The sequence below is a fragment of the Oryzias latipes genome, chromosome 22 (genome assembly GCF_002234675.1).
Source record: "Oryzias latipes chromosome 22, ASM223467v1".
In the NCBI taxonomy this organism is placed as follows: Eukaryota; Metazoa; Chordata; class Actinopteri; order Beloniformes; family Adrianichthyidae; genus Oryzias; species Oryzias latipes.
The window spans coordinates 8,781,057-8,853,145 of NC_019880.2; the positions used below are offsets into that span (position 1 = coordinate 8,781,057).

The 72,089-nt window shown below is 40.5% G+C and overlaps 2 protein-coding genes across 3 annotated transcripts; one reads left to right on the forward strand and one right to left on the reverse strand.

Moving 5' to 3' along the window:
* Positions 1-226: 226 nt before the first annotated feature.
* On the reverse strand, positions 227-34,517 carry nrdc (nardilysin convertase). Its single transcript, XM_023951426.1, has 32 exons — positions 34,424-34,517; positions 33,697-34,030; positions 33,071-33,293; positions 31,154-31,235; positions 25,941-26,094; positions 25,437-25,510; positions 25,225-25,320; positions 24,940-25,062; positions 21,511-21,568; positions 19,473-19,546; positions 19,310-19,379; positions 19,143-19,220; positions 16,876-16,996; positions 14,957-15,015; positions 13,119-13,173; positions 12,937-13,041; positions 12,503-12,626; positions 12,155-12,241; positions 9,706-9,825; positions 9,549-9,600; positions 9,139-9,289; positions 8,893-9,020; positions 8,578-8,740; positions 8,349-8,380; positions 8,004-8,142; positions 7,842-7,889; positions 7,678-7,730; positions 5,367-5,450; positions 5,051-5,141; positions 4,777-4,893; positions 935-1,024; positions 227-853 (listed from the first exon to the last, which is right to left on the reverse strand). The coding sequence occupies exons 2-32, from the start codon at positions 33,876-33,878 to the stop codon at positions 632-634; spliced, it is 3,255 nt and encodes a 1,084-aa protein (XP_023807194.1). The 5' UTR covers positions 33,879-34,030; positions 34,424-34,517; the 3' UTR covers positions 227-631.
* A 12,457-nt stretch (positions 34,518-46,974) lies between these two features.
* LOC101167411 (SLIT and NTRK-like protein 3) lies at positions 46,975-65,092 on the forward strand. Of its 2 annotated transcripts, none has more exons than XM_004082496.4 (7): positions 46,975-47,438; positions 50,035-50,315; positions 50,452-50,703; positions 50,961-51,076; positions 51,334-52,254; positions 53,207-53,426; positions 62,520-65,092. In XM_004082496.4, the coding sequence occupies exons 2-7, from the start codon at positions 50,100-50,102 to the stop codon at positions 63,621-63,623; spliced, it is 2,829 nt and encodes a 942-aa protein (XP_004082544.1). In that variant the 5' UTR covers positions 46,975-47,438; positions 50,035-50,099; the 3' UTR covers positions 63,624-65,092. The 2 variants fall into 2 exon arrangements, with proteins under 2 accessions (XP_004082544.1, XP_020569198.1); XM_020713539.2 differs by having other exon boundaries at positions 46,975-47,315.
* Positions 65,093-72,089: the final 6,997 nt, after the last annotated feature.

Consider the following 72,089-nt stretch of genomic DNA (forward strand, 5'->3'; position numbering starts at 1 on the left):
TTTAAAGTGCTTTGGGCCTTAAATGAAAGTAGAAAAGCTCTATATAAGTACACGCCATTTACCTTGTTTTTACAGATATTCTAACACTTTATTTTGTAGTATAAAGCGAGCTTCGTTAATACGTAGAATCTTTATCCTCATCTTCAGTATTTTTTATGATTGAATCACAGATTGTTGAAATGTGCCTGTAAGAGCAGAAAAGCTGTTTTGAAGAACTCACACGGTGTTAAATGTTGCATCACCAACCTTTTCTTTTAATATGATGAATCGTCTTCTGTTTTCTTTCTAAAACTAGATAAAAAATGGCCAATTTTCATTTTACATGTACAGATTTCATCATTTAATCATGTCCACACTCGTGTAATGGGGCTTAGCAAACTTCAGAATGCCAACATGACGTTCAGCTGCTCGTCTGTGATTTCTTTTTCTTTGACCTGAGCAGAACACACCACAGGTCCGGCACGCCGTCACTCATCTATCTGACTTGGATAAATAAAGTCAGCCGCCGAGCAGAAAGGGAATCAGACAGTCAAAATGAAAAATTCCACTCAGACATTTCATTTCAATTTGAGATGCTTTGGACATGAGGCGCAGTAAGAGGTCTGCTTTAGAGCCGAAGGCCTGAGACATACTATTCAAGTATCTTGTGGTACGGGAAGAGGGGCAAGCCTTCAGTGAAACCAGGAATGTCCATTATCGCAGTGGCGTTGGCCATCTTTGGTGAGACAGGGACAAAGTTGAGTTGAGACACCTCGCCGTAAGTCGAGCCGCCTGTACTATCTCCTTTTTCATCTCCTCCATGTGTGTTACCACCACCCTCTTCATCGTTCTCTTCAACACCAAAGCCCACCACCTTCAGGAGACGGAGGAGAAAACACAATCACAGCGACCTTAGAAAAGCCTTTCTCCAAACCATTTGGGACGCGTTGCTTACATGCACGCTCAGTTTGCGGCAGTTTTGTCCTCGATGTTCTTGAAACCAGGAAATGAGTTGAGCTCTGGTCATCAGCTTCAGGGCATCAACCTGAACAGACGCAAAAAACAATGACAATGAGTGGTTCATGCCCCGGGAGAGTCCCAAAACTGTCTTTTTTCAACAGAAAACCCAATAATGTTGTTGATTCCTCACTAACAGTACTGCAAAGAAAAATATGTAAAAATGTAGAAAAAAAAAAAAAAGAACTTTACGTGGTTTTTGCAAACCATCATTTTAAAAAAGTTTTGTAAAAATTCAGAATAAAAATACATTTTAACAAATGTTGGTTTGTTCTTCGGTTTTGCAAAAAGAAATGCAGAAATGAAAATGATTGAAGTTAATGGATCATTGAAAAGCAACCATTCTTAACTTATTATGATGAGTTTTAGGAGTTACACCTGAAAATGTTGCCATGGGAATCAATTCTTTTTTTGAATGAGCACAAACACAGGTACTCCAACATCAAGTTCAGGTCTTTGAACATGCTCTGACAGAAAAAGAAACCAAAGTTTTTCCACATTTTAAAGTAAGAAATGCAGTTAAGTTTAATAGATTATTAACCAAAAACAAAGCGAGCAGGTTACACCTTTTTGTGTTTTATTTTGTCTGTGCTTTAATACTAATATCTGGAAGGCGCCATATAAAAAAATATGATTTATTTTGACTTTGATTTGTTTTCAGATCCCCCTAAATTTGACAGATGTTCCTGTGTGACTGAAAAATTAACTTCTGAAGCTTGAGCTTTTTACAAATTGATGTTCTTTACAATTTTTCAAAGGATTTCTATTTTACTGATTACATTTTGTCCTGAAATTAATGGAATGGTGACCAGATTCACTAGATGGCACCAAAGTTCCAAGGCAGTCCACTGAGCTCCTGATGAGCTTCATGTTTGAATCATGAAGTAAAGCTCACAGCCGTCTGTGAGGCCAGCCAAAAGCTGGAAGGGGAAATGACAATGTATGCTCAAGTACCAAGACAAGCACAAAAAAAAACAATTTAATAATAAAAATTTATTTGTGCACTTTTTCCTTTCACATCTACTCATCTATGCGAGGTTAATATGAAAACGTACACAGACATGTATTTGACTCTTAGAAACTTAAGCAGAAAACTGTGTAACGTTCAAACAAGACTTCGTTACTATGCAGAATATATCAAAATAACTATAGAGACAAATAATGTCAAATTAACAGTGAGCCTACAAAGCGCAATCTATAAGAGTCAAAACCAAATTTCATGTAAACCAACAGAATTAATTAGTATAAGTCCGATTTTTGTGCGACTTGCACACAGGTGTGACTTATATGTGATGTTTTAAAAATAAAAAGGCTCAGGCGTTTGTTATAATCTTGTTAACAACTGCTAGAGGGCACTGTAAGTGTGTGTATCAGTATTTGTTACTGACAGCAACACAAAAGAAGAAGCACCACCACTCAGTCTTACGCCAGGCTTGGTGACGACTTCTGTATGAATTTTTTATTTTGTATTTTTTGGCTGCTGGGACTTATACTTCGGAGAAACTTATATTGCGGAAAATACAGTAATTAGGTACAACAACAAACAAAGAGACTCACCTTAGGGTAATAACTAATGACACGGGGAGTGATTATTGTCCACCTCAGTCTGCATTTTATGTTTAAGCAAAAACAAAAAATGATAATAAAAAAAAAAGTAATGCATCTTCATCTTCATATAGACAAATGCTACGTTCACACTGCAGGGTTTAATGCTCAATTCCGATTTTTTGAAAAAAATAGATTTTTTTGCAAGGCCGTTAACATTTCCAATTAAATGCAAACTTTTGTTATATCCTGTGTGACCATGAAATGACCCAGAAGTGACCCCGCATGCGCAGAAGAGTACTCAACGGGGAACGACGTCACTCGTTGTTGGCGGAAGTAGCTAACGTTAACAATGGATGTCAACAACAGTGTTGTCAACAGCGGAGCTCTTTTTGCATTATTAAATTCATTTATTTTCACAAAGGAGCCAGCAGAATTACAATCTTTTCATTTTAAGAAGGCATTGGAGCCAGGATCGTTTGTACCCACTGTTGTGGAATGGGGATGTGTGTGTCTCGGTGCTGCGCGCGTGAGTGTGTGGGTGTGTGTGTGTGCGTGTGTGTGGGTGTGTGTGTGTGTGTGTGAGAGAGAGGGGAGAGCGCATGCAGCGCAGGAGGGAGTGAGAGGGGTAGCGGGAGTGTGTTGGGTGCGCGCATTCATGTTGTGTGTTCCGGAGTAAGGAGAACGATAATAAAAGAAGGTTTCCCCCAGAATAAATGCTATTGACTCTTTATTAACCCGCTCTGGAGAATCTGAGGGTCCGAACGGGGAAGTGAACCCTGATGGAGGATCTGGAGAAAGTCTCCCCCGCACTTCTGACCACGGTCGTAAAGGAAAAAAAGTCATCGTGGGAAAGGTTCAACACCACGCTCGGCCATTTCGCAGGAAATCTTTTTCAAAAACCGCCCGGTTGCGATAAGAGCCCTCGAGTTTGGCCTGAATAGAGCTGTCACCCCAAATATTAATCAAATCGGTGACCTCGCTTCCCTTCCATTGACTGGTCTCAGCAGCATCGTCCGCCATGGTTGATGTTTATGTTCTCGTTCCCGCCTACTTCAACACAGAATGATGACTTTTGTAGCGCATCAATGACGTAAAGGTCGGAGACATGTGGTCTGGCCGTTCAGACGGATGTCGTATTTCAAAAGACCGGATACGTATCGGATTCAGGGCCACATACCCAAGTTCCTGGGTCACATTTGAAAAGTTTGGATCGGTTTCATTCCGACTGTCATGAAAAGATCAGATACAGATCGCATAGGGGCAAAAAAAATCGGAATTGGGTCGTTTCAGCCTGCAGTGTTAACATGGCCTATATCTTTGTTTTTGCCAAAGCAGCCATCCCCAAGTTAAGAAGACACAACCTTAGTTAAAAAGACACGCCCTGAAATGTGTAAATTTGAGCTGTAGGTGTAGTCAATACAGAATTGATCCCTTTACACCCAACTGCTTTAAAAGACCATGCGGTTTCAAATGTCCTTCACTTGGGGGAAATATTGCATAACCAAGATACGGCAAAGAAAAATGGCTGATCCTCTTCCCGGCACCATGTTTACACTCTGTCGAATAATTTACTGTTTTTTATGGTTGGCACTTCTCCAGTTTCTGGTTGCGGGCACTTTATTTCCCTCCTTGAATTATGTGGTGTGCATAACCCATAGGAGCCCACGGTAACAGCAGTGTAAAAGAAGAACATCAGAAATGTGTTCTGTGGTCCACTTGGCCTTCCTATCACCTTTTCGGTTCATCCTCAAGTGAACTGAAAGTCAACAGAGCCCTCGCTTTTGTGAGGCCCACATATTTGGGGGCAGAACTGGTTCAGGTGACCTTTAAAAACAAAAATCAAATGAAACCTGCTAGTGTTTTTCTACGTGTCTTAAAGCCAGGCATAATAATTAGCAAATTACAGGTTTGTAAACAGAAAAACTGACATGAGTAAATTCTCCTTGATTGTGTTTAGTTCAGAAAGTGTTTTTTTTTTGTTTTTGCTTTTTTAATCTTTTTGACGTTGGCTACACATTCTTGATGGGATCAAAGATCAAACGCTTTTGGATGTGGAAGAATAGAGGATCACACACGGTGTCAAATCCACTTAAACACTATGCTGTTTGTGTGTTTGTTCAAGATGAAACAGGGGAAAAGAGAAAAAACTAACCTAAACTGACCTTAAAAAATCCTGCATTCATGAAAATGGGTTTCAAAGGCTGCTAAAAACACACACGTTATTGTCCTTACCTCTCTGTTGAGTCGGTCAAACACGTACTGTTGTGTCACCACCTCCGACCAGTTCCTGTCCACCTCCTCCCCGAGGTGTGTGTCCTCACACTCCTTCAGCTTAACAAGTGCAGTCACCTGTGATACACACAAAAGAAATGTCAAACACTGAAAACTTGAACATTTAATGTGCTGCAGAGTCCACCATGAAGCTAATTTCTTCCAAGTGTGACTTTTTATCTGTTTTTCTGCAGCAGGAAGCTGTAAAAATACCCATAATACTTTCAAGACAGACCTGAGTCTTAAAGGCATCCTCAGTCAAAGCATTGAGCTTCTCCCCAAATGAAACCAGGAACTCTTCAATCTTTAACTCCACCAACTCTGTGCTGAACGGATGACAGGAAAGAGATATATTAAAGGCCGTGGGTTGAATTTGATTCCTTTAGTCATTTATCTGTTCTACCTACTTTTATTTCCCGAGCCACAAGGATAAATTGTGGCTTGGGAACGAATGAATGGATAAATATAACATAACTCAGTTTTGGGGAAGCGGTTATGATAAATCATATCTCGCTTTAGGCAAATTAAAGGCGGATGTGTTGCAGCCTTACCTGAACTTCGTGGCCTGCGTTTCCACGGTGACCGAGAAACCCAGGACTCCCGAGGTGTTTCTGCAGGTGGGGTACACATGATATCTGCAGGGGTAGAGATGAAAGACCCCGACCAGCATTAGATAAAATGCAGACTAAATGTTGTATTTGCACTTTTGCAAATCCCGCCTGAGAGGAGGAAAAAATGAAACCATAATATGGAAGGAGGTGACACTAAGGCAGGTGTGTGACTGTTTAAACTGCACAAAACTTTAGAATGCAGAGTCTTGGCTCTTGGTTTTCCTTTTTGTTTCAAAAAGGTAAAATGATTATAAAAATAAAGACTAATCTAATCAAATTTATAGTGCATGTTTAAAAAAATATCTCAAAATGCTTTACAGCATAAAATGTTTAAAGTTCAACTCCAATCATCTTTAGAACTATTTTAAAAGTTTATGATTATGCTGTTTTTAGCTATTTTAATCACATAAATTAAAAAATCAATTAAAATATGACATTTCTGCCAAGCAGCACACATTTTTTTCTGGTTTAACGTAATTCCCATTCACTCTAATGTAAAGTAGCAAAGAAAGCACATGAGAAAAAAATGTTTGCATTTTTAAAGGAAAATATTTATGACAACATCCACAATAACGTTATTCCTCAACATATATTTTTTGAGAAATCTATGTTTTTTTCTTCCATCTGCAAACGTAGAGTGCTTTTCTTTCGTCAGAAAAATAAATGTGCTTTAACTTGACATGTTTGGACTGCTGGCCTGCAGTCTTCCTGCGGAGGTTTCGTTCCTATCATGAGGTGTCACTATCAGCTGTGAAATCTTGTGAGGAAAGCTGCAGGCCAGCGGCTGAAACCTGTCAAGTTCAACCACATCCTTATCCTTTCATTTGTCTAACAAAAACGTAGGTACGTCATCATTTGGTTATTCATTTAATTCAGAAATCCTTCATACTGTCTCTGTCAGGTAATTGATTCAGGTGATTAAGGAGGCATCATCTGTGTCTTCTGCAGTTATTACACAGCAATACACCCCCAAACTCCAATCAATTTGTTATGTTATTACACAAGTTTACAAATTTAATTAGAAGTCTGACACAACACAGTTTTAAGACTCTAATTATCTTTAGTTATTTTAAAAGCCACTTTTAGAAAAATAAATCTGTTTTTTTTCTGCTGTATAGTTCACTAGTAATTCACCTCTGAGTTTTGGGGGGGCCAAAAAAAAACAATTTCCATAAAAAAACCACTCTTATTTGGTTATGATAAACAGTTCACATACAATTAATGACTCTTAATAATCGAGTTTTAAATTATTGAACTAAAACTAGCTAAAAATCAGCATTTAACAAAAAAATATGAATTTATTAATAAATGGTTCTAAAGTAAAGACCAATTTCATTTAAATATTCCATATTTCCTACTTAGCTATAATTGTGTGGTATTTTTTGGCAGACAAGAGACAATCAAGTCCTCAGTCCTGGCGGATGCTGCAAATTTTTCGTGTTTCAGAAAGATACGGCCTGAATCAGAACATTTTGTTCCAGCAACATGCAAAGAATTGGGTGACATGTCATTTAAACAAAACAGTTTTCATATAACGATATTTTTATTCCAGTAAAACAAAGTAAATCCAGGATGTTTTTAAAGTAACTTTCCTTTAGTTATCCCTAGACTCACAGTTGAGTCTGACAAAAATCAACCCCCCCATTAGCAGGGTTTTCATTCAAACCTTAACATGAATGTTTCAAAAAGTTATCGATTTTGAAATATTAGGTGTAAAACAAACATCACAAGAGCTTAAGATTCCCATTGGAATTTTGTATATAGTCAAGTGGAGCTCCACCCGAATTTTAAGACATTTTTCACAACGTTTTGACTTTGTCTTTGCTTTACTTGTGGATTTATGCATTTTTATCGTCTCTCTACATGTTTGATCTTTTAATAATTAACATAACACTGTTTGATCTCAAATGTTGAGATTTTTGGAGTAACAAAATACAAAATTTACTGATGGGAATTTGGATTTTTGGACAGTTTTAGGTTCATTATGGAATTATAGTGTAATATAATCAAAAACACACCTGTAAGAAAAGAACCTGGGGTTGTGCTAAAAAGATGGATATCAAACATTACCATAAAGAACTTTTAAAATATAAATTAACTGAGCAAATTGTAAAGTAAAAAGAAAAACCTCAAAAAGTTCCCGGACTACTAAGAGTTACAGAGTTGAACTTTTGCACATCCAAATGGAATAATAACATCTACAAAGAAAAATATATTTGTTTTTCTACTGAATGTAAAATGAAGCACTCACCCCAGAGTCTCTTTAGTCCTGAGGAAATCAAAGCAGGGCTCCTCCATGTGCATCTGGAAAAACCACATGAACTCTTTCAGACATGGAGGAGCAGCCAGGCTGGCTTTCCAGAACAAAAGCCTCATGCATGCAAGACACAAAAACAGATCCCTCTCAACACTCACCACCAGCAGCTCCATCAGTGTGTGCTCTCTTAAAGTTTTAGGCCCCGACTGAATCATGAGAATTGGGCATCAAAGGGAGAAAAAAACAAAAGACAAGAGCAGACGCTGCTTTTAATCTGAAACTGTTGGAAGAGCTGCAGTGGATTTCAGGAGCACGGTTACCTGGTAGTAAACGGTGACTTCAGAGTTGGCGTCTCCTTTATTCAGCGATTTGACCTTACACATGTGGTGCTTTGTGGGGAGCTCCACCACCCTGAACATCACCGGCACTTCTGCTGTCAGCTTGGAGAACTTTAACTTTCTAATGGTGAAGGCACAAAGGGAATGGGGGGGGGGGGGGGGGGGGGGGCATAAAAGGAGTAGGAGTGTTTAAATGGACTTAATGAGAAAGCATAAGGAGCTGAAGCTAATACCCATTATATCGTGTGTGGCTGCAAACAAATCTACTTGACTGCATTGTATTGGTGTTCCCATTAGGAGGTGCGTTCAGAGTAAAAGCTGACTTACTCGGTGACATATTGCAGGAACTGTGCCGATTCCTGTGAAGAAAATACAATCAAGAGCAATGAATCAGCAGCGATAAGACACAGCGAGGGGGGGGGGGGGCAATTGTTGAAATGTAGCGGAATGTCAGATCCCCCCAGCATTCGGCGGGTGAAACTGCGGACGTGAAGTTGAGCAGATTCATTCCATCCAACTGTTATTACTGTCAATCAGGCTTCTGCTCAGCACTCACGGCACTGCTGAAGTTTCCCTGCACCAGCCCCTCTGCAAACAGCTCAGCCCTGAAGCTCCTGCTGAATTCCATCAGCTCCTCCACCTTCAGGCCGGCTGAGAGAGCCTGGTACTTGTCCACCATGGACCAGCGAGAGTGCTCCAGGATCAACAAACGCACGTCCCTGAAAGAAGAGGAGATGGACTGGAGGTTCAGAGTTAAAAGGACAGTAAGCGTAGGAAGTTTTTTTTCTTTTTTCTTTAAGGCTGTCACACATTTCACAGCTGGAAGACATGGGATGACTCACACAGCGAGACGGGAAAGAAAGGGTCGTACTTGCTGAGTTTCTCTGGTTTAATGAGGATGTTGAAGTAGGTTTTCTTGAGCTGTTCCTTGAACATGCTGAAGACGTCGAGGGAGGCAGAGAAATCAGCCAGGTGGTCAATAATCAGGTGGAACAGCAACTGCAGAGGGAAGCGTGGTCAACGAGTGCGACAGAGGATCCCGCATTAATTTGTGCGTCTCTGAGAATGTGCATTTAATGCCTGTGTCTGCACAGCACGGATGAGAGAGTCCACTCACAGGCAGCTTGTGGTTGAATCCCTTCACCTTGATGACCAGGCCGTGCTCGCCGGCCAGCAGCTTATATTCCAGCTGCGCCACTTCAGCCTCGTAGGCCGGCTCAGCCAAGTTGTGGCTCAGGATGTTGACCAGCAGGTCAAACAAGACCACGCTGGGGGCCAAGAGGATTGAGAAAATTGGAAAGTGAAATGAAGCGAAGTAAAAAGAAGGGGGATTTATTGCAGCAGGAAGTTTAGTGAGTAAAAGTTGAAGGAAAAAGATGATTTCAAGTTTAAGAAGAGTAAAAAGAAACCAAGCAGGCAATGAGGAAGAATGTAAATAATTCCAAATGAAGAAGGGAGGGAAGGGAACATCTGACAACTGTTGACAGACTACAACTCTTCTGAGATTACATCTGAGCCTGAACTTACTTCTTTGCAGATTGTTGGATTACAGGAGAGATCAAGTGGAATCTGATGTAGGCTGCAGCAGCAGAGAGGAAACAGGTTTCAACACTTGTCCTGTGATGCTAAATATGTATATAGAGACATTTTACGATGTAAATAAACCAAACAGACACTCACACACCTTTGGGTATTTTAAATTTGTTGTCTTTCTTGTACCAGAGGGAGCCCTGGCTGCTCTCAGCGATCCGGACAGGAAACTCCGTGTCTGGACAGTCGGAAGGCTTTAGGGTGAAGTCGGTGGCTGATAGAAAAATAAATAAATAGAGATTTAGAGATTTTAAGAATTTAGAAAATTTAAGGGTTTGGTTTCAAGAAGAAAACCTAAACTCAATTCAATTTTATTTATATAGCCCAATATTACATTATTAAATCCCTGTCCTTAGACCTTCCTTCTCGGTATGGAAAAACTCCTAGAAAAAAAAAACGGATTCCGGAAAAAAAAAGGTGAAGCCTCAGGGGTCTCCATATGAAGGAGGGATCTTCTCCCAGGACGGACAAGCGATATACCAGAACTCTTCGAAAAGAATTCGCTTACTTAACTCTACAACTACATGTTTAAATAGTCCAGCAGATGGGCTTCATCCGGATGAGTTGGGGGATGGCCGGGGGCGCGAGACGAGTGTCTTTTTACAAACTTTTCCTAACCTGTCTTTACACATAAATGCTATAAACAACAGCTGCTATGTGGAACCCAAACGACAAATCAGAAGAGACCTGAGTGTGCAGGGGGAGGTACTTCTAAAACAGCTGGAAACAAACAGAGAAGCAGGAAAAGCAAGTTGACTGCTTTAAAGAAATACAAAAATGTTAGTATGAAGTATGATATATTCGATTTTTATTCCTAAAACAGCGTCACCAGGACTATGGTTAGGTTGTGGGATCTTTACATTTAGAAACTTCGACTATGAGAATCAGGATCTATGAAAAGTGAAACTTAAGGCAAAACTTTTACAATTTTCTATTTTTTCTCCACAATCCGGCTCAAACCTCGATTTGTTTTGGTTCGATATATGATTTGCAGGGGTGTAACAATTAATTTAGTTAATTTATAGTCTTAAAATCCAACTTGATCTGTTTACTACCAGGTAACCAATTTGCCATTAATTCTTGTTTACTTGTTTGTTTGTTCACATCTCATTTACACTTGATTATCTTGCTAGAAACACAAGGAATGTGGAAAACTTCACCTGCACTGTTCAGTACTCAGGTATTTATGTCTGAGTCAGACTAGTTGAATTTTTTGGCTTAAAGATGTATTGATTTTAGGTCTGTGAATAGGATCGTTCAAAATGAACCAAAATCGACTGAAATATATTGTAAACCACAAATTATGATACAAATCAAATCATTGTTCAAAAGAATCATTACACCCCTGAATACTTGTGTATTACAAAATGAAAAAACATATAGGTCACATTAGATTCATTAAATGTAGTGAATTTTAACCAAAGTCGAGTAGAGTTTGATTGAAACCAAAAATGTAGATAAATCTCTTTTTTTTAATTTGCTAAAGAGGGAGTAGCAATGAAGATTAATCACCATTAATTGTGGAAAAACATGTTAACATACTGCCAGTATGTTTACATGTTTGACACACGTAAACATACTGCCAGTATGTTTACATGTTTTTCCACGATTAATGGTGTACCACTTTGGTTTTAAACAGACAATTGAGGCATCTCTAAAGTGTACACAATGTTTTTAACACATGAACCAAGTTTCTTTCATATTCCTGATTAAAACATAACAAGCAACAAAAAGACCTATGAGTCTGTTTCAAATGCAGTCAACCCCCTTTTATTTAGAGTGTGTTTCTTCATAGACGTCCGATTTGCACTAAATCCTAATGTCATAATAATGCTGTTAAAAAAAAACCTGAACAAAAATGAGAAATAAATCTGTTTGGTCACAGGAAACTGAAAATCTAATGACTAATCAATAAAGTTACGTTACACAAAAGGTGTTGATGGCCAGTTAATGTATCTTTTGAACTGCAGCAACCCAAAAGCCTTTAAAAAAATCCATATATATACACCGGTATATATATATATAAATCCAAAACTAACAAAAGCAAATCAATTTAGATGACTGTATTATTGTTATGAAAAGATCAAAATGAGCTTAGGTTATTGATTATTGCTGCTAACTATGATAGATTAGATAATGCTACGGCTTAAAGTCAGATGAGTTTTCCTCCTGCTTGTGTTTGCTGATCTGAACAGTGGAAAATCAGACAAAGACCTTCACCTACAGCACATCTTTTCTGTTATTCACTGTAATGAAAGGATAACCAGAATATTCCTGGATGTAAACAAAAACATTTGCCTTTTTTTCCCCAGAAGAGTGTGCTGAATAAAACATTATAGGTATTCAGAAAGAGATCTTAACCTTAACAGCTTTGTTAGATGAGTCACTGATAAGCTCTAAGAAGTGAGTTAAAGTGACTAAATGATGTTTTTGCAGGCAAATGAATGGAAAACAAAAACACTGAAGTAAATCTGTTTCACAATTATTGCTTTAGACACATATAAGATGATTGCGAATGATTAAAAAAATGTTTTGTAACTCACCAATAAACTTGTTTTCTGCAGGAAGGTGGAGGTCACTGCTCAGCTCCAAGTCCCCTGTCCACTTCTCCATCCACTCCGCCTTGATGTCTGTCAGCACACAAGAGCCTCTAATCTTTACACTCTGTCTCTACGGCATTTCATTGTGACTTCATAACAAGTGCTCCTTTGTATTTGTACTTATTCAAACTCTGCTGCTGTACTCCATTTTTCTCCATTTAAATGGATAAATGACTCTGCCGCTCCCTTTGCGTTATTTTGGGTTAAACATTTTCACACAAATGGGAAATAAAAGACGACGCTTTCACTGAACATGTGCATGACGGAGGACAAGGACAGCCAGCCACACACCCTCCACGCTGTATTGTGTGCCGAACCACTTCTCCCTGAGCGGACACTGGCCCTCATGTTCTGGAGACAAAAGCATCAGGTTGGCTTTCTCTGGAGTGAGGTGGGAAAGAGCTGCAGTGATCACCTGCACACAAACAGAGAGAGGCAGACACAAAAACATTATTGCTAGAAAAAAAAATACATGCAAAGCCAGAATTAGACTGCAGTCTTTGATGCCACTCACATCCTCAGCAGAAGACAGAGTTAGAAAAGATTCAGGCACAAACTGAGGGTTTGATAATCATTTGCACGTCAGAAAGAAAGAAACAGAGTCAATTATGTTTTTTAATGTCTGAGTGACCCATTTTATTAACACCTTTGCTTAAAAAAGGAAAACAGCCTTTCAGGATGAAACTCGGAAAGTGGTTCACTCCCAGAACGACTGATCTACTTACTTCTGGATTGTACTCAAACATCAGCTGATCTCCAGTCAGAAAGTCCTCCTTGGGGAACAGCTGCATGTTTTCACAAATGTCCTCCACGTACTCAATGGGGTCGATCTGATAAAAGCAAACACACGTTTAGCCCATACAAAGCCGTCAACACAAACTTTGACGGAGGATTCCGGGCTTCTCACCTGCTCTTGATACTGAAACTCGTTCGCTTCAATCCTCTGAATCTCTTCATATATCCTACACAAATCATCAAATTCATGGTCACATGAAGTTAGAGTGAAGTCAGCTCTATTTGCCAATCCAGCTACACAAATGTTCAGTTAGTCTGACATCAATAAACAGATTAACACCTCAAAGCTACTAAGCAATCTTAAAACGGCACTAAAGCAACATTTAAGTCCAGGTAGACGTTTAAATTGACAGTTTGGGGGAAAAAATGAATAGATTGAGAGAAAGTTGAATGAAGAAATAATTTAAAGACCCACTCTGATGAAAATCCCGTTTTTGATGTTTTTAACATGTAGAACTTTTCTCATGATGGACATATATAAAAAGAATTATGCCTAAAATTGCGTTTGAGCATTTCTTTATTCAAATTGGTGTGAGTCAGTTAGAAAAAGCCTATAGCAGTGACGTAGGTGCTGCAGCTCTACTCTGATACATTCGCTTGCAGACAAATAGATCCATGTACTTCTTTGTTTTCCTCATCCAAACTGGAATCTGGCTCAACACTGCACGGCTGCACAAAGGGATGATGGGAATTCAGGGCAGGCTTACTCACATAGCCTGTAGAAACAATGGACGAATCAACGTGTGTACGTCACCCATGGAAATGCCTTACCCCTGGCTCTCGCGAAATCAGGCCAAACCATTGCGCCCTGATACGTGCGCATCCATGTCCAAACCAGTGAGTGAGTTGGTTTGTGTTTATTTGGATAATTACGATTTAATGGAAACAGCAAAATTGTGTTTTTTCGACATTTCTAGAATTTCGATAAGGTTTGGCACATTTGGGAAATGGAAACACAGACTGTATTCAACTTCCTTTTTATACAGTCAATAACACTGGATCCGGAGATTTGTGCAAGCCTTTAAGAAAGAACTATTCAAACAATTGAATCTTTGAACGGTGATTTTGCATTTGTCAACTTTTATTCTTATTTTTATAGTTTTTCCCTCCTGGTTCATCCGCGTTGAGCCAGAGACACGGGAAATCTTAGTTGTCTTATTTTTAATGCTATTACAATAATTGCAAAATGAGAAGGAAAAGTAGGCAGCATGAATGATGTCTGCTGAAATTTGCTACCCAAAACCTGCCAATCAAACATCTCAGACGTTCGCCGTCAGACCCACATGTTTTACTGAGAAATCTGATTGATCAGTTATTAACCTGAATAACTTGGAATAAAAAAAAACTATCTTAAAAAAAAAATTGGATTAGAAAGATGTTGAGTAGAAGGTATCAGAGCAAGAATGGTCATTCTGACAAAACGGGTTTTGGCTTCTTGAACTCAGTGGGCACTTTCTATTTGGGAACACAAGAGGAATGGGTTGACAGTCTATATTTACTCTCTGCCAATAGTCCTCATAGGAACATTTCTATTGAACTACTACTGCTCTGGAGAAACTGTTGGTTTTGGCAAAGAAGGGCATAATTAGAAGACACTGGGAATGCTTTTAGAATAGATCAAAAGATGTTCAGAGTGGGACGGTAAGGACATATTGCTGCAAAAAAAAAATTCAATGATGGTTTTTTAGTGAGTAAAGTTTTCAAATTTGTTTGTTTTCTGTATTTTTCAGTTCAGAAATTCATTAACTGCTAAGAGAGGCACCCATTTGCCTCGGTGTAGATTACATAGCAACTAGCAGCAGCTTCCTAGCAGCAAGATGCGACAGTTTCAAGGTGGCAACACTGGGAAGATTTTCCCGTTACTTGAAAGGAGGAGGGATGGAGGGAAAGGGTGAGAGGCAGACAAACGTAGTGCTGTTTGAGTCTGTGGGAGCTTGTTTGTTACTGTGCCTTTGCTGTGGACCCAGCTTCTGCAGCATCCTCAGATACTGGAACACCAAATGAGTCGCCTGTATATAAAAAAACAACACAAGATCAAAAAATTATACATGAAACCTGAAAAGGACTAAGCTTTAGACAACATGCATCGCCAGTGTTGCAGAATTTATTCCTCCTGTCTTTTCTACAACTCTTGTTTCCTCAAAGCAAAGCAGCTGTTTGTCATTATTTCAACATGCAAAAAACAAAGTATCTGTTTTCAGGTAAGATCAGCTCATCATTTCAGCGCAGAATAAAAAGACAAGCTCCCATTTTCTCACATGTGATTGATACGGTGAGTTCAACAGTATCCATATTTTACATCAGAGCAGCTTAAAAAGAAACATCTTTTCCATTTCTTGAATGCTCAAGCTGCTTGTTTTATTGATTTTTTTCTAGCCGTAAACTTCAGGTATTTCTTTTATGGACACTTTGACATTTCTGGAAGTGCGTTTCCGTCGACTTTCATCAGAGATCGATCCTCGTGTCAACACAACAGATATGAAGCCACAGCTCAAGCAGCTCGAGGACTGGAAACTCTCCAGTCTCACTAATTAACACGTTATATCTTGCTTACAGTGGGGTTATGCACCGGGCTACTTCTTGGACCGGAGCAGTTGCCAGGCAACCGGCAAATAGTATGGCAAGGTCACCGGTCTTGAACTCATTTGCAAAGAATGGGATTTTAAATGACACAACATTAACCTCAGGGAAGCGGTTCTGTGAAAGTTCAAAATGGAAAATCTTAAATTAAGTTTTTTTTTTTTTTTTAAATATCAGCAGAGAGAACTCATACAATGGGATGGCTACAGGAAAGAATTTAAGATGAAACAGGAGTAAATCCAGTTCATCTGGCTGTGCTGCAGTTGCAGCATTATGAGCTTATTTTTCATGGCATTTGCTGCATTTTAATTATGTTTTCCTTAAATGACAGGATGATGCATGCGATGTTGACGTTTCCCTATAAGTTAAGTCCCAAGCTTAATTAGGCCAGTGATCAAATGCAGCCATGAACTGTTTATTTCCAAGCTGTTTGTCATTTTTTAACTCCACTGAATGTATTAGAAGAAAAGAAGAAAAACTTTTATTTTCCTGATCATCTTTTGACATTTTATGAACACAATTTTACAAAATCGTCATAAAGTCTTCAGGCTTGCAAGGCAGTTTTAGTAAACTTTCTCAACACATGACTATTCACAATGAGGCGACTCTGATTCAAACTTGTCAAGGCTTCTTTGTTAAAGGCCCGAATAATGAAGTAGGCTTCTTCAAGTAAACAACATTCTCAAGGGCGCTCTATCATTTTTACTGCAGTTATAAGTTAAGATAAAAAAAAACAGTTCAATTACTAAGACTGAGACCACCCACTATGTCAGGTTAAGTTTTCATAACTACAGACAACACGGATCATTTCCTTGACCTCACATCAAGCAGTGGTCACGCTCACGCTTACTGTCTGATGCAGGTTTTGAATTCTCGTCTCCAAAGCACACAAGAGAGTTTCAATGTCAGGTAGAGATTAGAAAACAAAAGAAGGAGGTCAATCTGGACCTCAAAACAGGCAAAGACTTGAGTTTTTTGCTTTTATTTTTGGTGCACTGCAAAAATTGAATCTCAAGAATAATTGTCTTATTTTCTGTCTTGCAAGAAAATCACAAGTTTTTCATCAGCAAATAGTCTTGGCTGTATAAAACATGTCTTAGCAACTACATTTTTAAAATGAGAATTCTTAGAAAGACCGTGTTTCTAACCCTGTTGGCAGATATTTTTGCTTATTTAAAGAAAATCTGCCAATAGGGTTAACGTTTGTGACTTATTTCTAAAGGGCCTATTTTTGAAGTGTGAAAGAAAAAGGAGGAAGAAAAGAGAAAAACTATTAGAGCTTTCTTTACCTGGTAGAAGTTTTGAAACCCTTCGTTGGTGAGGGTGATGGAGATGGAGAAGATGGAGTAGGTGGTGTTCTGGTCAAAGCCAGTTTCGCTGTTTCCCCCAAACAGAGCCAAAGCCCAACACCTACAGACAGAAATCAATCACTTATCACTGCTACATTTCTGACTTGAATCAATTCAGATTACAAAGACAAAGTTTACTAATCAGCCTGATTGAATCTTAGTTAATTTCCCTTTGGATGAAGAGCCCTTCCAAAGAAAATTGTGATTTTTGGTGTTTTTAGCATAATCTTCTGGCATTTTTCTGATGATGGACGACAAATATTAGGACGATTAAGCCTGAAATTGCATTTCTGAGTATTTCTTCATTCAAATTGCTGTGATTTAGGAGCAGATGGAAAACGTTTTGCTTGAAAAAGAGCGTATTTATAAATTAGCATCTGCCTCCAAACTGTACGGCTGGATAGCGCCAATATTGCTCGCCGTTTTTTTTGCATCGGTAATGTTAGGTTGGTGGAGTGAGGGGATGTAAGCTAAAGGTGTAAACAGAGAGGTCTCAGTTTGGGGCAGGGACAGGGGGGGCAGAAACTATGTCCTAGAAAATGACGCAAATTTTTTAAAGAGCTAATAGCAGGATAATCGTAATTCTAAGACCATTGGGAAGGCTTTCACAATAGATCAAAGATGATCGTAGTTAGACTGTAAGACACAGTATTCCCATGTCCACTTTTTAAACTGAATGAAAGCGGAAGTTGTTTTGTAAAAACTGTTACTGCAACATTTAAAAATAAACTACAAGAGGCACATATTTCTATGAATGGAAACTTGATTGATGGAAATTTGGAATCAGAGCTGGACTCTTGTACATTAAAACAATTTAGAAATTCAAAACAACCAAGTTTAATAACAAAATCGTGCAAATATTGATAAAACCTAAAAAAGATTTATCTTTTTAGACTTAAAAAAAGGCAAAAACAAATAGAAAGCAGTATGAATCTAGCTCCATCAGCCCAAACCTGCAAAAGAAATTACTATTAGACATTTGAAACCCTCTGAAAACAAATCTTTTACCCACTAGGGTGTGGATGTGCAGTGATTTTAGCACCGATGTAACATTAGGCTGCTTTCTAAACATGAACCCACACGTTTGGTGTCGATTCAAGTGAGGCAGCAAACTGGAAAATGGAGCCAGACCTCACGCTGACATACGAGTGAGACATTGAATAGTATGAATGCGACTTCACTTGTCTTTACAAAGCGCATGAGAAGAGTATCTTTTTAGGAAAACAATATAAATGCAGGAAAAATGAAGTCTCAGTTTCTTGTTCTGACTGAAACATCACGTAAATGCTCGCTCCTTCAAAGGTTTTTTTTTTTTCTCTGCTGCTCAAAAATCCACTGGGATGTGCACGTAGCAGAAGCAATTGGACTGACTAAAGGGGCTTTTTCATGTCTCCACAGCAACAGCATTGTGCTGCCAGCAGATGTGCCTGCCTGTTAATAAGATTAATATCCTCAGGCGTTGGCTGAGGCTGATTTTATTTTTTAAATGGCAAAGATTAAGCACATTAATCGGTCAACCTATACATTCATTTCAGTCCATCCCTGTGCGCAGGAAGGTTTGAATTATTTATAAACGGCCAAAAACTTGTGTTAGAAACACTGACAGATGTGATGAACAGCAGAAATAATCACTGATGACTTCAACCAAGGTACTAAGACTGAAAAATTGATTTGCAAGAAGGGAAGAAATATTGAATGGCATCTGTAGTTTAGATCATGACAGGCAGATCCATCAATAATTTAGTGAAAACTGTGAGTAGGCTGAGCTGGTCAAAGCGGCCCTTGATGTTCATCCGATGCAAACTGCCTCTTCTGTCTAGGAGGTTTGCGTCGGGTGGAAATCGAGAGTGAGCACACTCAAATTTCATTGCCATCACTTACCAACATGCGAAAAAAATTACACAGAATAAACAGCAATATTTTACCAACATGACATCCATCCAAGTGGAGCTGATGGGGCTGTTGGATGGGCTCTTGGTATTGTGGGACAACAGAGCGCTTGGCACAGCCTCTTAGCAACAAGAGGGTGAAACGCTCTTATGAAGCCACATCCAGCAATGAGAATGCATGACGAGTAGAGTCTGAAGACCCAACACTCAGAGCTGCAGAAGCTCATATACAACAGGCAAATTGAATTGTTTTTAATTGGGGTTTGGAGAGCCCTCAAAATCCAGCAAAAACAAACTGCCGGAGCCAGCAACACTCACTTCTTTCTCAACAATGACAGGATGCTTCCTTCGCCTTCATGGCCAATCAGCCATGAGATGTAGTGGAGAGGCTTCACCCTGAAAAGTGGAAACAAACAGGACCAGCTGCGGTTGGTTTCCAGTCAAAGTGAAGCACATTTCATTTCTCTCTGCTGAGTGCAGCTCACCTGTAGTGTTTCTCTTGTGGGGGAAGAGCCCAGGTAATATTGAGAGCGTGAACCTTTCCAACAGGAACCACTGTGAACAGACACAAGCCAGAGAAATCCGGTGACCCAACTACTCCCAGGTCTGCATCACACATTTGGGTTAAGAACGACCTGACATCATTACCTCTGTAGAGCTTGCAGAAGGCTGGGGTGTCAAATGGGTCCAACAAATCAGAGAAATCTGGCTTCGGCAAACCGCTGCTCAATCCAAAACAAAGTCAGTTAGTCTAACAGGCTCTGATGATCTTAAAACCAAAAACCCTCCAAGTGAAATGCTGATTTCTGAACCATCAACTACTTTTATTCATTTTTTCAATTCCATTCTATTCTAAGTCCATTTGACAAATGACGTGGTTTTTATGACTATTATTAATTTTAATATAATTTTAGTATTCTCATATTTATTGTGTATATTTGGAGCAATGGATGGACTTGCAAGTTCCCCTCTGAATTAATACAATTATCTATCCATCTATCTATCATTTTATCTAATTTTTGTTTTTTCTGAATAACATTTTTGAATTTCCTAACAGTGACAGTATTTTTCAGATTTTTTCTTGATTATTTTGTGAACATCTACTGTTGTTTGTTTCTATTTCAGGTTTTTAACTGAAGTGGAAACTTGTAGAATAATAAGCTTATATGTGCGTCAGCTTTTTTTATCTTCTGATGTCAATTTCCAAAAAGCACAATTTGTATAAAGAAATGTAATAAAGATCCTCTATTTCTCAGAGCAGACATAACAATTGTACTAATGTGATACATTTGACCAAACTGATTTCTCCAGAATATAATTTATCTCAATTTCACTTGTTAATCTGTTATGCTATGTTCACACCGGGCTCAGAAATACACAGTCGTGTGAATGCTTCCAATGAAAAGTCTATGTAAATGCACGTAAATGTGCGTTTCGGACGTTGCTGCGGAGGTTTTTAAGCCTGTTTATGGGCTCTAAACATAAAATCGCAGGGATCTTGAACAGAACGCTAAAAATTAAACCAGTTGAACTTTGACCAATCAGCGACTAACATTTTATAGTTGATCACGTGTAAATTACCCGGTGTGTTCGTAGCATTACATGGACCGAAAATGCATTTGTCGTTTATTGTTGTGATGGACTTTCTAGATAAGTGAATTGTTTTTGTAAGTTCGAAGAAGATTCCTTAATACTTTGTCTGATTGAATCAAAAATGTTGTTTTTCAACAAAAACTGCAGTTAAATAAGAACTTTTGTTTTTTTCCTCATAAGCTAATCATCTAACAGTCATTTTTACCTTTCAAGCTGTCTTATTTTCATCGGTTATGTTTTTAATAGACACTTTATGTATCTTTAATGAAAAATATATTTTAAAAACAAAATCTGGTAGAGAAAGATTTTTTTTTTAAAGTCTGAAATTCTTAAAGTAACAGTTTTTAATGTTAAAATAAAAGAGGGGAAAAAGAAGGGATTATTAATGAAAACTGACGATACTCTGGCAAAAAAAAAACTAACCATGGCATATCACGTTCCCTGAAGTGCCAAAGTGAGAAAGTATTAAAAAAACACAATTATTGTACTAAAGTAAAATGTATATATATAAATACCCAACAATAGATTTCTTTGTTCCTACCCCATAAAGCACTCCTTTTTCATAAAAAAAAAAAAAACATTTTTAGAGAAAACACTTTCATACAAACAAAAACTTAAAATACGGGTATATTTTCAAATGTTGCACATCTTTAATTTTATGCTTTCAAGCTGGATGGAAATGAATTTGGTTTAGCTGAGGGAGTTAAAATCACTTGAGAGGATTGCTTCGTTAGCTCAGCACAGGAAAATGTAATCCTGTAATTGAAATGAAAGGCTTAAAAAACTGGAGGTTGCATGGCTTTCATGTAAGCATGAAATGCATGCTGATTCCCTTAAAAAAAAAATGGGGGGGGGGGGGGGGTACCACAACGGTTGATAGAGCATAGAGAAGCTGAGCACTGCAACGAAACACAAACTCAGCTCATCTGGAGGGATCTCTTTCATGCGTATCACGATGAAAAATAAAACAAGAATGACAAGAGTTGGAGGGAAAAGAGAAAGAGATGCAGCAGAGTATGAAATGTTGAGACAAGATCTGCATAATGGCAGCACACCTTCAAAGTAACTGAGAGTCCTTCTCTCTCATACTTACTTGTGGGGCACTTTGCTGAAGATCTCTTTCACCCACTCCTCCAGAGTGTCCAGCTTCTCTGGGAGACAAACACAGACCTAATTCAACTTTGTCTGTTCAGCACTTCAGGTAACTCAGAAGCAGAAAACATGGTCTCCTTTTAAAATTTCAGATTTAGTCCATCAAAATGCAATAAAAATCCTGAAAATGTCTAAACATTTTAAACTTAAGTTAAAAGTTTAATTTTACATCTTACGGTTCTGGAAATAAAAAACCTTTCTTTTTTAACCAAAGTAAATTCAGATTTTATACTAATGTTTTATTTATACTGTTGTTTTTTTTCTTGCCAACTTTTGACTCAATGAACAACAGAATACCTTTTATATTTGATAGTTAATAAAAATAAAAAAGTACCTAACTTTTGGAATAATTTATTTTAAAAGCTTTTTGAGATCTTGTTAACAAATGTATTAACCCATAGAATCCAAGTTTAGAACTAAATTATCATTATAATAACATTTAGACATATAATTGAAAAATATACCACTAGTAAATAGTACTAAAATCAGCCCTATTATTAACATTAAAAAAATATTTTATCATGACGATAAAATCAAAGTAAACTGTAATACCACCGGGATGTTTTTGGGAAGCTGTTGAGACTAAACTTATTTTGTTCTCCATCCACCGTAATTTAAATATAGTGTTTCCTGCTAAATTGCATTGGTTTGAAAACTTTCAGCAACTGATTTTTATGGTAATTTCTTATTAAACTTCACAAAAAAAGCTAAATGATTATATTGCCCTGAGGCAAAATTTAATTAATTGTCTTTGAAAAGAGTCCAGATCAATAATATTAATAATACATTGTATTTATAATACTCTACATTTTGTGAAAACCATAAAGTGCCACAAAATTCAAAATCATGGAATAACAAAAAAGGAAGTATAGATAGTTGATGCATTGACACAAACAACTAGGAACAACATAAGCTACAGACAAATTTCCTTAAGGGCCTTTTTGAATGAAAATATTTTTTAGCTTTTTGTAAGACTCTGAAGTCTGTTGAGCCTTAAAGACCCTGGGAGAACGCTTTGCATAAGTGTGGCAGCAGCTTGGTCTTCTATTGTGAAGAGCCCGGTCCTGCGCTGTTAAAGACAGAGGAATGACATGCTTCTGGAGATTTTGTGTGGAATGAGGAGCCCTATGAGGTAGACTGGGGCGTTTCCATGGATACGCTGATGAGTCAGGAGTCAGAGTTTACAATGTATTCTGGTGTGGAGGGTGAAACCAATGGAGAGTCTGAAGTGTGAAGTGGTCAAGATCCTGGCAGCAAAGTTCTGAATGAGCTGAAGCTTCTGCAGGCATCTGTTAGAGATCCTGATGAGAAAGGCTTTTACAGTTACCCAGCCTGGAGAAGACGTAGCTATAAAACAACCCACCAGCATCAGGTCAAGAGAGACAGTTGTGGAGTTTTGGTTTACATTTTTTGGAGGGGGAAAGAAGACTTGGCTCATGCGATTTTTAAGTGATACACGTGCTTAAAATCAAGGTTTGTGACAGTCCTTTGCATCCAGCCAGGGGCTTTCTTTCATGTGAGGGCAAATTATAATACAGAGTGAACTGATGACTGAAAGGTTTTTCTTTAAACAAATATATAGAGAGGAGCCAGGAAACATGTAGAATACTCTATATTTTGTATGGCTCCCTAAACCCTTCTTTAGGTGGTGTCAGTGAAGTGACGTGAAGTATGATCACTGTTTCTGGAGTCTGAGCAACTGTTGGAGGGGTAACATAAAAGTCAGGGTGTTTAGATTCTACTTTTTAGGATAAAAAGGACATTAAGTTCATCAGTGCAGTCACTGCATGTCTGGCTTGGGGGTTTTACTAGAAGATTTATTGTAAAAAAAATAAAATAAAAATACAAAAAAAAAGTTATTGCTACTTTTATGACCTAGCTGTGGCCTTAGCCTTGGAGAAGGCCTTCGATTGCCCCACAACCAAGTCTATGAATGTATATTGAGCCGGTTGAGCTGTCTTCATTCTCCAAAGTCTCTTATGAGCCATGGGGCTGATCTGGAAAATCTGGATTGTTGTGGGACATGGAGCTCCAGAAAATTATGGGCGCAGAACCTGATGGGAAATGTGTGACGGTAGTAAGTTATCCAGGTTCAGAGGGTTTTGAATGAGAGGACCAAGGCTTCTGCCTCATGGTCAGACGTTTCCAAATCACACACTGAGAGTTGTAAATGGAGGCAGAGTCAGTGATTTCCAGGTTAAAAGGTATGTGTGGGCCCATCAACATGCTGCTTTAATTGCACACTCAAGGAGCTCCAGGAGGTCCACAGCCGAGCAACTTGAGGGGGAGGGGGGGTCCATGTGGATGTGTAAAACCTCCAAGTATAATGATAATCATCCATATGTTGCACATATGGATGATGTTATCAGCAGGTCCAGAATTTCACTGCTGAAGCTGGGGTTTGGTTTCGGCAGGTGATAAATAATATTGTTGTGGGATTTGGGGAAATGCATTTAAATGAGAGACGTAATGTGATGAGCTTAGGCAGAGCAAAGGGGGACAATTGCAGGTCAATGTGGTGAATAACTGCCTGGGCTCTTCCATGACCTCCTGGCCTTTTCTAGGTAAGAGTGTCCTGGGGGCCATACCTCAATTAATACAGAGTAGGACTTTGCCAAACCTCAGTAAGGCCCATTTGCTTGTCATTTAAATGTTTCTGTATTAAACTGGATTCGTTTGACATAAACTGGGCATGGAATCGATCGAGCGTTTACACTTTAGGAGAAGGCGGAGGATGAGTTTATTCAGGAAAAAAATTAACAGTAATGTGGTTTCTGGTGTCTTACTAAAGGACATTTCAATAAAAAACCTAACATGACTAATTATAAATTATCAAAAATTTAATATTATCTCATTTTCCAGAATTGAACTGGGTTTTAATGCTTTATCATCAGACAGCAGTGATGTTTTTTTATGACCAACCTCATACTGGCTTATTCTCACAAAGAGTGTTTACCGTGCGTGGAAGACTAAAAAAAAACGATCAAATGCACATTAAATAAAGGACGAAGAACTAATTAGTTTGCTGAGTATGATCATTCTCAGCACAGAATGTCAACTCATTCCATTACTTTACTGGTATGAAGTAATTAATTAGCTGAGTGGCATTTCTGTGAAAACCCTGAAAATGTGTTACATATTTTGTATCTGAGAGCAATTCCAGTTGATTTGGGATCAATTATCTCCAACTGGCTGAACATGGAAAAAGTGGATCCTTATTTGTGCAAATGAGGGTAATTTTTCATTAATCTACAGATTGCTTTTCCAATTAATCAGTTTATTCTGTTGTGTGACATTATACAAAAATCCATTAGGCTCCTGTCAATTGACTGCCTGCAAAAGTAAGCTAAGTGGGACAGATTTTCCTGACCTTTTGACTGCACTGCCAGAGTCATGTAGTGGGCTGAGTAGTACTTCTTCCAGAAGGCACGCAGTCGCTTATACACATTGATCTTCTTCTTCTTGGGCTCCTGCTTCAGCGTCTGCGCATTTCCTAGTGTTGTCACAAGGGACGGATCAATACACCACCAAAACAAACCCCGGATATAACCTGTTGGGGAATAAAATTTGGAATTGCTTCCCCCCTTATGTTGGTTAACGCTGAGTCTCCTCTGTGAGTTGTAAAATTTCCCAGGGGTTGTTTTTATCTACTCACCCCAGTAGAATTTGCCCATAGGGTGTCCAGGTTTGGCCAGACTGCCAAACAACATCTCCTTCCTGTGTGAGTCGGACGGCTTAGCCAGCTGGTACTCTAGCAGGCAAGAAGACAGGAAGAAATGAGGAAAAAAACCATAATGAGGAAGTAAATAAAAAGGAACTTGCGAGCTGGTATTTGTCTAAGTAGTGGAGTGATAAACAGAGGCTCACCGCTGTCGACGGCCTCCACCTCCCTGTCGATGGCGTCTCGGATCATCAGAGGGCAGATGAAGAATTGCGCCCACCTGCCGACAAAAAACATGCTGTGTTCCACCATAATCTCCATCAGAGAAGCAAATCTGAACCTTGTGAGTTTCACACCTCACACCTCATCTCAACATGATGAGGGTCCAGATTTCTAAAAATCAGGCTCACTGTGTTCGATGTTAAAACTGCCCTCTCCGCACAGAAGAGAAAGTGGAACAGCAGAAGCTCCTGTTATATTTTTTTGTAGGACTCAAATTAAAAATCAGCTATTTTTAATAAACGGCAGAGGATCAGAGCAACAGCAGAATTTACAGTCACTGTATTTGGTATGTCTTAAGGGGTTCTTTCGTTTGTCTTCCTCCTGTATTAATGCTTGTCTGTCAATCATCACATGGCTCAAAAGAAATCCCTATATAAACCATTACAGCCCAAAAACAAACAAACAAAAAAACTCTCCTCCATTCTCACCTGTCAAGAGCTTCTTTGAAGTTTTTTCTCTGGACGTCAAACTGAAAGACGGTCCTTTCGCAGTCGGTGGAGGCGTTGTCGCTGCCGCCGTGCTTCTTGAGGAACGCATCAAAGCCATTTTCTGAGGGATATTTCTCGCTGCCCATGAAGACCACTGCCAGAGGAGAAGAGGAGACGAGTGCAAAATACAAAAGGATGAAAAATACAAAAATTACCAACTACTTTTACAGTGAAGGGCTTTTTTTTTTTTATTGTGTAGAAAGAATAAACCAAAATGCATTTTCTGCAAAAACAAAAGGTCAGTTCTGCCTCAGAGTCATCTCAGGCAGTGCTGTAAAAAGCCGTTTGTGATTTCCATGATAGTTTGAGAAATGTTTAAAAAATAAAAAGGGCAAAAAATTGTGTATCATTTGTTTTTAAGTCTTAACAGTTTTATCATAACATTTGTATAATTTTCTCTATAAGTTATCCTTTTGCAGCTGTCATATGACAGGGTCTTTGTGAGGCAGGTTAAGTTTGTCGTGTGCAGCAGAATATGTTATATAAATATGCCGTATTGCCAAAGCTGCCTGGAAAAATCACTTGGGAGCAACAGTGAGCCACCTCTACTGATTGCAGCATCAACAGAGTTGGCTTGGTATAAAAGTGGCTCTCCGAGCCAGTAGAACATTTCCAGAGAGACATTAATGCTTATTTCGGTTTTAGACAAAGCTACACCAGTTTTTTTCTTTTTATCATCATTAATTTCAACTCTTTGTTACACAAAAATTAAAGATGTGTCTGTGGTCATCCAAACAGCAACAGGAAGAAAAAAGAAAAATACACGAATATAAGGACCTATACCATTCAAAATCATTGTTTTGAGCTTTTAAGTGTCTTATAACGTTTATTCCTCACCAAAAGAGTACTGAGTATTGCTCTAAAAACCAGTGCTCTGAGCACCAACCCCTCCCAACCCATGAAAACGACTACGTTAGGCCTGCACAATATCCCGCAAATTTATCGTTGTCACGATATCAAGCTGTGCAATATGCATATCGCAAAAGACAGCGAAAATTGCAATAAATGGTTACCTTAAATGTGCTAAAACAATCGTATGGCAACTTGAAGCATTTGACGAATCAAATAAATCCCTTTATTCATTTGACCATTTGGATGGACCTCTTCACGTTGTTGACCAATCAGATGGAGCCCTATTGTGTTAGATGTTCGCCTCCAAGGTCGACGAGGATCATTTGGAGTATAATTTTTAAACTGATGCAATAAAATGGGAATGATGGTTTTATTTGTTTATATACTGCAAGTTATATCGTTATCGCAATACTAATCACTAATTTCGCATATTGTGAGATTTTCTCATATCGTACAGCTTTAGACCGCGTTATCATATTTTGACGTACATAAGTGAGGAACAGCCCCTTCCAAGAAGAATCTGCACTGCCATCACCGCCCCCAGGCTAACAGAAACACACGCCTTTTCCGTGGAGCTAGCTGTGATCTGCCAAACGCTTTTATTTTTATATGTGCATATGCACATCCATCTTTGCAAAAGTTTGGATCTTGTTTGTTTTCGTGCACAAAATGCAGACATGCTGCCGAGGCCGGCTCTAGGTTGACGTCATGAAATGGGCAGGAACCCACACGGAGAGAAAGGCGGAGCCTCAAAGATTGAGTCGTCTTACTTCTAGGTAGCAAAATACACTGCGAAAATAACTCATATTACATTCAAAAAAAGAATTCTTTAGTGTGTCAAAGGTAATATATTGCCGTACATATGGATATAATTTAATCTGAAAGGTTTAAGAAAAGCACAAATAGGCCCAATTAAATGTTTGCATAGCAGATTTAAATTACAACTCACAGAAGCTAAATGTTCTTGTTGACAAAATGTGTGATAAGGACTTTAGTGATCTAATCCAGTCACTGTTGCAGACATGCATCTTTCTGCTGCTCCTTTACTCACTGAATGCAGGGAAATCCCACCTTCTTTCTGTTGGAAGACGACTAACTGATCAAATCATGAAAACAGCTCTTAGTCTTTCTGTACCACCGAGAGTTGGATGTATGTCACTTGATGATTAATTAATGATGTACATTTGTTAAGAAGCTGTTGTGCAGTTGCCGTTTTGAGAATCTTAAAGAAATAATTAATATTGAAGAGGCTTTGAGTTTACTTATTGTTGTATTCCGTTTATTCTGTGACCTAAATGGCCGCTTGTAGTTGATGAGTTTGATACATAGTGAAAAGATGAGGACTAATTGTGGGAAAAGGAGCACAAAAAGCCTGTTTGAGTCCTTTGAGACTCCAGTCTCTAATTCTGACCTGAGTAGAAAAAGCAGCACAAAGTGGAAGAAAGATTTGTCAATAAAACCTCGCCTGCAGTAAAAGGACAAAATTGTGATTGGGGTGAGCTGTGCAAAATACCAGGCTACATAAAACCCTTTAGTTTTAAACCAAACCGAACCAACCTCTCATCATGGCTTGAAGTAAGGAGTATGAACTACAACATTACCAATGAAAGCTTGAGCTGCAGGAAAAAAGCCGAATTTGTTCATTCCTAACATGCTTTTTTTTGGTTTTTTTTTAAAGAAGCCCCCAACTTCTGTTCCTAAATCCAATGCAAACCCAAAAAGTTGCATTTCTTTGGAAGACCACTGAAGACTGGTTTCAAACGGTAGCAACTTCCCACGGCCATTCAAAATTGACTGCAAAAGTAAACATTTGCATAGCCTGGTTTAGAAAATTACACAGCAATGGTTGTTGCTTTACTTTCAACCAATTCTTGCAGGTGTATCCCTTTTAGAAGTTATAAAGTTGGACTACTTTTTAATTTTACAATTCACAAAAGCCTGCAAAGAAATCCATTTCACCCCCGGAGAACCCAAGAGCAATTTTCTTCTGGGCTTTTGAAGTCAATTTGACAACTTTGGGTAGCAACAATTGACAGCAGTCATAAAAAAAAAAGAATAAACTTTTTAAAAAAAGATTTAAAAAGAAAAAAGAAAAAAAGAAAAGAAAACAAAAAAGAGCAGCCACATTTGACCCCAGAGATATATGTGATATATGTCTTAATAATGATAAAACATCGTTTGTCTGCTTGGACACTTAGAAACATGAGAAATGTTAAGCTCTGCTAAAGTAAAAACAGGAATCAAGTTCATTTTTGTTTTCCCTTTAGTTCTCTTTTCTCCCCTTTAAAGAAAGCACAAATGATCTGGAAAGAACTAAGAGTGAAAATTGTGCAATATGCGACCTTTATTCATTCATTCATTCATCTTCTTAACCGTTTATTCCCTTTCGGGGTCACGGGGTTGCCGGAGCCTATCCCGGCCACTTGGGCGAAGGCAAGGGATACCCTGGACTGGTCGCCAGTCTGTCGCAGGGTAGAATATCCTCAATCACACATCCATTCGCTCTCACACTCACACCTATGGACAATTTAGAGTTGCCAATCAACCTATGTAGCATGTTTTTGGACGGTGGGAGGAAGCCGGAGATCCCGGAGAAAACCCACGCATGCACGGGGAGAACATGCAAACTCCTGCTACCTTTATTACAAAGTCAAATTTACTCCTTTTTCCATTTTTCTGTTTCTCTTTTTCTCCCTGTAATATTTATAATAAAAGCAGAGAAATACAAATATTTCATATAAGCACCCAAAAGCAATTTCTGTTTGAATTTAATTACCAAAGGGGAATTTGAACTTGTTTATGAGCACTTTATAAAAACTGTTACATTTTGATTTGAATTAAGTAAATATACAAATTAATAGTAAAGTAAAATGTAATAATGCTAAAAATGTGCTTTGCGGCATTATTTTCCAACAATCAAATCATATCTGAAGGTATCAGCCTCATTGACACTTTTTGTAGGTTTTTCTTTCTAAATTTTTTACATTTCAACAATTAGCAATTGTGCAGATATTTGGAAAAAGTAAACTTTTAAAATAATCTTTTTAATCAACGTATTTTATGAGACAAAGAGAAAATAATTCCCACAAAATTTACATGCAATGCATCTCATTTATTAAATCCTTCATATTTTTTTTAAATAAAAACAAAAACAAATTAATAACAGAAAAATGTATAAAAGGACCTTATAACTAATATAACAGCATTATGTTTTGCATTTTTGTGTCATTATGAAATATTTTTTTTATATTCCAATTAAAAACGTATCTATTTTTACAAAAAGGTGATCAGAAAATGTTATTTTATCTCTTATTTAAAACAGTACGATATCAGGCATCAATTCCAAAGCCTTTCATAAAACACATTTTTGCAGCACTAGCCATTCTTGCATCAAAGCTTTTTTGTGGTTTTATAATATCCTTCTTTTTTTCCAATTAGGTATTTACTTGTCAATCACAGCGGATGCAGAAGACCCAGTTAACTCTTTTACTCAGACATTTCAAAAGAGTCATTTAACAACTTAAATGGCATCTGTTAACATATTTGTTGATTTCTTATTTATTTTATTTTCTGTTTATATGTACATTCTGAAGCTCCAAATAGAAGGCAGCCACAGAAAAGCACTTTAATAATCTCTTAAGTTTGTCACTTCATTTTTTCACATCATGACTTTCCATTGAGGTCAAAGAAAATTAAGGACAAGTTTGCGACAAAGAGAGCAGACTGCAATGTGTGTCTACAGTGTTTAAACTGCGGCTATTCTCCAAAGGTGAGCCATCAAAATAGACTCCATGAACTAGATAATAATTGAATACTTTGCCACTTTGAACATGGTGTCAGGAGGAACAGCGGGACAGCATTATCTCTTTTCATTTCTAAAGGGATGACCCATGTTAAAGGAAATAGAAAAGAAAGCAGATTCCCCTTTTATGTGGGATTAAGAGACTCTAACTGGCATTTACAGCGGCTGATACGCCTCCAGCTCATTTCTCTCCGTTAGGAAAGTTTCTTTTCAAGCAAACCAGAGAGGGTTGCGTTGTTCATCGAGCTTTAAAGTCTTAATTGTCAACAACAAGTGAGAGTGTGGATCAAATGCATGCTGGCTGGAACTCACACAGAAGCTTCATCACTCTTACTGCTGGAGCGTTGAATGCTTATTTATTTAGCTCTACTTCATCCTCAAGAGATTTACTTTTAATAGCTTAATTGAAATGAAACTCTTACTTTTGTAAGCCAGTGTCAGTCTCCACTTCAGTGTGGGGCTGCAACGTACAGAAATGAGGGCAGAATTAATTACTCACTGTGCTCCAGGAAGTGAGCCAGGCCGGGGAGATCGCCGGGGTCGCTGAAGCTGCCCACGCCGACACACAGCGCCGCTGCAGACTGAAATACCGGCAAATAAAGTTTGAGGCTGGCTGTAAATTTCAGAGCGAAATTAGGCAATAACGCGGGCAATAAAGTTCTGGACAAATTTTTATGTGCTTTACATGACTGTCAGCAGTAAATGGCTGTTTGGGGTTAATGACAGTGTGTTGGTAAAAGTCTTGGCACACCTGACCATCACACCAACAAGGAGTTTAATGACACTGCTTTTAAATATAATCATTATAATGACAAGAAATCCCTGGTTCTGGAATGCTTTGAACAAGGTTTTAACAGTTTCTATTGGAGTAGAGCCTCTTTCTTCTGTAAAATGTTATGATGAATGGCTGGTGACTAAGATCTCTGGGTTAGTTAGGGGCTGAGTGGGTTAAAGTCTTTACCTTCTGGATAAACTGTCGACCAATGATAAGGGGTGCCATCAAGCTACCCATTGGTTTGTTTTGGGGGCTTTCTGTTGTCAAATCTACCATCAAAGGTTGTATTAGTCCTAAGGTGCAATTGTACAAACATTTAACATTTATTTAATCCTAGAGAACAAATGGGGTCTGATAGATATGGCGGCTTTTTTTGGTTTGTATATATATTTTTTTCAATTTTTATATTTTTGTTAGCTTTTATTTCTATTTTTTGGCTGCTGTTAATTGCTGCTATACAAAATGAACAAACAAAAATTTCTGATGAACTTAAAAAGAACCCCAGAAGAAAACTGTTTTTGGGTTCTCAGGGTTAAATGTAGAGAAAATATGACTGCATTACTTCTGTTACAGAATTTATATTTGGGTAAATTTAATTAAAATTAATGCGTGACAAGCCCCCTGATTGTTAGATGCTCGCCTGAATCAAAATTGTTTTGTTTTTGATTGTTCTTCAATTCAGAAGTTATAGGGTTCCTCCTTAAATTTAAATAAATATTACAACCCATCGTTTTGTTTTTCTTTCCTTCATCCATTCCAATGCAAAAACAAAACGGAAGAATGGTTCATGCTTCCATAGATATTCCGTTTTTTTGTCCTTACATGACAGCTGACAGTGTGGATGTGTAGTTTAAAGACAGTCTTTGGGATGATTTTCATGACATTTTATAAACCAAGGTCCTTTCTTCCATTTTCCAAATGTCCTCCTTGCTGTACACCATGGAATAATGATTGTAAAGGTGTCATAGAGATATTTAGTTCAACACGCTTTTTTCTGTTGTATTTAAGAACAAGGAGTTCTAGATTCAGTGCTTCACTGTGTAAATATGCAAAAGTGCGACCCAATACTTTTAATAGAATAAAAGTGTTTTCTTTGTGTTCACAAAGGATGAAAAGTGGGTGAAGTGTTTGTACAGTTTGATTTTTGTAGTTTAGAACCACCTCTCCATCAAACATATATATTACTGTGGACAGAGTGGGAGCTCTTTATTTCCCTGCAAAGGCAAGTAGCCAGTTGTACTATGTGTTCTTTTCAAACTATCTTTACAGTGGACCAACTGAAACAAGGGTGTACGACCCAAAGGAAGCTACTTGTAAGATTTTCTTTACAGTAACAACCAACTAAAACAAAGAGTTGTCCTGAAAATTAGTGTAGTTATTAGTAACAACAGTACATTTAATCCTCAACCTTTTTTTTGCACAATTAAGATGGCCCTTTGTTAAATAAAGAAAAAAAGTATTTCACAAAAACTTCTACCAAAAATGCTTATTTGAAGTACTTTTAAAACTCCATTAGACTAGCATAGTTGGTTTCTGTTTTAAATTTACATATTTTAGGATGAAAATAGTATTTTTATCATCATGACTCAGGTGATGCTTAGCTTTTTGGCACAACCTGTCAAAGCAAGAAACTTGCATCACCTGTTTCTCTGCATTTCCTCTCTTCTTTTTCCCGTCCTCATCTTCATCATCGCTCTGGTCCCCATCTTCCTCCTCAGACTCATCCTCTGTTTCATCTCCAGAGTCTCCATCCTCTTCTTCTTCACCCTCTTCCTCTTTGTCGGAGTCCTCGTCCTCTGGTGCTGCCGGTCCGCTGAAATCGGAGATGAGCAAAGCTCGCAGGCCGTTCTCTAAGACGATGTACCTGAAGAGCGTCAAAAGAAAACCGTGAGACTGTGTAGAGGACTGTGTTCGCTTTATTGTTCCTCGTTTGGAGACAACTGTTGAATCATGCATCACTTTAAAGTTCTTAGCCAAGGAAGGCCTTCTTCTCAGCACATTTTCTGCCTGCACCCCACACAGAAGCCTGAGGCACTGATGCGTGCATAAAAGCGTGAAATCGTAAGAATAATACAGATCCTCCTGCAGGGGAGGCTTAGTATCATTTGTGAAGTGTGGTTAGCAGATATAGGTCATTTTTTTCTACACCTTTATGAAAAATGCATTCAGCTTAAACTTATATTAATAAGAAAGAATGTGAATAATCTGCAAAGCAAACTGTGAATAATTCGGCTCAGTCAGTGTGAAGCCACAGAAGAAGGGGTCACCTGTACTGCTTGGGATCACTGGGTGACTTGATGATCTCACTGTCTCCGACATTGTCATCTCCTCCTTCCGCTTGGTCCTCCCCCCGGGACGCCTCAGCGGCAGCGGCGGCGGCGCCCGCCTGGACAGAGCCCGGTGAGTCAGCCAGCGGCGCGTCTCTCGACTTGTTTGTTTTTTGCGGCATCCTCGCCAGGGACGATGATGGGACTCTGACACCGAGGGCTGACAGCGGAGCGCGACCACAAACGACAGGACAGCTCGCTGTCGCCGTTAATTTACTCCTCAGCACGGAGACGCAGCGCGTCAGCCTCCACAGGGCAATGATGACACCCCTGCCTGAGAAACACACGCGCGCGCGGCCAAATCAATGTTCGGGACCTGCTGGGACCAAAAATGACGGATTCACCAAGACTGTCTAAATAAATGGCTGTGGCCCGTGGTGCTGTCACGTACACACAGACACGCTTCACACTACAACAATACATCTATTCACTACGACTGTCTGGTGGTTTCGTCCTATTCAGGTGTCTCTGTCAGCTAAAATTCTGCCTCTAAACCAAACCTGCACTCCTCTCTTGTTTTACACACATTGTGTTATTTAAAAGGTTTTTTAAATCACTCACACAAAATGAAGACATTGTGTAACCAACATATAGTGAAACAGTGTTTTAACCAAATAAATATGTATGAAATGCTTCAAAAACCGGCAGGATTGCAGCCTCTCCGTACCTTTCTCGTCTTCTTTCCTGTGAGCAGAGAGGCCTCACTATTGTGAACCCCATCCGTCTACCAACAAGCGGCCCTGTGATTGGCTGACAGCGCCGTGCGTCGAATTATCGCGCCTGCTCATTGGATAAGGGGCGTGACTTCTGTTTCTCCACGTGCCCAGACCGGAACAATCAAGAGTGGTTACATCAACACAGTGCAGTGGCAGAACTAAAACAGACAAGTACATCTGTGCGCTTCTGCCAGGCGTCTGCTTCAGATTATGGCTCTTAGACTCAGAATGTCCAGCTGTCTTTATTGGTGGATGTTATAATTACTCACAGATTCTCACAAGTCTCTAAAAGTTTTAAATGTACACTTGTAGATACCATTTTTTATCCTCCATCCACACTCACACAATCATAAAAATGACTATTTAAGACTTTAAGGGAAACTTTTAAACGTTTTTTTTTAAATTATTCTAAAACTTTGTAGTCTAACAAAACAAGATTTTTATCAAGATAATACATCTTTTCCCCCCAAAAGCTTTGCTGCTGATTTTTTAAAATGATGCGTACACACTGCGATGAAAATTATTTTTGGTGTTTTCAACTTGTTCTTGTGGCATTTTTCTCATATATATGAGCTTAGAATTGCATTTCTGAGTATTTCTTCTTGAAATAGTTGTGAACCAGGAGCAGACGATACAATGAAGTTGAATTAAGCATGTAGGTGCTACAATCAGTGTGCTACAATCTCCCTACTCTACTCCATTCTGATGTATCCACTTGTAGACATCTGGATCCATGTACATTTTTTCTCTCGTCTGAACTGGAATCAGGCTCAAAACTGTACGACTGGATAGCTCAGATATTGCTCATTATTTTTGCTGCACTGTAATGTTAGGTTGGGATTGTGAGGGGCTGTAAGCTAACGGGAGAGTGTGTAAACAGATAAATGACCAGAAGTGGAAGTGTGCTTACCTTGCACCAACAGTCCTGCTCACATCTCAGAGGCGATTTTCTGATGAACTCCTAGCGCTCAGCAGAAACTATTAAGGCTGGGTATCACCAATAATTTCTAGAATCAATTCGATTCACCAGAATCTGGAATTTTTTTCTTTTTTTAGATTATTTTGATCCGCTCAATTCAATTCAATTTTGAATTTACACGGTTTACATATTTAGACATATTTGTAGAGAAATACAGTAATAATCTCTATATACGTTTTGAAGATATTCACATTGGTCTGATACAGTTCACACACAAACATCAATAGGTAAATGTTAAACGAATGAGACTGTTAACATCATACAGTGTTACATGGTTTCTCAAACAGAGAAAAATGTTCCGCCTCTCCTGGAGGGCATTTCAGTTTGGCCATTGGGTGGAGCTGAGTCAATAGCTTGAGTCAATAGACCTCTCCGCACTTTCTGCGGAAGAGCAGGAGAAAGTCTGGATCTTCCTAAATAAGTATTTAACTGTCTTTTCGATGCAAGAGGGTGACCTAGGCTGCATGAACTTCATCAGCCATGAGATCCCCTTGGTGGATGATACTCAAATCCAGCAGCACTGGGCACATTCCTCCATTGGATTATGAGGCAGCAAAGGAGCATGTTAACAATTTGTTCCAGTCTCAGGTGATTCGTGAGAGCACCAGCCCTTTTGCGTCCCCAGTCACATTAATGCGCAAAAAAGATGGTGGTCTCCACCTTCGCATGGAAAGTTGAATAGCAGGATGGAGGCTTTTCCATCCTGCTTTTCCCTCAAATAGAGGAATCCCTGGATGCCCTGTGTTTGTTGGTTCTCTACTCTGGATTTAGCCAGCAGCTACCATCAGGTCACGGTGGCAAAGGCAGATCACCCCAAGACAGCGTTCTGCACACCACTTGGCCCTTTTGGGTGGAATCGCACGCCCTTTGGCCTCTGCAATGCCCCCAGCACCTTTCAGAGGCTGATGCAGCAAATTTTTAATGAGCAACAATATACCTTAAACCTTGATGACATCATAGTCTTTTCCTCCACAATTGAACAGCATCTAAAGCGATTAGAGCTGGTGCTTGGGAGGCTGCAACAGAAAGGGCTTAAGGTTAAGGTTGTGCCTTTTTTCAGCCGCGGGTGCGCTATCGGGGCCATGTGATTTTAGACCAAAGAGTCCCTACAGACCCAGGCAAGGTGGAAGCCTTCGCTAACTGGCAACCCCCTACCACAGTGTTCCAGCTGCTGTCGTTTATTGGCTTTGCCAGCTATAGATGTTTTGTGGAGGGGTTTGCCAAGTTGGCTGCACCCCTGGTTAGTGGCAGAGTTGGAGGGTATCAAAGTCTTTAAAAGGTCAGAATGTGATGTAAGTAACAAATGGACGTATGAGGGCCAGTGAAGCTTTGAGGCTAAGCTGACTACAAAAACAGTGCTGGCACATACAGACTTCTCCCGCTAATTCATTCTAAAGGTTAATCCTAGGCAACGGAGGCCTCGGAACAGTTCTTTCGCAAGAACAAGAGGGTAGGGTGTGGCCGATAGACTATGCTAGTCGAGGCTTAACGAGAGGAACTCAATCAATTACAGCCCCATGAGAGTGGAGTTTTTGGCACTAAAGTCGGCTGTGGCGGAGAAATTCAGGGAGTACCTTTTGGGACAGAAATTAATTGTCTGTGCTGACAACAACCCCCTCAGCTCTCTGTCAACCCCCAAGCTTGGTGCCATGGAGCAATGATGGGCAGCTTAGCTGGCAGTATTTGATCTCGAGATAAGGTAACGCTCAGGGCACAGTAACAGAAACACAGACGCTTTATCAAGGCAGCACTTTCCTCACACGCAGGCCTGGAAGGATGGTCTTCCAGGTAGGAGCTTGACCATGTCTGTGCAGCAGACGCTACAGACAGAGACTGTCAGTGCAACCCTAAACTCTGTGATTGCCCTGCCCCATTACAGCCCCTTAGACATTACTTCACTCCAAAGGGCTGACCCTGTTCTGAGGGAACTTCTGCCTTTCTGGGAATAGCAGACTCGCCCAAACTCTGAGGAGCATAAGCAGTTGTCCCCGCCCACACTACCATTGCTTTGACAGTGAAACCGGCTAGTGGTCCCAGCAAGGTGGGATTTTGTGCAGGAGGTTCTTTCAGGATGATGGTGGGGAGGCAGTATTGTAAATCTTGCTCCCTGGCTCGCTCAAGGAGTAAGTGTTGACGCTGTTATTGGCCTGGTATATCATTTGACGTGGCAGACTGGTGCAGTCAGTGTGAGCGTTACTAAGTAGCCAAGGTCACTCTTCCTGCAGCCCTCATCCCCATGGGCCATTTGCTGGCCTCCAGGCCAAATGAGATTGTGGCCATGGACTTTTCGGTGCTGGAGTCAACAACTAGTGGCATTGAGAATGCTCTGGTCATGATGGATAAATTTAGGAAGTACACCATGGCTGTTGCTACTAGTGATAGGCGTGTCGCAACAGTGGCTCAGGTCTTGGTCACAGTTTTCAAAATTTGGTGTTTCAGCTTGGATACATTCCGATCAAGGTTGGAGTTTCGAGAGTGCCCTCATTCGAGAATTCTGTGACCTCTATGCAGTAGAAAAGTCTTGCACCATGCCTTACCACCCAGTGGGTAATGGGCAGTGTGAACGATTCAATAGAACTCCACATGACCTGCTTAGAACCCTACCAGTTTCCTGGAAGACTGGAAGATGTGCCTGCCACAGTTTCTAGATTTTTACTACATGACTTCCTGTCAGTCAAAGATCATTTAGGATGACCCCCTGTAAACCCCGGGAAGTACATTGGTCTTTACTGAAGGCCATGGTAAAGAGGGGACAAGACGAGGGATCAGCTGGTCATTCTCCGAGCCACGCCCCTACCGAGTTCTCCCTATCCCGAGTGAATGGGGACTGGTTTGTTCTGAGGCAGGAGCGCTCCAGTGAGGTGATAGTGGCAACAGACTTGAACAGCAGCTTAGGCAGGTTGAGCCAGTCTCCTCTGAGGCTGAAGTTATTGTGGCTGCTGTACCCTCTACCTTCAAGGTCACCTTACCAGCGGACTCGGTGAAAAGTTGCATACCAGTGCACCGGATTTCACGGCCCACTGCTGGACACCATTCCAACCTTCACAGGCTCCCTAGGGCCATAGGCGACGGGCAAAGCAGCTCTTCAGTAAGCATAGCACCTACTGTTGCTTTTAGACCATGGTTGTAGTCTGCACGTCACAGTCGGGCCGATGATGCATTTTGTGGGCAAGGATTGTGGCAGGATGAATTGGCTCAGGTATTGTGGGGAGGATAATTGCAGGCAGTTGCCTCATGGGGCACTTTAAAAGGGCCAAGGCGTCCACTGGCTGGGATGGGCATCATTTGGCCACTGGGACCGCCTATTTCCTGGAGGCTTAACAGGTTACATAGTGGTGGTAACCTGTCTAAGGAAATTTGTTCGCCAGCATCATGACTCCATCCTGTTGTTTTTAGCTCTGCAGGCATTGAACTGAGCTTAATTATAGCCCCTGCAGTTGAGCACGGCATGAGTGTGTGTGTGATAAAAAGAGTCTGTTTGGGACATTCTCCTCTGAAGCTGATGTAAAGCACCTGAACACAAGCTGCTTTACTTATGTGGATTGTCCTGACAACATGAATTGCCTGTCCCTGCTTGTGTGTGCCTAATCCCCTTTGGACTACAGAAGAAGATTCTACTGGGGTGCTAGCCAGCTGCTATAGCCAAAGAAGGCGTAAGAGGAACTGATTGGGAAATTCATGCCGGATTTGCCCCAACTGTCTACTAAGAAACAAAAAAAAGGGGTATCGGCAGCAACCTCAACACCGATCACTACCAGATTTGTAGTCTATCTGTGTTTAATGAGTGGATGAGTGTGTGTGCGAGGTGTGAGTTTTCTTGTGTTGTAGATTTTAATTCAATATGGGTTGTTGACCAGAGCTCAGGGAACTGTTGGGATCCGCTCCTATAGTATTTCCTATTGCTGTTTTTTTCTTCATTCCAAAGTCAATTTTTCTTTGGTGGAAATGTCATTAGTCTTTCTTTGTTTGCCCCCCTCCCTCAGCGCTGAGGACCCAGGTGTTAGTCCCGTGCTTAAGGTGGAGGCCTTCCCTGGTTTGGAGTGAATTGTCTTTGGGTTAAAGCAGGGCTTCTCGATTATTTTTTGCCTAGGCCCCCCCCTAGGAAAGAGAAAATGCCCCCCCCCCCCCCCCCACACACACACACACACACTCGTGACAATATATTAGATTAATATCTAAAACATTTGTGTAAATATACCTAAAATTGTATCTTTTAACATTAACAAAAGAAAAAAAAAGCAATATAAATCCACTTTCAACAAATATTAACTTTATTTTGGCACACAGAAACCCTGTTATAGTGTAAAACAGAAAAGAAGCTTACAGTGCCTGAAATCAAAAAAATCTGTCAGTCCTTATTTAAACTAGAAACATTTTTGACCAACTGAACCATTTGATGCTGAGACAAACAATTCAATCAATAAATAATATAAAATGTAAATTGATCTGAAATATTAACACAGCAGCGCCAATATATTTAACGTTTTTAGTCGGAAGAAATAGGGGAGCCAGTTTAGCTCGTGCTGGTTTGCGGCGCCTTCCGTCCGTGAAACCGGGGCTTGAGCCCGGGCTGCTCCCTGTTCCCTTCTCTACTTCTGTGCCGGTCCCAAGCCCGGATAAATTGAGAGGGTTGCGTCAGAAAGGGCATCCGGCGTAAAACATTGCCAAGTTAACCATGCAACTCCTCCTCAAGTGAGAGGTTGTTTCACTGTGGCGACCCCTGATGGGAAAAGCCGAAAGAGGGAGAAGAAGTCGGAAGAAATAGGTAAAAAACATTGTGCTGATTTTTTTTCCCTAAATGATGGATTGTTTATTTATGATCTCAAAAAGTGCAGCTGTTTTACTGCGTAACCTGCTGTCTTTCTGTCAAATACTGACACAAACTAAACGACAGGAAGACAAAGAATACCTTTATGGAAAATTAAGACACGTCATCAAAATGTCTACAATAGTTAATAAAGAATGAAATTATCAGCATGAGTTTAGGAATCTAAAGGCAGGGGGTGATCCTGGTGTTGCGCAATCCAGGCTGCGTTTGCAGTGTTCCGTGTGCCCAGTTTACAGCCTGAGCCCACTACCCCTCCCCTTTCCTTCTCGTGTGACAGGAGACAGGAGCGCAGAGCTGCAGGGACGGCAGTTCATAGGTTTCCGGCTGTTACAAACTCTGTCATATAACAGATAATTGGAAACCAGCAGTGGTGCAGATTTTTGTCCAAGTACTGAGCTGCTGTCACCACCGCCCCCCGTTAAATTTGCGCCCCGGGTAATGGCCCGTATTACCTTTGCCAAAATCGCCACTACACTTTCATTTTCCTTCCTGCACTCCATCAGAGCGAATTACTCTTGACCTTTTTTTTCCTTTTTTTCCCCCCCTGGCCACTATTTGAGAAGCACTGGGTTAAAGTGTTTGATCAATGAATCAAACTTTATTTATAAAGCACTTTTTATATAAAAGCATAACAAAAAGTGCTTTACATTAAAACAAAACAAAATTATATACAAACACAAGCATGAAAATTAAAATAAAAAAGCACAAAAGTTAAAAAAAATAGGGCCCCCTTTCCCGTACCTACACACAGCCCCCCACTCCTTTCACACATCCCACCCCCTAACTGAAGGGGAAAGACAATGAGAAAATGAGAAATATCTCATTTTGATCTGCATCCCTTGAGTGGGGTGATTTATGCTTTTGTGTTCTTCGGGAGCCTCCAACTCCCTTAGCCTCAGGTCCTTCGTATACGAAACTTTCTTTTCATTTTTGGTGTTCATGTATTTTAACATTTGTAATTAATTGTGCAATTAGAATCTTGTAATAAAAATGTGTAAACTCTGGTTCCCCCATCTCCTGCTTTGTGTGCATCCATCTATTTTCTTCTTGCCACAGAAAGGCATGAAAGATCGATCTCTAGTTTTATGGATCAATTATTGATCCATTAAGTTTGAATCAATCTAGATTGATTAATCAATTTGATCAACCCAGCCCTGGAAACAATGTCCTAGAAAATGACAGTTTTTTTACTTTTCATTTTGGCATAAACGACATTTAGAGACCAATTAAAAGACAAATGGAGTGGGACTTAATGCCCATTACCAAAAGTAGTACACTTGAAGTTTATTTTAATATTTATATACATCTAGAAAGTAAACTAACTGGATACTACTTCAGACTAAATTGGAACTTTTTAGTTTATCGATAGTGTATAAAAAGTAAATTTCAAGTACACTGCCTCACTTATACTTAAGTATAATTGTAGTACACTTAGGGTGATTAAATAAATGATAAACAAGTGGTAAGGTCAATAGTTTGTCAGTAAATAAAATCATCATTAAGACAAAAGATACAGACAGCTGTAGTTTTTGAAGTTAACCTGCATAATTTTTGCTAACAGTTACCTTTTATAAGTTATATTGGTTCTTCAAGATTTCCTGACTGCAATAAAGTTTTATTGAAAAAAAAACTGCCACAAGGTCTTTGGCGGGTTGTTAAGGCCACTAGGGGGCAGGCACAGGCCACAAGGAATGGGGAAAGCCCCCTTCATTTAGAGTCTCTTGAAAGAGACTGTTTACAGATTAATATCAGTAATTATATTTTGTAATAAACATAAAAGTTTTCTTACAGTGTTAGCGGTCAAATTTTTCTATGTATTTGAAAAAGTAAAACAGGAAAAATTCAAAAGAGACAAAAAAGTGCTCCAGGTGAAGGAACGAAAAAGTACTCCAAACTTTGAGTCAGAATTGAATGGATTAAAGCAGACAGTTATCATGAGTAAGCCACATTGACATTAGTCCAGGCCTCTTCTTCCCTTCACTCAGCGCCATGTTGGCATTTCACCCCTCTGCTGTGCCAATATGTCCTCCTCTTCAATCAGCATCACCCTACCATCATTCTCTTCCTCTCCTTTTCTCCGTCTGAAGCCAATCTGATTTGCCCCTGGGCTTCTGTCGGCAGAGAGGTGATAAGCACGGCAGCCATGACAACCGTTGAGCCAGACAAACGCCTGAGTTCCTGTATCCTGATGGCTTTAACTTGGCACCCTGCCCTTCTGAACCATCAAGTCCAGCCTTCATCTCAGCTGATATGAAGCTGCTCAAAATGGGCAGTTTGGTTCTGCTGCACCTTTTCTCTTCAGGTCTCTGAAGATGAGTTTAGTAGCATGCAAGATAAAACAGGAAAAGCATTCTCTTTGCTTTAAACTGCACAGGAATTAGTTGTGAAGAAATGGAACGTATTTTTAACACGTTAGAATCTTTCTGACAGGATGAAATGGAATCTGAAACATAATGTTGGGGAGTTTCCTCTAACTGAACACTTAAGGGACAATCTCATTTCGTTCAGAGCAACTGTGTGCAATGGATGTGCACACAGGCAAAAAAAGCTTGCACAAAGCATGATTATGGTAATAGAAGGAAAAAGAGAGCTGTTAAAGTGGTGTGAAAGTGCTTTCACGTGCGTCTCCATGTGAAAACTTTCATAGCAGAATGACAGCTTTTTGTCAGTGATTGATTGGACAGGCCTCAAGAAAGCACAGACCTTTCCCTAAATGCCAATGCAGATGGACTTTTCAGGAGAAAGCATGCTATAGGACAGGGGTCGGGAACCTATGGCTCGCGAGCCATATATGGCTCTTTTGATGGTCACATGTGGCTCGCAGACAAATCTTTAATTATAGTATTTTTTTTTTTTCATTAGACCAGTCCTTCTCGGGCGCGATGCGATGCCAGAGGCGTGCAGTAGTAGCAGTGCTTAGAGAGAGAAATCTGCGCCAGCGCTATCAGTTACTATTATCTATTATTTCACAGAGTTTGTACCAGCTGGAAACCTGTGAATTGACGTGCCTAAACTACGCGCTCCCGTCTCTGAGAAAGAGCGCGCAGATGCGGGGACGGGATGTGTGAGGGAGAAAGCAGAGGGTGGGGCTGAGGTGTTGTGGGGACAGGCAGCAGGTGAATCGCGCAGGGATTGTAAAAACGTAAAACCCGCTGCCCGTCACTCACTGTGGCGTGTGAGTGTGTGTTTGGCTCCCCGTCTGCATGTGAGCAGTCTTTGTCACATCTACAGAACATTCATACCTACGATCCCGTTTAAAGTCTCAACGCCTGCATGAAGCAGAAACTCACCACGTATCAACCGGACTAGACCATCAGCAAAACTACCACGAGAAATACTCATCATTTATTAGCAACAGCATAACTATGTTATTAAAAAGAATCCACAGACTTATTGTACTTTAAAAATGTTGAAATTAAATCAAATGCACACATTCACTTGTATATTTAGTTTTAAACAAATTGTCGCGGACTGAGTTGGATGGCTGTTGGGCCGCGTTAAAAGTTCTGGAGTTCATTGAACGCGTCAAGCAGAGATCTGATTGGCCCTCAGTTCTGTCGCTCAGCCTGTTGTTAGGTAGTTTGGACCAATGGGGTTCAGCTATGGGTCGAATAAGGGAAATGGGAGGGCTGCAGCGGGAGCAGGGGAATATAAAGTTGGGAGAAGCGCTCTCGTGTCGGCGGGAGAGATTCAGGAGTTGCTGAATTAATTGAACGGCGTTTGTTGCGGTCTGCAGTAATCGGAATAAAGAACTTTAAAATAGGTTAAGTCTCCGTGCCTCAGTGTGGGGAAGGGACACTACATTATTGTATGGCTCTTTCGAAATTACATTTCAAAATATGTGGCATTTATGGCTCTCTTGGCCAAAAAGGTTCCCGACCCCTGCTATAGGAGCATGTCTGCACTGTGAGTTGTCATAATTCCCTATTTTTAAGGACTTCCTTGCCCCTTACTGTGACTGTGAAGCTCAGATGTGGCTCCTCAGGTCTCTTTAAAAAATAAAAAAAAATAAAAAAAGAGTTGTCAAAATGCGATATGTAAATGCTACCAGTTGAATCACTGTTATAAATTTGGCTCCCCTTGGACAGCCTCCTGTAGTGAGGCGGTTGCTGCAACTAGAGCTTTACCTCAAGAATTCAAGGGGGCAAGGTTTCCATGGCAACTGATTTAAATACTAATTAAAACAGGAGATTTGATTAATTAGCTCAACGATGTGTACGTGTGAGCATGTGTTATTCCTGACTGAGTTTGTGTGGGAGCCCTTCACTGAGAGTCACATCATATATGGTCTATACCTACATTTATGTGTTTCTGTGTGCACTCAGGTGCTTGTGGGTAATCTTGTGAATCACTTCTCCACTGCTCATGCGAATGCATGTGTTCCAAGTCTCCCGAGAGGCTTGTCCTTGCCCGCAGTACTACTGCGTGAATCAGAGGTGAGTCCTCTGGAGTTGCCCTCCGCTTTAATCTGCAGCTAATGACAGAGCCACCTGCCCTCCTGGCCATCCTCCCCTCCTTCACCATGCATGGCAGCCAGCCCTTGCAACCCCCAAACGCCCGCTGCGTAGTTCACTTCTTCCCACGGCCCGTCTGTTTACTTCCCCTTCCCTCCTTCTGTCCTTCTTCTCCCCTTCTTCTTCATCTTTCCGCAGAGTGTCTGCCTCTTCTCACTTCCCCCCAGTGAATAACCAGAGACCGAGTGGCCCTGCAGACCTTTAAGAAAGCAGAGCATGTGTCAGCAATATGTGAACAACATGTAGCTTTAAGGAGGCTGCATTAGATCATAAATTATTGTGGATAGGGGAACAGCTGGGGTGTATTTTTTGCCAGACTGCACATGTAAGCAACGTGAGAAGAAAGTTTATGCGGACCCATTGTTTAATATATTTAATCAATTTTATGATGGAGGGAGGGCAGCTCCTCTGCAGTTTGGATTTTGTTCAGTGGCAAAGAGGACTACCCATGCACACTTCTCCTGTCAATGCATCTTCTTCTCAAGTATTAGTGTCATTCATGCATGCAGACTGATCACGGTGGACATCTTGCGCATAAAAGTTTAATTGGAGAGAGCTGGAGTATTGGGATGACCACTTTGTGCGATGTGTCCTCGGTAGATGACAAGATGAAGTGAACAACCAGAGGAAAACAAAGCGCATGAAATCAAAGAAAGAGTGGCAGCCCGAATTAACAATCCAAAGGGGGAAAGAAATGAAAAAGTAAAGGGAGAAGAAGGAAGTGGGGAGAAGAAAGGGGTCTGAAATATAAAGAATCCAAGTGTGATCTGACAGAAACTGGAAGAAAGGAAAAGCTTTAGAGAAGGAGAGAGCGGAGGAGGAAGAAAAGAGAAGTGGCAGAAATGAAACAGCTCGAATCCCCACCCGTTTCAGTGCTGGACAGCTCCACAGACAGCAGTAGGACAGTATAAATAGATCCCCTACTTTAGAGGCCCAGTCAACACTCCAAAAAAAGTACTTCATGAGCTCAGTGTGGCTCTTTCCCCCAAAGAGAAGACCCGCAGGTATCTGATTGTGCCTGATAACCATCCTCTCTGTTCCTTTCTGTTTATTTTCTTAATTTAGAGAGCCTACACGCTTCACTGACATCACTACAGTGAGCAAAGTGACTGTTTTTCTCCTATATTCCCCTTCATGGCCAGTGCCTCAGCTCAGGGTTGTGATCTCAAATTTGACACCCTATCTCAAAATAGATCAAATCATCTCTCAGCACCTGGGCAACAAAAACATCTCCTGCAAACAACCTAAACATGTGCATGTGTCTGCAAAAGTAATGCATGTAGCGTACACATGCTTGGACTGTTTCCCCTGCAAGCCAGCATTAAGTAGCCTTGTGGGGAAGCTGTAATACACACTAATGCACCTGAGAGCCCAGAGATCTATAACCATCATCTGCATCTCGCTGATATTACTGGAACGGCCTCTGTTACTGTTTCTGATAGGAATCTCTGGGGAGAGCTTCTCCTGCTGTGGGGAGGGAGAGGAGGGAAGAAGAGGGGGGAGATGCGCCTCTCCGTCTCCTCAAGGTGATTCACCTCATAATGCACGCAGGAATCAATGTGAAATTGAACCGAAAATTGAACTTTCAGCTTGGTAACGTGGGAGACATGTTGTTATTAAATCTTTTCCCTGATATTTGAACGCCTTTCTGTTAAAGTTTGCAACACAGTGGCACCGCAGTGTGTGTTTGATTGAGGGGAGCCCGAGTCTCTCAAGGGGCCCTGGAGGAGCCACTTATATAGGAAGTATTGATGGAGCAGCAGCCACCTAGTGGGGTCGTGATTAGCACGGAGAAGGGGCTAAATTTAATGCTGGTGAGGCGGTGGGGGCGCCATCTGTTGCGCCCTCCGCCTCCACTTGACAGGAGAGGCGTTTGGAAGAAAGGCTTTCCAGGCCTTACAAAACTCATAAGAGTCATCACTTTTTCTGGCACGAGTCGTCATGGTAACACATTAAAAAAAAGGTGAGATTGAATGCAATAAGGATAATGATGGGGTAAATTATCAACAGCATAATGGAATGTTTTTAAAAAGTTTATGGCAATCAGTCGTCTCTGATTCCTCTGTAATCTGTTTCGGAGAATAGCCGAACCGGTTCAGGTCGTGATGGTGGAACCCCCCACCCCCCTCTTCTGTAAAAGTACTCCGCTCTGCTCGGGATGAGGAGAGCATCCTCCGTGGTTGCGTGTTCAGCAGCGGTCCAGTGCCGCAGCTCCCATGGGCTGCGTGGTGGAGAAGCGGACCTGCATCCTAAAGCCAATCTCTCTTTAACACACACACACACACCCACGCGCACACACACACACACACACTCTCCTCTCTCTCTCGCTTCCTTTTTTCTCCTCCACCTCATTGCAGTCTTATCACGTCCCCCCTTCTCTCCCCCCTCCTCCTCCTCATCCGCCTCAGCCGCTACAGGAGCGCAGAGAGGGAGAAGAGTGCAGCTGAACGTGCACGACATGTCGACAGTCAGCCTCTAAAGTCTTTTCTCGGTCGTTCCTCAATTCTTTGGCGGTGGACTGAGTGAGTATTGCCCGCATCCCTGCTCTGCTGAGCGTCGCTGTGTGGATCTGAGAAGCTGCTCCGAGACGATGAGGAATGCAATTGGATTGCGTTACTCTGCCAAGGATTTTCATACATAGCCTGGTAAATGTCTAATGGGATCTTTTTACTGACTCGGCTTTTTAATTGGTCATACTTCCATTTAGCAAACTATTACAATGCATGCCGAAATGTTACTTGTTAATTGATTTTCTTGGTGCTGTCCGGGCTGACAGCCCTGTGCATTTGATCAGTGATGCTGCTGCTGCTTCTGCTGATAGTGTTCAGTGATCAGGGGCCCCGTGTAAAAGCCTTGATGAGTGTGCTTTCTGACCGACAGAGAGGACACAGAGGTAGACAGTGGGATTATGTGACATGAATAATACGTTGGAGAAAGTGACCGTCATCTCTGGTTGGCTTGCGTCAGTGTGCAGGTCCAGAGAAAAGAGGAAGAAAAAAAAGTCAGAGAGACTCAAGGGAGAAAAGAAGGGGAGCCACACCTGCATGAGGCCTGTGTTAAATGATGAAAACAGTCAGAGTGTGACAGACACACAGAGGCCAGTTCCCTGCTGTGCTGTATCCATCAACATTCAGTTCCTTTTTGTTTCTTGTTACCATTGTGACGCAGAGCCTTGCTGACTGCTGACTAGTCCACTTGGCTGATTGGAGAAAGAGCTTGAGTGTTGACTGTGTTTCTTCTCATTAGGGAGAGATAACCATCCACCAAGGCATAATAAAGCAGGAGGGATCTCAGTGGTCCATCGAGGCCCAGTATTGATCTCCTCTATATCAGGGGGTTGGGGGACCCAGTGATAAACAATGCATTTCTTAGATGAAATTGAAGAGCTGTCGGGACTCCCTTTCATGCTTTGGCCCAATTTGTCGAAGCGTGTGTGCCTGTATCGCCTGGAAAAGCACAGATGCTCCGAACACTTTAATAGCATGGTGAATTTCCTTTTTGCAGCCTGCAGAAATTGCACCTCTCCTTTTTTTTATTATTCGTGAGATTGTCCAGCACATATTGCAGCATGACAGTGATTTTGTTATGAAAGCTCACACTCATCCACACGTGTCTAGCTACCTGTTTCAGTGTTTGGCAGGCGATAAAGGCGTACTTTTTGGATATGGTTTGACCCGTCTTGCTCTGTTTGAGCACACGTAGACACACTCAGGAGGAAAACTTGGCTTCGGCACCGCTTTTCTGTGAGGCGTTGTGCAGATCGAGAGCACAGCTTTGATATAATCAATATCAGATTTCAGTTGTTTCACTGTGAGCTCTCCTACCGAGTGGCAGCCTTGACTGACTTCTTGGTGCTTATGCAATCCTATCCCTCTCTCCCACCTCAGCCATTTCCTCCTGAAGTGCACCAACTCTCTGCCCATTACTCTCCCCTTATCTGTCTGCTCCTCCATTCCTTCACCTTCCTCCCATCTTTCCTCCTCATCCTCTGGTTCCCACTTTTCCCTTTACATTTTCCCATCATAATCACCTCTGTGATTGCTCTTCCTCTTCCGAGCGGTGGTGTTTTCACTTCTGCCTCGCCGTCTAACCCGCCTTTCCTAGATTATTACCGGATGATTACAGCTACCATCCCATCATGATCATTATTGCATTTTACATGGCGGTGTTCAACATTGCTTGAGCAGATCGAGATGCTTTCTTCCAATTTAAGTCTCATTAAAACTTGAGAGGAAAATTCCCAGAACAGGAATCACATTTTCACCAATGATCTTTTTTTAAGCAGGACTTCACCAATTTTGGTTTTATTCCCTCTTTTTTTCCAAATCTGTGTGATTCTCATTATCATCACTATTATGATCTGCACCACTTTGTGCTCCTGTCTATCATTCCACTGCCTCCACATCAGCCCTTTTCAACATTTTGAAGAGTTTTGATTTGCAGTGATGCCTTCTCTCCACTGTCATTACCACAATAATAACTATGACAGGTCTCGATAGCTGTTGATAACCCAACATATTTGGTTGATTGATAATATCAGGAGTTTTGTGCTGCATCCCTCTGTTCTCTGATTGCCATTCATCACATTAAATGGAGCAGTTCATTAGACAGAAGCAATATGAATCTGATTTGCATCTACCCATATTCATAGTGCATACATTAAGACAACACGTGCATGACATTTCAGCATCCCAGTTTGAGAACAGGGATGAATATATTCATCACAAGTTTTTTTCATCTTTGTGTCCAAAAAGCCACTCTGAACATGATAAAATGTGATTCACAGGTGAATTAGGCCACTTGTGTGTCTCTGTTTTGCATTTACAATGTCAGCATTTAAATTTGAAATTCTAAACCGGTGTGGCAGCAGTTAATACATTGATGTTTTGAAAAAGAATCAGACCCTGGTTTTTATCTGAAGCTTTGTTTTCTTGTGCAGATTCTCATAGGTTTGTCATAGGTTGACTCATATAATGGCGCATCACGGCCTCCAGTTGGCTTAGACATCATTATTCAGGAATAATGAATTGCGTTCCTCGCGTTTCAAAAGTGTGTGTGATTTAACATTTATTTTCTGTCTGCTTGAATATGCTTCTGATGTACATCCGATGTGATTCACCCTGAAGGGACTTTTCTGGCTACCTCCCCTTTGCTTGGCCTCTCCTAACTGATTTGTGTGTCCGACGGCGTTTGTTGTGTGTGTTTGTGTCTGAATGTATGAATCTTTGCCTCATTTTGCAGTGCGATGAAGGCCTGATGCCGGGCTGCAGCCCCAGGCTGTTGAGCTGAAAGGGAGAAGCAGAAGGATGCAGTGGGTCACTCTTGCGGTGGCCCTGGGATGTGTGCATCTCTTCAAGGCGTCACACACCCCCACCCCTACCCCCACCTCCACGCACACCCCTCTGGTGGACAACTCCGAGGAGGAAGTGGATGAGCCGTGCTTTGAACCTTGCACGTGCGAGGTCAAAGAAAGTGTGCTCCATGTGCACTGTGATGGGCGGGGCTTCACTAATGCCAGCCAGGTACCATTAAATCACCAATTAAAATACCACGTCTCCCCATCTAATATCCTGTCTCTCATGCGCCTTATGGGTTTTCTAACTGTTCACTCCACGTAATTAATAAGCTAACTAATAAGACCTCTAATTAATCATCCAGGTGTCACACTCGTGGGTCCGCCCTTTCAAACTCAACCTCCAGAGGAACTCTTTTAGACGTCTCTATAGCAACGGGTTTCAGCACCTTGGCAACGCAGTGTCTTTAAACCTTGGCAACAATGCACTCCAGGACATCCGAGTGGGAGCCTTTCATGGACTGGCCAAACTGAAGCGGCTGTACCTGCACGAAAACAAGCTAGAAGTCTTCAAAAATGACACCTTCGCTGGGCTAGAGGCTCTGGAGTACCTCCAGGTAGGCTTGAGAAGATAATCTGTGTTGATTATCTTTGATTGAGGGAATTATTGACCATTTTTCCCCCAAGAACAAAATGAAGAGCTGCGCCAGAAACAATCAATGGGTGTAAAGTGGCCGGGGTGAAAATGGGGTAAAACAGTTTTCTCAACATCGTTGAGCCTCTTTTTCAAGTGGAGTGCATCGAACCTTCAGGTTCAGTCCATTTCCCAATTTTGGTAACGTCACCCTTTTTTTTCATTTCTTTGCTTTTCCAGGCTGACTACAATGTGATCAAACGAATCGACAATGGTGCTCTGAGGTTTCTCTATAAACTGCGGGTTCTCATCCTGAATGACAATCTGATCCCTGTCTTGCCCGCTCATCTGTTCAGGTTGGGTTCTGATTATTTTGCCACAAAGGTTTTTAATTATACCAGCAATGACTTGCCGAAATGTCAGTGTCACACACAGACAGACAATCTGTTCTCTTGAATTAATTCTACTGTGGTACACTATGTCATAATCATAAAAGTTGGATTAATCATGAATTAAAAAGCATAATTAAATTTGTAAGCCTTTATTTTCTTTTGCTATCAAATGATCCTTTTATCTAATTCGGCTAACGATCCTCCTTCTCCTGCTGTTCTAGATCTGTGTCTCTGACTCATTTGGACCTGAGAGGAAACCGTCTGAAGAGCCTGGCATATGCTGGTACCCTGGAGTACATTGGCCGTTCCCTGATGGAGCTTCAGCTGGAGGAAAATCCTTGGAACTGTGGCTGTGAGGCAGTGCAGCTACAGCAGTGGCTGGCTCAGATCCCCTACACGGCCGTTGTTGGGGATGTTACCTGTGAATACCCCTTCCACCTTCATCGTAAAGACCTAAGGGAAATCCCTCGCAAACAACTGTGTGCAGATCTGCCAGATAAAGAACTCCAAGGAGAGCGAGGCGGTCCATCGGCAGGATCACAGCCAAAGCACTTGACCCCCAACTCTAAAACCAACTCCAATCCTGGGCGAGTCAGACCGACGAAACCCTCCTCCATGGTGCATGGCTCCCGCCAGAACACGCATACTTCCTCCACTTCGTCATCCTCTTCCTCTGCAGAACGTAGAGACAGGGAGAAGCACTTGAGACCGACCAAAAGGCCACGGCCTTCTAGAACGTCCCCCACCTCTCGCAGTCTGATGCCCAACCCTGTTGCTGGCTACCAGACCCGCCCCCCCATCCCTATTATCTGTCCCCTGGGCTGCACCTGCAACCTGCACATCACTGACTTGGGCCTCACTGTCAACTGCAAAGAGAGTGGCTTCCACAATGTGTCCCAGCTCACACCTCGCCCTCTCAACGGTCGTAAACTCTACTTGAGTGGGAATTTAATCCAGGGGATCTTTCGCACGGACTTCTGGAACTTCTCCAGTCTAGACCTGCTTCATCTGGGGAACAACCGCATCTCGTACCTCCAGGAGGGGGCCTTTTCCAGTCTAATAACCCTGAGGACCCTTTACCTGAATGGAAACAACCTGGAGAGAATCAGCCCACACATGTTTCTGGGGCTGCAGAATCTGAGGTAGAATGGCTTCCTGTTTGTAAATTTGTCTTTCTGCTGCACTCGGAATGCAAGGCATCATCTGTTAGCTTCTATTTTGACACAGGTTTTTAATATCAACATTGTAATACCATGTTGAAGTTTGAGTGAAACCAAAGTTTCTCATTCTATTTCAGGAGTGCCATTATTTAGTCTGTCTGATGACGTGCTCTAGTTGCGGTGATATGAGTGACAATGTGAAAATGTATTCTTCGCCTCTGTATTTGCATACAGAGGTGTTGATAAGGTAGCAAGAATCTGGGTGCTGCCAAGATTTAGTGTTTTCAGGAAAGGTTTATAATGAAAACACCGTGTAAGGGTGATGTTTATTATTGTCAGATTAAGTTTTCAAATAATGCGTATCTGCAGCCAGCAAGCATATTAAACTTCGATAAAGGTGACAGATCAGCTTTTATAGATGGCATCTAGCATTTGCTGAAACATCATATGGCCTGTAGTTTTTAGCTGTATTGTCTTTATATTTCAAGACAGGGTATAGACTCATAATTTTGACTATTAGTCAATAATAAAGATCTTCTCTAGACCTTGAAAATGTCTTCCTCTTAACCCCTCGTTAGCCTTTGTTAGTGACTTAATAGTGAGGGAGTGCCATGAGTAATTCACACCGGATCTTTTACTTATTTCAACATATTCCCAGCCAGCATGGAAAGTCTCACACAGATTTTTCTATTATGCAGAGCGTGCTAACCCTTCCTAGTGAGATCTATCATCCCACTTGTTTCCCAGATATTCCTGCCCTATTTGCTGCTAGTTAGCTGGATCAGATGATTCCAGATTAACCAAACACACTTGGGTAATCCCGGTAAGCAGGGGTAGTAAAAGTACTCTGATTGATCTTAAAGACGAGGGTTTGTCACCCTGAAGCATACTTGTAAACGTGACACATTTGCCTTATTCCCTTTTCTGTCTTTAGGTACCTTTATTTTGAGTATAATGAAATCCATGAGGTTGATCCCGGCACTTTTGACACCATGCCGTCCCTGGAGTTGTTGTTTCTCAACGCCAACCTGCTGAGGAGCCTTCCTCTTGGTGTGTTCTCAGGGGTCAGTCTGGCTCGACTTAACCTGAGAAACAATCACCTCCTGCAGCTCCCAATGGAAGGAGTGCTGGAGCATCTCAAAGGACTGGTGCAGGTGAGTGAAAATGAGCATCGCCACATCATTAACTGGATTTACCGATCAACACATTAGAGCAAACGTAATGAGTCTATAAATGCCTTGCATGAAGCTTTTAGCAAGCTTTTGCCAAATCACCACCAGTTTGCTGAGTGAGCTGTATCAACTAACTGGACCATCTCTAAAGAAATATGTATAATTCTGGAAAATGTTTTTCCTTTTTAAGACAGATTACTAGGTTTTATTAGATAACAAATAGCCACTGCTGATTTCACAACAAAAGAGACTGATATGTTTGGATGCGATACGCTCATTAAACATTTCCAGTAGGCACTGATCTTGTGCCCTCTGGCACAGCTGCAATTTTCTCCCATCATCTGTTGTTTTTAACGCTCTGCAGTGGCATGTGGGACTTTGGTTGTGCCTCAGGTATTCCAGTTGGCGAATTGCAATTGACTTGATTTGTTTAAGTGGTCTTAATAAATCAGGAGCCAAACAGGAGAAAGCAGAACACTTCAAATGTTTGAGCATGGTTGTAATTAATGAACCATTCACTAAATAGACTGTCGAAACCACTGTATGTGATAAATTGTGTTTTTTTTATTTTTTTTTTACACCTGAACCTATTTGACTGCAGCATTGTGTGACTGCTTGTCGTACATGAAAATAATGATAGGAACATTTTTCTATGTAGGCTCTATATCTTTAAATTCAATGTGCTAGAATTTTCTTCGCCTGTGCAGAATGCTGTAAAGTGGGTGTGGATTAGCCCAAATTTCTTTGTAAATTTCTGTTTTACTATGCTGTGTGAAAAAATCCCTGATCTGAGACGGAGGGATTGAAGGCTGGCTGTTCAACATGAATTTTCCTGGGGAATGGACATGCTGCAGGAACCACGTTCAAATGTGTTGCACTTTTGTGCAACTCTAATGTCCAATAATATTAAAGGTTTCTTAGACTGGCTGCACAAAATGGTGTATAATCGAAATCCAGCAGTTCTCAAAATATATTACCCCAGGGTGTGAATTCAATCACACCCAGGGTTTTTTTTTTGCTAACAAACCCACATCTGTGGAGTTAACTGGCTGCAGAAAAAAAAGATGACAGAGCTATCACCTGTTGACTTAACGCCAGACTGTTTGAAGCCTTTTTTTTCCAGCTAGAGTTTGCACAGTAAAATCAAAGGGTGATGCAGGTGGAAGAAGGGTTTAGTTCACAGCTGCTGCAAAAAGCACTCCATTTGGATGATTATAAAAAAAGACGCGAAGATATCTTAGAGACACTGGCACCATCAAGAACAGGATTATCCTACACCCACTTACACACACGGGTAGGAAAATATTCCCTTGATGTCAGGGGTATTTAGAAAAAAAACATTACTTTAAATAGAAAATTGTAATTGTTGTGGAGTGTGGAATTTATTTGGTAGAAATCTAGTGGTGGGTAAATGTGCCTGAGTCCAATGGAGAAACAGGAGGAAATCATACTAAGTGAAGCAGCATCTGAACTGAATGGATGCCAGAATTACATAGAGGAATGGAATTCATATGTCTCTTTCCATAACAGCAAAATAACATGTTGTGTATCAGGCCAACACTTTCTTGTCATTGCCAGCTGTAATGAAGAAATTTGCCCATGGCCAGGTTTCACCTAATGCAAGACGATTCCCATTCTTCTGTAAAGTCTGAGGAAAACAAGGCAGAGAAGAGCCAAGAAAGGCATAATAACATCAAATTGGCTGGTGATGGGATTTTTTCTTAATTGTCAGCTATAACAAAACATAAAACGGATTAGACAATGGCTGATGTTTCTAAGAATCCTTCAAGATCTTCAAGTGAATCTTTAAAAAGACATTACATATTTTGATTTTATTCAAAGGGTAGAGAAATTGCATTTTGTGTGAGTGAAGCATTGTTTCAGCTACATACGGTTTGCACAAAAACAAGACTTTTTATCCAAAGCCTTCTAAGCTTCACCATTTCAATTATTCAGTGAAATTACGCATGCCGAAGTTTAAATCCATTCCTTTCAAACATTACCTGGTGTCCTATAATATCCTCCAGTTTCACTGATCCGGGCAGCCTTTCCGTATTTGCTGGAAGCAGCGTTTTCAGCTCTGTCAAAATGTGAAAGCAACAGAAACAGTCGGGATTTGCTATCCCTTTTGCAAAACTGTGTTTGCTTTGCTATTGAGGGAAAAGATGAGAAGATTAGCGCTGCTTTCTCATTTGCATTGCAAATATTAGCCTATAAGCAGCGGCTGGGTAGCACTAGCACAGGATTTTGAAACCAAACTAACAGGTACCTGCCTCTCTCGGAAGTAACAAGTGACATAGAGTAAACAAAAATGACAAAGAATTAGATGAACATCCCCAAAACAAAAGGAGAGCTCTTAGGCTCAATGCTTGCGAGGCTTCTGGAAATCCCATTACTCACATGTGTTTCATGCAATGAAAAACCGTCAGTGAACTGATGATGCTGCAGATCAACAAGACTGACAGCACAGTGCAGAGCTGAGCAGCAAGAGTCCAAAAAACCCAATCATGAAGACAGTGAAAAATATCCTGCTTCATTATGGTCTGACAGATGTGTAGCTACGTGAAGCTCAACCTGTGCAGATAAATGATCAATGCTGCCATTAGGTCTCTTCTTCTTTTGCTTGCAGAGAATATCAGTTTGTTGAGGCCTTGTGTTTTATACAAACACCAGCTACACACCGACTGGCAGCCGATATATGCCTGGCATGCACAGGAGTTGTACAGCCGGACTAAAGAGAGCCTGTGCACAAAGACTCAATTGTTGGCATTGATCCGTAGAGCTGATGGGTTGCAGAGAGCAGTATTTTCATAGGCAAGGTAAAATAACTTCTCTCCCATAATGCAGCAGAATAGATGTGCATATTTATATTAGAACAGGTTGTTGAAAAGGAGGAATCCTCACTGATTTGGCTCAGTGACCCAATGACTCAGAGGCAATATGCTTCTTAGTCATCCGGGTCGTGGTAACCCACAATTTGAATTAAAGTCTGCTGGGCTTAGTACGGTTCACTTCAAAGCTCTTTGGATTATTTGTAAAGACTCATCTTTACATAGTTATATAAAAAGGACTCAAATTTGGGATTTTTCTATGATAGGAGATTAGAAACAGTGTATTACTTAAAATAAAAGCTCAATTAAGTACCGTTATATAATAATTAATAATACAAGCAAAACAACAGCAGAAGTTGAGTTATCTTATCTGTCGTTCAGTTAAAGATATGTTTGTATGCATTTTCTGCACTAGTCAATTAGGTAAAAAACTATTATATTGCACATGGCACAATAGATAATACTGTAGATATCTTAGAGCAAATTAATTTAGTTGAAAAATATTTTTTTGCTGTCACAGTGAGTTTATTTGGTGTATACTTATATAACACAATTCTACTTTGATTAAGGCCCAACCCAAATTAAAGTCACATTCACACACCCATTCACATACTGATAGTGGCTCCCCTACAAGGCACCAACCTTATATGGCATTGTGAGGTTCAGTGTCTTGCACAAGGACACTGGCAGATTGCCAGGGTGCACTGAACCTGCAATCTTCTAATCAGAGTGGACCACTATATCTTATATCTCTGCAATGCTTTAACATTTTTTTGGAACTCAAAATTTGTCCTTTGCTGGTAACTCATTTAAATTACTTGCCTGCATATGAAAGTTGAACTTGAAACCTAAAAGACCCACTGATAAAAATCATGTATTTGTTGTTTTTAACATGTTCTCGTGGCATTTTTCTCATGATGGAGAACCTATGTAAAAGACTTTAAGTTTAAACTTGCATTTTTGAGTTTTTCTTAATTAAAAGTGTTGTGAATCAGGAGTAGACAAAAATATAGCGGGAAAAAGCTTGTATCAGTGGCATGGGTGCTAAAATTTGCTGGCTGGAAGCTCCCTGCTCCACTCCATTCTGATGCATCCACTTGCACACAAAAAAGATTTACATACCTCTTTTGATTTCCTTGTCTGAGCTGATATCAGGCTCAAAATTGCACAGCTGCAAAGCTTTAATATTGCTCGCCGTTTTTGTTGCACTGGTTTGCTTGGGGTTGTGAGGGGCTGTAAGCTAGCGGGAAGTGGATGACGGGAAGTGGAAGAAGGCTGACTCCATGTCAAGGGTCCTCCCCACAACTACAGTAAGAGGCAAAATTCTAATGAACTACTGTCACTCTAAAGAAACTATGTCCTGGAAAACGACACAGGTGTATTTGATTTAGGCTAAAAACAGTATAATTATAATTAAAACACCACTGGGAATGTTTAAAATAGCTCAGAAGATCACCACAGTGAGACTTTAAAGACTTTTTTAAGAGAAAAGCTTTTTTTAAATTTATAATTAAATAACAGAATTTTTTCTAAAAAAAAAAAAGTAGTTTTTGATTTTAAATGGGTTTTTAAAGGACTCAATTGGGAAAGTATTTTAGTCACTAAGTGTATCTATTAATAATATTACAATGTTGGATAACATAAGCTTTTAGATTGATGGTATCATTAGCTGCTGGCAATGGAAAATAGATGCTAATTTTACAAATAATGCTCTCAGCAGCATGCTAAAAAACAAGCAAATACAAAACAACACACAGGTTAAAGGTGATGCACGGTTATTTACTGACAAGACTTGTCTGTTCTGGCAAATTGCTTTATGAAAATATATTACGATCAACATCTTTCAAAAAATAATAAATAAACGGAATAATTCTAATAAAACAGCACTGTACTGTTCATTTAAATTAGGTAACTATTTTAGGGATTCTGTGGTTTATGAGTTGAAATGGCAAACCAGCATAAAGGCAGACAGAAAACATATGCTGCAAAAAGCAATTACTATCTTTTTGTAACATAAACCAGTTTTTCATTTAAACATTGCAGAGCACAGCATATACTACACTCAAGTGTTCACACATCAATACAAGAGGTCAGCAAAAGCCCCTGAAATTACAGGCATTTGTGAGCCTGTGACCAGACAGGTGGTGTGCATTTGCTGTTCATTATTTTGGAGGACAGATTTCAGTCTCACAGGCTCTATCTATATAATAAGGTGGTATTAGCTCATGGAGGTAGCTATAAATCCTTTTCAGATTTAAAAACTATCTCATTCCTGGAGAAATCCTTTTTCTTCACACTGAAATGAGAGCAAATTAACATTTAGGACATATTTAGTGAGGATCAGACTAATTAAGATAAAAGCGGTTGATAATAGTTGAAGAAAAAGTCAGTCAGTAAGTCAGCTTTGGGTAAACAAAACTGTTAAAAGCCATTGCCCTAACATCCCTTCTGTAAACATGTTCTGCTTGCAGCAAATTTTGAACGCAGAATATCAGGATGTGCAATCATGCAGCTCTAAAAGTCAGCATTTGTTTTCCCACGGAATAAAAGATCAAAGGCTTCTTTCCAGGCTCAACATGTTGCACTGATGTTTAACAATCATGCAGAGGCCGAGATGCCAATTTATCTCCCAACACTTGCCTCAATGGTCTGGAAACTCTTACTCTTTGCCATTACTTCTGCTCTCTATCCACCCACATAAAACACAGACTGCAGGAACAAACGTGCCCTTTAGTGAGAGTTTCTTGAAGCCACCAAGGAATATATGCAAAATCTGAGGTAAAAGTATAAGAAGAAGCCAATGATGGCTCTAAAAGCACATTCTCTTTCGGAAATGCTCGACATTTCAGGCTCATGCACTGTGACATAATACCTGCAACGGCTCCAGAAGTGAGCAGATTCAATATGATTACTTTGCTTTGCATGAATTATCTCACAACGCCATAAAAGCTCATATCCATCCCACACACGCTATTTAAAAAATCTTTAGCATCAAACTGTATTTTCTCTCAAAGTCCCTCTTCAATATCCATTCTGTGTATTGTTCAAAAGACAATGAAACACATTCAAAATGAAGAAGGCTTGGCAAGCCGGAGCTCAGAGGCGTCTCATCACCAGAGACTTCTGCAGGATTCTGGTGCCAGAGCTTCCGAAAAACCTGCTTGTGTTGACTATTTCTAAAAGCTAAGTGGAGCAAATCTAATGACAGAATATTGCTGATTGAGCAAAGTGATCAATTAGAAGACGCACGGCTCGCTGAGAAAGACCAGAATTTCTCCCCTGGTGAGAATTTTTTCATTGCTGTCAAAGAAATCTTAGCCAAATTATGGCTTGATCTTTGATCTCTATCATAATGATGAAAGCCCGCAATACAAATAAATGGGCCTTTTTTTTTTTGTTTCAGTCAGGCAGAATATTTTTTTTAAAGATTGACTGTTGCAACTCATCTTATTTTAAATGGTCGTGCTGGAGCACAGGGTTAACTGCAGACTGGCTCTGGGATTACAATTGCACAATTTAACAGATTAAAAACACCTTTCACAACAAAGGCAGGTATATAATCTTTGAAAAAGCCTTGACTGATAGGTTGATGGCAGATTGCAATCTGGATCAGTGGTCCCCAACCCTATACTGGTCTTTGAGACGGGTGGTAAAAATAACACAAACAATTTTTCTTTTTTTTTTTGCGTTGATTCTGATGGATAGTTTTGTTTTGGAAAAATTCTGGATTCTCCAAACCGCATCTGACTCATTGATGATGCATGTCAAGTTGCTCGGGCCCGTGTCAGAAATCCATCCGCTACTTTCATAAAGCAGCTGCAGGAAATGTTAAATTGAAACGCTCAAGATAGTACCGGTAAAGTTAACAAAAAAAGTTTTTTTACGCATCAAAGAGCCACTGAGGAAACAGAACAAGAGCCTTTGACTTCATAATAAAAGAAAGCTGCATTTAACAAACAAAAACCAGTAGTCTTTATTCCAAATATGGATTTCTTGTGACCGGTGTTCCCACACACCATTATAATTATGTATTATACTCAGCAACCACTGTCTAGAGTCATGAGGATGCTGCTAATAAAGTTGCTCAAACAGTGAATTTACATTTATTATCATATTTAGAAAATACTGTTAGTGACATTTTTTTCTTTCCTTTTTTCATTTACCTGTCGCACCTCAAAAGTCAAATGAGGCTGAAGTTGCCGTCCGATTTTGTAGCTTCCACTTTGACAGCTATAGGTTAAGGGAAAATCCATATCACATTTTAATGGTTCATACACAATATCTAGTGTCCAGATAAAGTTTAGAGAGGCTGCAGATATTTTACTCAGGAGGAAAACAAACTTTACCCTCAAAATTTAACCCTGTGAGATTTGAATTTTTTTTAACTATGAAAAAAACCCTCATATTTTTTCACTTTCAAGTAGTTGCTTACATAAAATAATTTTGAAAAAGTGATGAGGTGCATTCATGCATATATGCATTAGGCGTCAAGTTAAACCTGCCCACACTTCCAATGATCCCTTTGTTTACACTCTCTCCCTCTAGCTTACAGTCTCTCAAAACCTCAACCTAATATTACCAGTGCAAAAAAAAGGGAGAGCAAAATTAGAGTCATCCAGCCATCCAGTTTTTAACCAGATGCCAGCTCGGACTAGGAAAACAAATACATACGTGGATCTATTTGTCTGCAAGTTGCATCAGAATGTAGTAGAGAAGGGAGCTTGTCGCCCACCGATTGCAGCACCTACGTCACTGCTACTAGATTTTTCCATTATTTATTTATTTTTTTGGTCTGATCCTGATTCACAATGATTTATACAAAAAAAAAAACATACTCAAAAATGCTATCTTAATCTTAATTTCTGTTTATATATATCTTCCATCATGAGCTGGACAACTGCTTGAGAAGGATATGGGAGAAAGCCTGTGGGATTTGACTGTAAGCAAACAATAACACGCCTCAAGGATTTCTGCCAGATGTAGGATTGTTGTCATTAAAGTTGTGAAGCAGCAAAAAGAAACCGACAGTTGGGTAACACGTTTATCTAGCATGCCAGCCTGCTTATTCATGCTGCATCACATCTGAGATGTATTGGGATAATGCGGGGGGGAAAAAAACTTGACGAACCCTTCCTTTCAGCGGATCTTTCATTTAGCAGTTCATTCTGTCCCGAGAGCTTTTCCAGTAGCACTGTGGAAGCCTTGCAAAAGCCCACAATGGACAAACACCAATAAAGGCAAAGAGCATCCGGTTTTTCGCTGTGATACGGAGCCACTCCATGGTTCTCACGGCAACAATGCTGAGTCATGCTAAAATGCATCTCTCACTCCAAGCCAAAAGACGGCCTAACCAATTTAGCATAACATTTTTGCAAGCTCCTTGGAAGTGTGGCGGGAAAAGAATATCCGCATTTTATTCACAAAAAAACATGGAACTGATCAGTTCTGCAGACAATACATCATGCAGTGATTTCCTTTATGCATAATCTGCTTTAGTCTTTGCAAAGTGTGACTAACTGAATCTTTGAGTTGGTTACAGGACACCTAGTCAATAGCTGGCATTGAGAAAACGGATTTATGAGCAAACATATTAGATTACAGCACATAGAAGGGTTGCTGCTCCTCCTGTCTATTGTCAAAAACAGAGAGCTTTGATACTCACACACGGTTGTCCCACAAAAGCAACCAGAGACTTTTATGAATAACCACTTATGTAAACTCTGAGTGCTTTTTATAGTGAACTCAGATTTCCTCGTACCGCGCTGAAGCACATGTACCAACAGGTTTTTCAAGAGAGCACCACTGAGTGCTGTAAATTGAGTTTACCAAAAGCTCACACATTGTGAATGTTTGATGACTGTTGATTATTTACATACATTAGTGCTGTTCCCCACCTTTATATTTTAGAATTTCCCTAGAAGCACTGGTCAAGGGGAAAAGCTGCGCTCTTTTATGTAAATGGCAAAAAAATAATCATTTTTTCCACACAGTGTACATATTGAAGCTACTTGAAATGGAAATAAGATGTATGCAACGCCATTTTTCTTGTTGTCATCTCATTACAGAGCCAGCTCCTGGATGGTTCTTTAACATAACATATAGTTACAAAATTACTTATGAAGGCCAAAGCAGAATTACATATTTCTGTTTACGTTTAAACAAGTGATTCATGAATTTGCATTGCATGGCAGTTCAGTAATTAGTGTGCTAATACACTATGACACTGTGCGATGTATTCCTCCAGGTGGACCTGCAGCAGAACCCATGGGAGTGCAACTGCGAAGCAGCTCCACTGAAGCGTTGGCTGGAAGGGCTCAGCGCGGTGGTCGTGGTGGGAGAGGTGGTGTGTCACTCCCCGGAGAAAACCAAAGGTGTGGACCTGCGCTCCCTCTCCATGGAGCTATTGTGCCCTGAGCTGGAGCCCCGGGAGGACCAGGAGCAGGAGGAGCAGACGGCATCTTCGACAGACCCAAACGTATCGGTTGGCTATCCCAGCACAGGATTGGGACTGCTCATCCCTTCTGGGATGGATTCGATCCCTCTCTCGGTGCTGGTGCTGAGCCTACTGGTGCTGTTTGTCTCTGCGTTCTTTGCAGCAGCAGCACTAATCGCCTACGCCCTGAGGAGGAGGGACAAGCTGCCATTCCGCCGTCAGGGAGAGGTAGACTTGGCTGGTATCCAGATGGAGTGCGGGATCTTCACTGAACAGACACACCACCATCACCACGGCCTCCCAGAGAAGCAAACTTCACTGCCGCCGGAACACAACCACGTCTATGACACCATTTTGGCCCCGGAGGCTTCATCCAAAGTTCCAGATGCAGCTGTGGCCTCAAAAATGTGTAGCAACCCCATCTACAAGGATGAGCAGAATGTGGCGGTCAAACAGCGAAAGACGTTTGTTGCGTCAAATGAGTGCGAGGGGGGGTACTGCTCAGCTGTGGAGAAGGAGAGGGAATGGGCCCTGGAGGTGTCCTCGTCGCCCATCAACACTGTCACAGGAGCAGTTGGCTCACTCCCTGGTCTCCATGGGAATGGCATCCTCTGTCCCACTGTCATTGACAGTCAGGGACCCACCCCCAAAGTGGAATTGGTGGACTGCCTCTTCCGACTCAGCAGCTCAGAGTTTCGAGATCTACCAGAACGATTTGCAAGGCCGCCGCCTCGCTACCCCCACACTCAAGACTCTAAACAGGACGCGAGACCAAACCAAACGCTCGTGGTCACCACCAACAGCTCCAAAGCTGGTCAAGGCAGCCAGAATGAGCAGGGAGCCGGTGAGCAGAGGAGCAGACTGAGGACCACACCAGACTACATGGAGGTGCTGGACCGCTCGTATCAGTTTTAACACTCCTCGGTTTTAATGCTCCCTCTCCTTTACTCCTCCAATTTCTGCTGCCCTCCCTCGCCTGTCTCTTCACCATCTCTCTTGATGGTGATGAATCACCCAGTAACAATGACTCCTGTACAAAGGTTGGGTTTGAGAGGAGCCCGTGGGGGAGCAGGACTACACTAAACACCATGTTTATTCGTGGAGCTGAGGTCATTTTTTGTATTTTTCTTTTGTATTTTCCCCACCATAAATTGGCAAGGATTAGCTGATCCCAGATCCCTGCCTGGAGGGTAAAATTTCAGCTGCAGCTACTACTTTTTTTGTTTTCTTCACAGTCCTGAAGCACGGAGGCTTGATTTTTCCTATTCGGCACCCACAATTAGCAGGATACAGTTCAGTGGTGGGCGTAGGTTCATGTTGCAGCTCTCAAAAGGCATGCGTGGAGGTGAGACAGACCCTCTCCTCACAACATCAAACGCGGAGTTGATGACGGCCAAAAGACGTGGAGTGAGCTGGGCGCACACCGAAGACGGAGAAGCGGCAAAGCCAGAAGGGAGAAAAGAAGAAATAACTGAAAACAGCCAAGTGCCTTAGCAATGAACAGCCAGCAGTGTGGTCAATGCTTATTTTTCTATGAATACAGATCTATTTATCTAAACAAAGAGGTTTGACTACCAATGGATGGGAGGCTGATGGACAAATAAGAACAAACCAATCAAAAAACCTGAAGAGTAATTGCATTCCCTGGATGAGCCAAAAATATTAACACACACAGTCAATATTGGAGTTGTTGTATGTAGTTCTGTTCGTTTTTCATCATCTCATTCAGTTAACTTAATTTGTTTTTACAGCTGAATTCTTTACCAGGCTGTGACAGGGGACATACCCAAGAATAGTTGCCTTGTAGAGGGTGAAATCAAAGGAAGGTTTTGGTTTTCTGGAAGCCAGGATTTTGGAATTATTGTAATTGTTTTTGTTTGTTTTCTTTGAATCCAAGACAAGACAAAGAAGACCCATTTAAAGAAGGACACCATGGCAACGGATGCACTTTGGATTTCTTAATCAACCGGACCTTAACAGGGCCACAGGGACCTCTGCTTCACATTTTCTTTCATTGTACGAAGGCACAGAGGTTATTGTATTGATTTTTTAAGTATTTCTCAGAGGGAAATTAAATGGCAAAAAAGAACAATTGACATGAAAAACAGGACATAAATGCCTTTCATTTGTTCAAAAAAGATTAAAAGTAACAGACACTTCTATCAACTATTGATTCATATCTTTTACGGAAGTACCTTTTTATGCTTTTATCTCCTACAAACAGTAGAGGCAGTTGTGAATATATTTATTATTAGTTTTTGCGTGTTGAAGCTGTCCTGTAAGGGATCATATTATATTAATGTATAGGATGATTCTGCATCTGGTTCAGCCTTCTTACCGCCGACCCAAGAAAGACAATAAAGGGTGCTACATAAAAAAAAAAATTGCAGCTAATGTGTGGCAGACTCACATTCAGACACTTTGAACCCTGCAGATGCTCACTTTCTCCATTTCCAGTGTCTTAATAGTGCATGAAGGGAACAGCTTGAGGTATGCTAAGCTTGCGGACTGCAGTTGGTTGGAGAGATCAGATGAAAGTTGAGTAAATCTAAGCGCCTGCAGGATTCCTTACACAGCCAAGGCTGGTGATAGAAGATAATAGTGTGAAATCTTCCACATAAGTGGTATAAAATCAATACAATCTATTTGTGAAATGAGGACGTGTAAGGCTGGTGGCCCTGAGGCCAAGGTCATGATTTGCACTATCCCTCTCCAGCTCGTTTTTCCTAATGATCTTTCCGCTCTCCTTTGCTTTCATCTCTTGGTCTGATTTGTTCCCCTGTCCCCCTTTTTCCTCGCCTCACCTTTTCCCTTTGTTCTTTCCTCTCCTCTGTCTCGCCTTCTCTTCTCTGTGCTGGGGCTTGTCAAGCTCAGCCTCACAAGAAGGACAGACACGCTTTTCTATGCTGCTCAGCACACAGGTAGAGCCCACCCTGAAATGTTTTTTTTTATCCTTCCCGCTTTCCATCCTTTGGTGACGAGTGCACTTCTTCCGACGCCTCCTCACTCTCAGAGCTCACAGATAATCCCTGTCAATGTGTGGATGCTCACACCCGGGACGGTGTGTGTGTGTATTGGGAGGGAGGTACCTTTATTTGGTGGTGTGTGAGAGTGTGATCAAGAAAGTGCGGGGAGCAGTGGTGTTTGTGTGTGACGGAGAAATGAGTGCCGCTGCGCCGCCTCGGTCCAGCCTTAATCCTCTAAGCTGTGTAGTTCGCTCATGCCACATCAGCTCCATTGTGTCTTCAAACAAAAAAAACCCAGTTAAAACTAAATGCTAGTTAAAGCGACAAATAACTAATTATAGAATCATTTTCTGCATCCTATTCACTCCTTTTCACTTGTTTGACTCGACTATTGCAGTCATTTTTACATTCAGCTCTGGTCTGACTCCAGATTGTTCTGTTTTTTCCCCTTCCTTGTGTTTTTTGCATGCATGTCTGTGTTGGCCTGTCAGACAGTTTTGCCATGGTTCATGTGTTTGGGTCCTGTCAGAGCTGTCCTGTTTCTATGTGAAGAAAAATCATTCATTTCCCAGAGTCGAGGATGAAAGACTCTTTAGACTTCAAACGCCTGTGGGCCTCTGTGGCTTAGATTGCCTCTCGCTCTGTCATTTATTCCAGCAAAATAAAAATAAAAAAAACAGAAAAGCAATGTCAGAGCTGATGCGGCAGTGGCATCGACATACCAAGGAGCTGGACAATTAGCCTGATTAAAACATGATAGATTTCGTCTGAAGCTGCTGCAAACATCTCTCTGCCTGTGCTTTTGTGAAGCCATGAAACTATGCTGTTTCCTGCATAAACACGCAGGGTATTAAAAATGCACAGTTGGGCCGGGTTTGATGTAGGTGAAAAGAGATCCATTTAAAAGTCATGGTGCATAGCTGCAGAGGCTTTGGTGTTTGGCCTTGACAAATAGTTTGTGGTAGAGCTGGTCATCGTTCACACACACACACACACATACACAAAACGCGCAGAGTGATGCATGCATAAACATTTACATGGTTGCATCGGTGCTGCGGATGTGTGCACACTTCACATCCAAACACCAGTGCTCAAGTAAACGGAGCCCTCTTAAATATGTACACAAACTGAACATACAAGTAGAGTCAGCTGGGATGCCCTGCATTGCAATGATCTGCCCCACTCTTCTCCTCTGTTTCTCAATGGACACCATCAGCACAAGGGTGGAGAACAATAGTGTGTGACTGAGAGGAAAGTTGGAGGGGGGAGGGATTATGAGAAGGTAAGGGAGGAAAAAGGATCCGGGAAGATTTGAGGGATTTGATCAGAGAGTGGGCGTTTCAAGGTTTAAGACTCAGCAGGTTTATTTGAGGGTTCTTGGAGTTGACGTGCGTGAACCGATTCGGATATTCAAGTCTGCTCTCCGCTACGCGACGCCACCCACATGATCTCTGCCAAGACTTGCAGCGCATTTCCGCTCCTGCCAAACTGTTACAGTTGAAAGATGAAGATTTCTCTGCCTTCTAGTGCAGCACGACAATACTTATTTACAGAACTGTGAAGCAAAATGGCGGATTACCTTGCGTTGTGGTTACGTGTTATTATAGTAAGCTGATATGACTCTGTTACCATGTCAATCTGCTGCTGGAGTAAGCCGGTGTGAAGACACTAAGATGGCAGGGATTGGCCCGTTAACGGGGGAAAGCATCACATGAGCTTCACAGACGGTGCCGAAATGTTTGTTGTCTCTTCATGCTCCTGTGGATTTAGAAATAGTGAAAAAAAATGGGACATGTTGGATATATCTCGCAGAAAGACACCATTTAGTGGCAGGATTTTTATTTTCAGAGATTCAGATTTCATCCAAATTCTTAATTGCAATGTTAAGGAAAAATTAGAGGAAAGAAAAAGTCAGTTGAGAGGGAACATCACGAATCCTTACATCACAAAGAGTTATTGTGCAGAGGCATTTTTTAAAATATGATGCTCATTTGGGGTTATAGATTTCTTAAGCCAATTTTCCCTTTTCCAAAAATTGACTAAAACAATTTCTCTGCGGAGTCCAGACACGGAAGGAAATGTAAAAGCCTGAGGATGTTCCTCTGCTGCAAGACATGGTTGATGGCACCATAAATTCCCATTCGTGAATGTGTCTCCCTGCTGTTTCCCTCTCTGTCGGGAGCGATCCAGGAGCAGAGGATTACAGCCCACCTCGGCACTGGAATGCCTCGTGGCTTCAACAGCACAGCTCCCATCACCTCCTAAATACCACAGCTGGTAGTTTTAGTATTGAGAGGCAGTGGGCCACACAACTGTCGACTTTGCACTTCATTTATGATAAACTTAAGTCGCTCTTAATCTCCGCCCGTCGCCGTGTGTAGAACCAGTGTTTGGAACAACATGTTTATCTGGCGGGAAAGGCAAGTGGAGTGGGAGCCAGGGGAAGGCACCCGTTCACAGAGATAACCCAGAATATCTCCCCTCTCTCCAAGTGCTGCTCGGAAACTGGCTATGCGGTTGTGCTTCTGTGTCTGGGTGCAAGGCCGTAACGCTGATTTATGCTTCCTCTGCACGCTGGAGAACTCTAAACCCGGGCTTTTACTTTTTACTTCACTGCGGAAATGGTATTCAACATGTAAATCCAAGCAGGAACGGAATGAAATCCAGACTCTACAATTTCAGATCAGTAACTATTATGGAGAAATCAATTTAATACAAGAGTCATTCCAGAATTGGAGGACACTTTATGCCCCACCCATCATATTTCGAATAATCCACATTCAAACATGTAGATTTTAACTAAATTTACTTGTCTTGAGATCAAATCTACAAAAAGTAAGGTAAAAAGAGTGCTTGAAAATAGTTTTAATAATACATACATTGTATATATAGTACAATATAGTCCTGTAGTACCCTCAAAAATGCCAATTTCCCATGTCCAACCCCACAATATCCAAATTAAATCTTGAGTAAAACTGTTCAACTTAAATTTGGTTTTGACTGTTTTGTTCATGTCTCTCATAACCAAGAGAATTTTTTTTTAACAAAATACTTCCAATAATAATTAATATCAATCAACCCTGTTATCATAACCCTTTTAACATGAAGAAAAAATTAACAGATGCACATGTTCTCTTACAAAGTCCAGCGTAATCAGATGATACGCAGGACTTGACGTCATTAAAGTTTCCCAAAGCTTTTCCAAAAGAATAGGTAGAGCATACTCTCTTCAATTTTTCATATTTCTACAACATAGTCAGTAATAATTGAATGTCTCAATCTACCCCATGCAACACTTTTATAATCAGAAGCCAATTATTATTATTCTAAATTATTTTACTTATTTAAATAAAGAAGTTTGTCCTCTTATTCATCAGTAAGAGCCAGATAAACATCTAGCTTCTACAGCTGAGAGAATGTTAATATTAGTAAAGATTTGCAACCCTGTTAACCTGCAGAAATCGGTAACAGGGTTGCAAGTTTTGTAAACTACGAATGTATAATGTAATAAAAAATGCACAATTGATCTGTAAGTTGAGCAAGTCAAGCCTTTAACTGTTTATTACCTATTATTGATCAATATGTAGTAGAAAATCAGAAATTGTTTACTTTAAATTTACAATTTTTTGCCATAAATAGTTTATGAAAATGCAAACCTAGCAAAATCGTATGTTTTCTTTTGAACCACAAAAAATGTAATTGTCTTTCATGGGCCACAATACAACCAAAAGTCAAAGAACAGAATGATTCAATGCAAATATTTGGCTTATGTGAACAAAGAAAGGGGATGTGAGTGTCATACAGGTTCCTCAAAAAGATAGCAACATTAGAGAGTCAGTGTGGGGGTTCAATCTCGTGTCTTGATGAGTTTTCTCTCATTGAAGACACCAGACGGTGACTAATAATAGGAATGGAAGGGGAGAAGGGGATGAATGGAGGAGAACATACTGGTAAAAGGTAGTAATAAATGGTTGAAAAGGGAAAACTGGTGAGGGATGAATGGATGAAGATAGAATACAAGAATGAGCACAAAAGTGACGAATGGATGAGGCAAACTGTATGAAAAATAAGGATGAAAAGGAGAGCCCACTTGCTCACAAAAGCCATAAAATGAAAGGAGGATATCTATAAAATGCCTCAAAACAACAGTCCTGAAGGGTTTAGCTGGGTTTAAGGATGTTTTAGCACAAAAATATAGTTTGATGGATCAATTTGGGTGAAAAAGCTGTAAAGTTTCACACTTTTTCTTTCTTTTTTTTTTTACATAACACAACAGCAGCAGTTTCACTCATAAAACAGCTGTATAGCTGGGGGTAAAAAAAATGTGAGGAAAACTCCCACAAAAAAACCAAAGTAATTTCCAGAAGTCAAAATGAAACGTTGAAAAATGAAACAAAACAAGAAACTAGAAAAATCAGGTACGATGGATTATTACTGATTGGATGATGGCGTTTGATTTTAAAAAAGATGGAAAGATGATCTAAGCTGTGGTGAAGCATTGATTACATAATCACCGAACCTTTGCAGTGGCCAGAAGCTTAAAAAATTGTTTGTTGGAAGATATTCCCAATAACCTCAGATTAAAGAGCTAAACAAACATCAAAATCCAACCAGCGATGTCAACTGACATCCAATAATACATACTTTATCTGGTTTCTTATTTTGTTTAATTTTTTAACAATTCATTTTAATTTCTGGAAATAATTTTTGTTTTCCAAAACATTTTCTTTCTTTTTTTCCCCCAATTTTTTTTTTCGGAATTGCATTTTGGTTTCTGGAATTTTGCTTTGATTTTTAAAATGTAATTACTTTTTTATTTTTTGTTTTGCTATTTATTTCTTTATCTATCTATCTTTTTGTCTTAAGGGATTTGTTGATGTGATTTGTACTTTTGAAATTAATCATTAAAGTCTATCTATCTATCTATCTATCTATCTATCTATCTATCTATCTATCTATCTATCTATCTATCTATCTATCTATCTATCTATCTATCTATCTATCTATCTATCTATCTATCTATCTATCTATCTATCTATCTATCTATCTATCTATCTATCTATCTATCTATCTATCTATCTATCTATCTATCTATCTATCTATCTATCTATCTATCTACCCATCTTCAGGGCCACCGTACACATCTACTTACAAAGCATAATCAATCCTTTATTTTGGTTTGGGTTTTTCCAGGTTTGTTTTTTTGCTGTTTTGTTCCTTGTTTGAATTCACCAAGCTTACAGCATTTACTCAAATTTCTCTGCTCTTTGATTCAATCACCTGTCTCTCCCCTGTCTTTGCACTGGTATGTACCGCACCAGGATTCACATGCAAGAGAAACATCTGCCAAACCAAGCAGACAGATCTGTCAGGGGATTAGAGTCAGGTGGTCTAACTCCCAAATCTAAATAAACACACTGACTTAATTAAAAATGTATGGATTTAGGTGCAACAGCTTATAAGGCAGGCAATTAGGATGTACAAAATCCTGCAAAATCACTGACCCAAATCAGTGAAGAACTCTTTACTTTCTCATATCTTTTCTTCTCCACCTTCCCTCAGAGAGTTTCATTTAGAGAGGCACAAAATGCTGAGTGGCTGACTCCACCCTTTTAAAAAGCAGCTGCTATGAACAGAGGTGTAAAAACAGAACTGAATAAACTGCATTTCTTTCATTTCACATCTAAATGATACTCAAATCGTATATTTTCATTCAGCCTACCAGAGCCAGGCTTTTTTTTTTTTGGGGGGGGGGGGGGGGGGGGGGGGGGCAAAATATTTCTTTTTCTGCATGCTTTCCTTCAACTTGAAAATGACAAACAGCCTAAAAGGAAATATGTAAGAGAACACGTGCACTGCTAAATGGATGTAAAGCAGCAAACTAAATAATTTAATGTCACACATCCTTTTTCCCAGCCGTGTATATGTTAAAACAGAGGCACAGCACAGCTCTCACTGATGACTCTGGCGTACTGGAGCAGCAGGAGCGTTGTTTAGACTGCTGCTATTTATTCGACCTATTCATCGTAATGCAGCAACAAATTAACAGACAACAAATATTGACTTCTGCAATGGTTATTAGGCTCTCATCAAAGATCAGTTAGCAAGCCGTCACACTCACAAACGAATCCTTAACCCCTTGCCCCTTTGTATTTTTTAGACTGTTTTTCACCTCAGATGTGACAGCATTCTAAAGCAGTGCTGCAACCAATTTATTTGTAAAAAGAAAAAATCCTTAAATGGGTGGAGTAAATGCAGTTTTTTCTAACCACTTCTTCTCATCCTAAGTGCTGATCCAAAATATGAAAGAGATTTGTTATTGCCTGTCATAAAACAGCTACAATAGAAAGTGGGGGAAAGCAGAAGCGCTTCACTGACACAATGACTTCAGCTCTCAAACATGGCAGCAATGGAT

Coding starts and splice junctions, on each gene's coding strand:
- nrdc (XM_023951426.1), bottom strand. CDS start 33,878: ATGCCGCAAAAAACAAACAAGTCGAGAGACGCGCCGCTGGCTGACTCA. Junction 15,016..16,875: donor GGTTTCAAAACTTCTACCAG/GTAAAGAAAGCT, acceptor TTTTATATACAG/GCGACTCATTTGGTGTTCCA. Junction 7,731..7,841: donor CACTGATGGAGCTGCTGGTG/GTGAGTGTTGAG, acceptor TGGTTTTTCCAG/ATGCACATGGAGGAGCCCTG.
- LOC101167411 (XM_004082496.4), top strand. CDS start 50,100: ATGCAGTGGGTCACTCTTGCGGTGGCCCTGGGATGTGTGCATCTCTTC. Junction 50,704..50,960: donor AGGCTCTGGAGTACCTCCAG/GTAGGCTTGAGA, acceptor TTGCTTTTCCAG/GCTGACTACAATGTGATCAA. Junction 51,077..51,333: donor TTGCCCGCTCATCTGTTCAG/GTTGGGTTCTGA, acceptor CTGCTGTTCTAG/ATCTGTGTCTCTGACTCATT.